This window comes from Panthera onca, chromosome B1, assembly GCF_046562875.1.
Source record: "Panthera onca isolate mPanOnc1 chromosome B1, mPanOnc1 haplotype 2, whole genome shotgun sequence".
Taxonomy (NCBI): Eukaryota; Metazoa; Chordata; class Mammalia; order Carnivora; family Felidae; genus Panthera; species Panthera onca.
In genome coordinates this window covers 59,991,125-60,048,339 of record NC_138342.1, presented here as the reverse complement: position 1 = coordinate 60,048,339, position 57,215 = coordinate 59,991,125, and the positions used below count along the sequence as shown (strand labels likewise).

Here is a 57,215-nt window from a genome sequence, read left to right as displayed (position 1 = left end):
TAGAAAAGTACATGGGATAGCAGGCAAATGCCTAGAACCTTCACAATGGCTATAGTTGCCTGGCTTTTCCCTACAAGTGTGTGGTCACAGCTGGGGAGACTTGTTAATACAAATATATTTTCTTTGGACTCATTATAACCTCCTTTGGTAATCTTGGGCACTTTCGTGGCTTCAGTTATCATATATATATACTTGACCACTCCCAATATGTAATTTCTTCAACTCACTGAACTTCAGATTTGTAGAGCTAGCTGCTTAGTAGATATCTCTTGGAATCTCTAACCCAACAGATACAAAACTGAACCCATTATCACACATGCAGACTTTTCCCATTCACAGGTTCAATCTCAGATGTGAAGCGAGGCCTAGGGTTGATTCAGTTGACTAATTGGCTGGGCTGGTCCTTATTTCCCCATAAATCCACTACAAATTAGAAAGGATAGTCTTTACAAAATAAAGAAGAGCCATTTTTCAGTCAAGGATAAATAAAAAGCCATGCTTCCCATCTAGAATATTCAATAAACTAGTTCAAGATATTCCGTACCATCTGCCTAGCCACCAAAGCCAAGAACTTGAAGGCCATCATAGATTTCTTCTCTTCCCTATCTCATTACCCACAGTCGTTTTATCTTTTTATTTTTTATTTTATTTTTGTTTTGAGAGAGAGAGCACAAGTGAGGGAGATGGGGAAAGGGAGCCAGATTAAGAGTCAGAGGCTCAACCCACTGAGCCACCCAGGTGCCCCTCCCTCCATAGTCATTTTATAATAAATCATTTTTAATCTATTAACAAATCTTCAAATACATGTTGTTTTTTTCTTTCCCCAATTTACCTTCTCAGCTTCAGGTGTTCATTCAACTGCTCCCAAGCCAGTCTCTTGACCTTTGGCTTTGGTTCAAGTCCCTCCCCCACCTGGTTGCCTGATAACCTAATTGGAATGCAAATCTGATCAAGTTTCTACCCTTGACCAACTGGCTTGAATGATTCCTCTGGCCTGCAGTATACTTACAGGTCCTAGGTGACCCTGCCCTCACTGCTTCCTTTATAGCCTCTGTTGACCTCACACTTTCGGTTTCAGTAATACTGAACTATTTTATGTATTTTCCCTTTCAGGTCATACTGTTTCATGACCTGGTAAGCTGGGTTGTGCCTATAGTGACCGCCACATAACTCCCACTCATCCTTCAAGAATAATCTCAGCTAGCAACTCTCTAGAAAGTCCTCCTTGACTCATTCAGGCCAGGCTAGGTGACAGCTTCCTGGACTCCCATGGATCCCCAGTACACATGTCACCCAATTATTTATTGCACTGTATTGACAAGACATACTCCCTCCCACCAACTGGCTGGCAAATGTCTCAAAGTCAGGACTTTTCTGTCTTGTATCTGTAGCACTATACTTGAATCATCCATAGTCTTTCATGAATGAGGTTGAGGAAAATGTGTCCTGAAGATGTTCAAGCAGAGATGAATCAGAGGTTCTCAACACTGGCTGCATATGGGAAACATCTGGAGAACTTTTAAAAATACAGCTATCAATGACCCACACCAGTCCATTTAAATAGGAAACTCTGGGACGGGGGCCTGGGCATTGAGACATCCAAAACTCATGTGATAATGCGCAGGTTGAGGCTGGGAACCAGTGGGTTAGGTGATCAGTGGACAAGGATTTGGAGAGAAATTCTCTAGAGAGAAATGAAAGTGTTTCTGCTTTAGGCACCTTGCATTCATGAATTTCTGTGGGATGATTGCTGGAATTATACAAAGTTCCTCAAAATGTGCCCCGTACATTATAAAGGTTGGCTCATTTTGCTTTGTGTGCAGGTAACTTAGTTGGCCAGTCAGGAACCAAAGTCTGGGTCATTCCAAGGAATTCATGTTCTTGAAGGAGCACTCACCACAAATGCACATGTATTTGTTTAAAATAATGTAAAAAAAAAAAAAAATAGTAGCCATGGGAGGAAAAGGAGGAATGGGTGTTAGTGCTTTATAGATTCATGTCATGATATTAGAGAAAGAAGGTCTCTTAATATGTCCTGATTCTTTTGAAGTGCCTCATTTGTAATCTTGACACTTACTCTTGTCTGTGATGATGATCATGATCGGGCAGTGGATTTTCTTTCTTTTCTAATATCTGTGTCTACTGTGACAGAGAGGGAGGACTACATGTTGATTTTATAAGTTTTTAAAAGACCAGGACTTGGAGTAAGTTCTACACAGAATAAGAAAGGCTGGTTTAAGATATTAGTATTTGTAGGAGGACTAAATGACTCTAGTTTATAATTTTTCCATGAAGAATGCTTTCTAAGAAAAGAAGTAAGTTTTGAAGGTTACAACGGAAGGAGCTTTCGAAATGATCGCCTAAGTGTTAGGAGAAAAATACCCTACAGCCTGGCAGTCTCAAAACTAATATTCAAACTCTCAATCTCTTTGCTTAAAAAAGTTTAATAAGCTGTAAAATAAATACACTTCCATTAAATATTAAATAAATTATTTACAACTTGAAAAAATACTTTTTATCTCCATGCATCTTTATGTACAGAAATAAGACTTAGCATAAAAAGTGGCAATTGAAAGTTTAAAACCATCAGAACGAAAAGGTTCCGCTTTCTTATGATCCACCGAAAAGAGGAGCCAGCGCATCACTCGTGGTTGTGACTTGGCAGTGACTCCGATCCGATACCCTGTTCAAAAATACAATAAAATATTAGCGAGAAGCTCTATTTCATTAGGGCTTTAAGAAAACATCCAAAAAAATCAGGAATCAGAATTTCTGTCCATTTTGAATGTCTTGTGAAAAATGCTAAGAGCTTTGCAGGGACAGACTATCACTTGGACTTGAATTCCTCTTTCACACCTGCTTTGGTTATGGGCCTACTTAGGTGGAGGATTACATACGCTGAAGCCTGTTTCATCAAATTCTGCCTGGTGAAAACCAACAACACTCATGGGAATTAGTTTTCCTAACCAAATCTGTGCAGTGGACATAATTAAAAAGAAAGATGAAGTGGCATAGTATATTTGTGATATACAGTTAATTTGGGATAATTAGTACCAAGGGCATAATAACAGTAGCTACCAGTTAATAGCTGCCACTACGTGCCAGGCCAGCATATTCCTTTTCCAAAAATCATTTCAGACCTCCTTTGAGAGATCTCAGTTGCACTAAAGAACCAAAAAGCTCCCTTTATTCATGGTGGTGGTCTTAGCTTAAGACCAACACAATAATAAATTCTGCCGCGCTAAGTACTGAGTACAGCCTTGGTTGGCATAGATAATCAGCCACTTCGTGAGTTACTGAGCTAGCATACTAATTCGGTAATAGGCTCAGAACATAATACTTGTGCTTAACCAATGCGAAACAGTGCTTCTCCACGCATCTGCAGTGTTCACTAGAAAGGGAAATTCTGGATTTAGTAGATTTAGGGTTTGGTTTAGGAATATGCACATCTAAATGGCATCTCAAGTGATTCTTAAGCCCATGAAGGTAGAGTATCGATGGTTTAAGGATGTGACATCCTTCCTGAATGTCTGAGAAAATGGAGTTCTTCCTTCTGACCAATTTTAAATGTGTCCTTGATCTCTTCGCCTGCTCTTTCTCTGGAAGTTTGCTTCCTCAGCTGTCCACTTTAGTTATTAATAAAACATTCCTCTCTATAGCTCCTTACCTTTCCTACAACATGCTAAACTCTGCCTCTTTCCAAAAAAAAAAAAAAACAAAAACAAAAAAAAAACAAAACAAAACCACAACAACTTATAAACAAGAACTATATCTTAACCAAGGTATATTTCAAATCTGTACCCTCTGCCCCCTTCTGACTTCCTTTCTTTAAAAGGATATTCATCCTGTTCCCGCCACTTTCTCATGTTTGTGGTCACGCACCCTGCCTTGGCTCTCTACCATGTGAGCTCAACCTATCATTCCAACCTTCTCTCCAACACCCATCTGAATTAGGCCATTTTTCACAAGTTTCTCAGGTGACCTCGTCCATCTCACAGTATGAATCTTCCTCTCCCTTCATAATTGCTTGTCCCAATCTCATCAGTCTTTGGAGGCTCACTTCCAATGCCTACATATAGCATCCTGTCCTGCTCCCTACACACATCCCATGGCACTTTGTCTCCTTCACTGGAAACTCTTCATATTCCTTTCATATGACATAATTTACTGGCCCTAGCATTCTGGTTCCTTACACTATATTCTATCTACTAAACACTAACTGCGTTGAAAAGAGGATCTGTGTCTGCCTCATTTTTACATCTGTTATGATACTAGGACATAGTCTTTTCTCACTATTGAACCTATCTCATGCTCAAAAACTAAGGCTTTCATGTAGCCAATGTTCACAGTGTATCCATAATTGAGGACACTTACTTTCCTCACTTTTCTTGAGGTAACCAATGCTGTATTTTTCAAAATTATAGGATATGATTTAAAGTTGTCTTTTCAAACCCAAACCTGTACCATTCATTACCTTCTGTTATGCTATGGCATGTACATTTCCATTTTCTTGTCGAAGTTTCTTTCGTTCTTCAGCTTCTCCTTCATATTCCCTGAAGAATCGTTTTCGAAGCCTTCAGAGAACAAGATATTCTATGGTCATCAAAGTTCTATTCATCTCCGTATTGACTGGGGTTTTCGTGAGTACAGGGAGTTCCTTTCTGCGAGTCCTCATGGACCATTACACTGTATCCTACACCAAACCAAAACTTAAACCCAGCTCTAGAATATTTTATAACTGTTCTTTTTAAGGGGATGCTCATGGTGACTTTATATAAACATATTCCCAGAGTACTGGGATTTAAGTAGATATGCCCTGAGACACAAACTTTCAAAAGGTATGGAACACGTTGTTATGTGTTGGTATTTTTTTTTCAATGGCTGACACATGATATTAGGTTAGTTTCAGAGGTATAACATAATGATTCGACAAGTCTATACATTATGCTAGTCTCCCCACAATTGTAGCTACCATCTGTCACCATGCAACACTATTACAATAGGGACTATATTCCCTATACTGTGCCTTTCATTCCCATGACTTATTCATCCCATAGCTGCAAGCCTGTATCTCCCACTCCCCTTCACCCATTTTGCCCATGTCCCCACTCCCTCCCCTCTGGCAACCACCAGTTGGTTCTCTGTATTTATGGGTCTATTTCTGCTTTTTGTTTGTTTATTCATTTGTTTGGTTTTTCAGATTCCGCACGTAAGTGAAATGATTTTGTCTTTCTTCGTGAAATCAATTTGTCTTTGTCTGACTTTCACTTAGCATTATACCCCTAAGTCCATTCGTGTTGTTTCGAATGGCAAGATCTCATTCTTTTTTCATCAACACTTAGCACAGTTGCCATGTGTTAACTGGAGGAAGAAAAAGATGGTATAGTTTTACCACGAAAGGACTTTACACTTGTACAAACTAATTGAAATGGTTAGAGTTTTTCCAAACAAGTTGGGTTTTCTTGATTTCTAAATATAATAAATACTTCCTTTTAGTTTTATTTATTGTTACTTTCTGTTAAAATTCAATTGTTTAAAACAGTCTTGGTGCTGTACAAGAAATTCTATTTTTGGTAGGTCTTTAGTCCACCCACTAAATGTTCCTACTAAAATCGTAAAAACTTTGACATGATGTTTGGGAAAAAAATTCAACTACGGAAAAACGGCAAAATGTGGCTTGGGCTAGTGTTTGCTATATGTTCCAAACACAAGAATATGGGAGAAAAGGAGAAAAGTCACTGCTTGGTTTTAGGAGTGCCAACGTGACAAAAGTTTTTCCACACTTTTCCAAAGGATTATTAAATATTTCAACCTGAACGATCACAAGGTTAAATAATTATTTCAAAACATCTTTCCTATCTGGCTATTTTTTCCCTTCTATCCTTCTATGTCAAACAATAATGATTCATCTGAGAATATTTTTCCTGAACACGTTTGCATATCTGGCTTGAGGTGCTAACAGATCAAAATAATTTCCAGGGTGTGCAAAACAAAATGAAATCACACATCAAACTCTATGTGCATCATAAAACAGTTTTTTTTTATGTGTCTTTTTATTATTATCTAATCTGCATCTTAAATAATAGTAAACAATGGCAGAAGATAACTCCTTGTTTCCTGAATGGCAGGAGTGGTAGATCATGCACACAGTCCAGTTGTTAAAGTAATTTACCAAGACCTAAAATTAGAATAATGAGTCTATTGCTTTTCCCAAGCTCTAGTAGCACATGAGTCATTATAGAGCCATTCACGCCCTCCCCCAACTTCCTTAAGTCACTGACTTCTGTTTGACAGACAATGCCATTTTGACATACCCACCAGTGCCTACTACCAGGAACAGTCTACTTCTAACATTCGTTGGTCATGAAGTGTGATGATGTTATTATGAGCACAGGGCAGATACTGCAGGAGTAGAACAGTGACAGAATTGTCCCTGCTTCCTACGCCCTGCCCCTACGGAGGAAATTTTTCTTTCTTTCCTTTCTTTCTTCTCTTTCCCTTTCTTCCTTTCTTTCTCCTTCTTTCTTTCCCTCTTTCTTCTTTCATAATTGAGTTCCCATATTACCTTTAACAATTACAAATAGGCGCACGTTCTATGTAAATCAGTACCGTGCTAGGACATTTCTAACTCCAAATTCTGCGTTTTAACAGAAACAGATGTATCTTTTCTTGGCTCCTGGTTTGAAGCTCTTTGTGAGTTTTCGTGCCAAAGCAGGATCTCTGACAACCTACTGTGAACCAGAACCAGGCTTTCATTAGACTCTGGGAAGCGTCCTTAAGCTTAAAGATATTCATAGTGGCTATCAACAGTCTGAGATTAGGAAGTAGCCATGAGTGGAAACAGGACATGAAACACAACCATCTGCTTTTAAGTTCAAAATACTTCTAAGCTTTTTGAAAAATAGCTTTACATATGAAGTTTCAATGGTGGCCGAAGTAATATGTATGTTGACCTAATTCTATGATCTTTGTCAGTGAAGTGTAAAGGTATGACCAAGGATCACATGTCACCAATAGAATAATTCATCTAAAATGGGATATAGTACTTTGTGACAGCATACTGAAAATAAACCAACCCGGCATTATTTTATTAGGAATCTTTAAGTTATGCCATACTTACTGGATTGTAATAACAACAGCAATAGCTGTGAAGCTCACGGCAGACACAAAGGCAGCTATGGCGGCTAAAGCGATTTTTGATAAATCACTGTCAACCATGCTGTGAGTCTTCATGGACTTTTCCCCACACCGTTCACCAAAGTAATCCTGATGACATCTGGAAACAACCCACATCCAAAAATTATAATAGTAACTGAAAGCATTCTCTCTATTTTAGCATTTAATTGTAACACTCAAAAAAAAAAAAAAAGTCATGCCATCTATTTGTATTTCAAAATCGGGAGACAGAATGCATTCAAGCCAAAGATCTATCAGTGTAAGAACAAGTTGAGATTAGTTTGGGTGTGATATTCCAAGAAGACACACCTTTTCATTCTTTGTGCTCCTTTTATGACCACCTGATGAGTTCTGTCACTTGTGATGCAGCTAATACATTCCACTATCATTTAATGTGCCAGTAGCTTTTGAGAGGAGGGAGTATAGAGCATTATGTGAAGAGTACCTTTAGGTCCTTTTTTTTAAAAAAAACGTTTTGCAAACCTTTTGTATATTTTTACATAGTTTGTTTTGTATATTATAAAACCAGGGGTCAGCAAGCTGTAGCCAGTGGATCAAATCTGGCCATTCGTCGGGTTTTTAACAGTGTGTAAGCCAAGGATGGTTATTACACTTTAAAATGATTTTACATTTTTAAATGGTTACATTTTAGTTGTAAGTACATACATAACCTCGACCAAAGAAGCCTAAATTATTTGCCAGCCTGGTCCTTTAAGAAAAAGTTTACGGGGGCGCTGGGGTGGCTCAGTCGGTTGAGCATCCGACTTCAGCTCAGGACATGATCTCGCAGTTCGTGGGTTCGAGCCTCACATCGGGCTCTGTGCTGACAGCTCGGAGCCTGGAGCCTGCTTCGGATTCTGTGTTTCCCTCTCTCTCTGCCCCTCCCCCACTCATGCTCTGTCTCTCTCTCTATCTCTGTCAAAAATAAATAAACATTAAAAAAAGAAAAGAAAAGAAAAAGTTTACAGACCCTTGACACTAGAGAAATAAATGGTTTTCTGCATCTAGGAGTTTCAGACCTCGTGTTGTAAATAGATTTCTTTTTAATTTAGGAAAACTTACTTGCATGTTACTGCTCCCAGGTTCTCTATATATTTGCATTCTCCGTGAATACAGAAATTTTGGAATTCTGCATCACACGGATTTTTCTTCTTTCTGTTTTTTCTATTTTTTCCATTTTTGTCTCCTTTTTTCTTTCTTTTGGGTTTATCTGAAGTCTTTTCACTTTCTGTCCTGTTTTTCATGGGCTTAACTACCTGTTCAACTGAAAAAAAAAAAAATAGACACGATTTATTGACAGCAGTCTCTCTTCACCTTGCATATCATCTTGGAGACATGGAGAAAGAAGTCTTAGCAGTGAGAGCTCATGGGCATGATAACCCTATTTTTCTCATTATTTAACCCAAATTTATATATAATAACTGGTTAAAGAGAATATCTGAATGGTGTGGCGCTTGAAAATCTGAACCTCCTCGTTATTTTATAAGCTTAGAAACATATTTTGAATTTATTTGTACCAGTATTATTACTATTGTTAATAGTATGTACCTGTCTAAAAAAAACGAGGAAATATCTTGCACATTTCTTGAATTTCTTATATATACCAAGTTCTTGGTAAGGAGCATTAATTTGATTAAACTCAGATCACGGTTGAGTGTATTGTTATCCAGATGCTATAGATGAGGAAACTGAAGTTGAATGAAGACAAGTTATATGCCCTGGGACATGCAGCTAGAGAATGACAGTGCTGGGGTATCAAAACCTGTCATTCCCCCCTGTCCTATGTTTTCTCTTGGATAGGTCAAGGTTACTGACTAAACTGGTGCTTTAGTGTATCTGTTGATTTTATATATGCATCTCGGTCTTGTGCTCATTATCATAGTTGGGAATTACTGTGTATTACTTGAGGATGGAAAAAACGGAGAATTATATATTAGAATTAATCAATTTTCTCCAACTCCCAGATTACGACAGGTTATAATTATTCATTCCATGGGGCTCATTTCTGTGGTCAATCTATTTGAAAAATAGGAATCTAGAAATATTTGTACCTGATGCTTCTGAGATGAGAGTCAGTCATCTTAACTCTTTTGATCTACAGAAACATTCGTTCAGTGTTATTGCTATACAGGGCATAGTTTTCCCACATACTAAATATGGGAGGGAGGAGTGTTCATGTTGGAGCTGTGTGTTTTGTTATACTAGTACCTGAATAGGCTTATCTAAGCAAGTATTTAGCAAACAGAGCCCAGTGAAAAGAGGAAGATACCATAATGTCATAATACCATTAGTCATAATGGTCCTGCATAATGTCCCATTAAATAGAAAACATTAGAAATATAGGGAAGGGTATCAAAGATAGAACCCTGTGATCAAGGAAGCGACAAATAAATATTATGAGGATTTTAGCAGGTTATTAAGACATTAATAATAGTCAAATTAGGAGCGATGCTTAACCGGTTGTGCAATTTTTATATTGAAAATTTGGTGATAAATAAGCAACACAAATTAGAATAAGTCGTCTAAAAGAAAACACTTTAAATGAGTATTACTGCATGTTATCAGATACATTGCAAATTGTAGACAGAGACAAATCGTCATCATGCTGAAGTGCTGCAACAGACAGCAACCCCAGGGGTTCAACAGCCTTTCAAAGGAGCTCACCCATCAGTTTCCCTGTATTTCACAAGGCACTAGTCAGTTTCACTGCTAACAGTTTATTTGTCCGTTTGAAACGTTAAGGACTTGAAACATCTTTAAGAGAACAGTTTCTCCTCTTATCCTTCCAAAAAGAAATATAAATGAACCTCTCCCCCACCTCACATAAAAGCACGAGTTATTGAACAAGCAGTAAAGTGGAGTGTTCCCTAAAGCTTTTTCCACTTGTCGCTTAACCCAGTAATTCTCCCTGTGGTATCACCTGCTGTCCCTTCACCAGGTCTGCAAGGCAGACAGAGGGGGAGAAGTCAGGGAAACTAAGGTCAGGAGAGAAGGGGCATTATGTTCTGCCTCCATATTGGATGTCTCTAGGATATTTAGATTTACTGATGACCTCATCTGTCCTGAAACTCCAAAGTAATATGAGGGTAACGAACAATACTTAACCTCTTACTTTGGTACTCTCATTTTAAGCAAATGCTCTTTTCTAAACATCAGATAACAGCAAAAAGGAACAAAACTATGGGTCACTATTATTTAACTAACACATGGAATCTGGGGCTAAATCATGATTTTTAGCAATTTGAAATCCATCCATAGTTGTTCTTTAATATTTCCAGAAGGTTATATTATTATTTTTGTCGTGTTTTAGAAACACTTGTTTTTCAACACCTGGGGTACTTAAAAGCTAAAGTCCAACCCCACTAAAGTCCTTCCCCACTACTTTGTTCTGTTCCCTTATTTGTGTTAAAATGCAGGTTTTTAGGGAATTTCTGTATGGGGAGTAGACACAGAAGCTGATGACTGGTTGATGTCTATGTCTGTCTCTCAGCATGGAGGCTGTGTGGCCCAATGGGAAAGAGCATCGGATCACCATCAAACACTGGAGTTCTCATCCTGGCTCAACTGCTTGCTGGCCGTGGAAGCTTGGGCAAAACCACCTCCTCCAGTTATCATCTTTGTAAAATGCTAACAATTCCTACTTGTAAAGTAGACTTAATAGACATTAACCATTTTTAGAGCTCCAGACATATCAGATGTACCCACACACAGCTCCTTCCATCCTAGCTTCCCCAAGGCATATGCAGCACACGTACACGCAAGAAAACCACTCCGAGAGACAGGGAATGGCTCTTCTTTTGAAGCAGCTTTGCCCATACAAACACACATCTTCTAGGCTATGTTTTCGCCTTATCCTCCACTCACCTCGGACTGAATCATCTACAATATAGCCAGATATTTGTGGTTCGTTATCATACTCTTCTGCATAATCATAGTCGATCCCCGAGGACAGTTCCCTACTAGAAGGCGTTTCACTCACAGGGGAAATCTCCCTTCCTGAGGACCCATTTCTTGGGGTAACCTCAAATCCATCGGCACTGTGGTCCCCAGAAAATGGTTCCCCTTTCCCAGAGGAGGTGTCGTTGGCAGCTGATCCAGCAGCATAATGGGCTGTGGGAGAAAGAACAACGGGAGAAAAGAAAAGGTAGAGCAGAGTGAGTGCCTTTCTCACCAGTCAGCTGGGTTCAGGGGAAATGTTTATCTTCTGATATCAAAGCTGTTATTGCACATGTGCTATTGTTTGGGATTGAGTCACTTATGAAAGCATCTTCACATTCTGCCAACAAGCAAACTCAGCTGCTCCAATTTACAGAGCTGCTTTCATCGAGGTTTTCTTTTCCACAGACGGTCTCCATTACCTTCCACACCAAATAATGCTGCCATATAGGCAAGTTCGTCTAATTACTGAATAGGTAATGTCTGTAGAGTCCCATCACTTCACACGCCAAATGCGTTTGTGTTCGCTAGAATGACCCATTTGAACGGATGGGTTCTAGATATAAATATCAGACTCTCTTGACACGTGTTCATATTTTTAAAAAGGTGACATACATAACTGTAAAACAACATAAATGCTATTTGATAGTAAGGACTCTTCCTGTCAGTGTTTCATTATTCTTGTTCCTACCTAGGGAAGAACCTGGGGGGGGGGGGGGTCAGGTGAGATTTGGGGGCCTAAAGTTTCAGGCCCCTGGTTTATCTTATAGGTCTCACTAAAGGAGCAACAGGGTGGTGCTTTTACTTCTCCCTGGGAGGGCCTCTAGGAAGGTAAAGGTACAATCACTAGACAGAGGAGATGGAGATTTTAGGCAGGAGTCAGCGCTCCAAGTCCAGGACTTAACTGCTCTAAGACTTAACTGCTCTAAGATCTGCGGAAATCGCTTCACCTTTCTGGACTCGGTTTCTTTTTCTGTAAAAGGCAGAATTTGGAGCACAGGATCTCTGAGGTCTCCTCCAGCTGGACTAAAGTAAAAAATTCGGGAACTCTCCGGCACCCTTTTCCTGACCTGGGACGTCAGAGGCACCTGCCCGCGTTTCTCCTCCTCCCCGGCAGTAACCTTGGGGAGTGCGCTGCCGTGGACGCCTCCCGCCGTGGGAGAAGCTCAGGTCGGCAGTTCGGAGCCGGGATGCCCTCACCTGAGCCCAGGATCAGGAGCGACAGCACCACGGGCGCCGGCGGCAGCAGCGGGGCTCTCATTGGTCCCTCGGCGCAGCGGCGGCGTCGCGGTCTCTGGGGCAACTCGGCCGGGAGTCGCGGCTGGAACAGAAGGTGGCGGAAGAGAGAGGGGAAAGGAGGGAGTGTGCGGCCGTGCTCGCCGCCCGGCCGGGCTCGGGCGCTGGACGAGCGCCTACAGCTCGCCTCGGGATCCCTCGGTTCCGAGTCGGGCGCGGGCAAAAGGTGTGCGAACATTCCGGAGGCGCGGCGCGCACCTGCGGCTTTATAGGCCGGGCGGGGACCCGGGCCAGGCCCGTGACGTCACGGCCTCCGCTGTGGGTGGAGGAGGGCGGCTGCGCTACAAGAGGTTACTACCCCAAAACCACACGCGGATGGCAGGCGCCCCACCTCCCCGGAGCGTGGAGAGCCACCGGGAGGAAATGGAAATTAAACCCTAGCTGCGAGCTGAGAATACGCCCGCTCCACATTCGAGGGTGGGAGTAGAGTTGGAGAGCTGGTGGCTGACAGTCAAAAGTCCCACTTTCTCAAACCACCTGAAGAACCTCCGTGTAGACTTTGGTTGATCTTAATACTACAAGTGACAGGGATTGATTAGAAGAGTTCCCTATTAAGATGTAGAAGTACTTTAAGACCAAGAGCGACTTAGCAAGGAGAGGCTGATGTCCTTTAACAGAGATTATGAAGTCCGTGAAACGGCTAGAGAGAGCGCCCCCTAATGAGGAGCGACTTTATTTATGATGGGCCCTTTATCCCGACCGCGAGCCCTTTCTTCCCCACTGCTGGAAAGCGGCCAGAATTTCAAATCGTCTCCCCTCCCATTTGTCTGTGTCCCAAGGTCCTTATCAAAATGAGGATTTATTGACCATCTATCATTGCCGAACTATAACCGCTTAAAGGATTACCTGCCCCGTCTCAGTCAGTAACCTTGCTGCTTAAGAATCATTTTTCCCTGTTTTACAAGGAGGACTTGACACCCCTGGTTATGGCAGAAACCAGATGGATTTAAGGTCCTCTGACTCTAAAATCTCTCTCCACTCTGATAAAGGAATTTGGAGTAAACCGATCTTTGTAAAGAGAGCTTCTGGGAGGAACAATACCTGGTCCTAAGTAATAACCACTGCTGGGAGGGTATTGACGTTTAAATGAAGGGGGTGCCCAAGTCTGTGCACCACAAATCCCAGGATAAAACCACCGGCTTTGAGGAAGCCCAGTTAGAATCTGGTAGGGCAGTTAATCCCAACAAGAAGAAAAAATGAAGAGGGTGGGAGCTGCTCAATTCGACTAACTTTGATGGAGACACAGCTCCAGAACTGGATTTTCCTTGACTTGAAGAAAAAAAAGAAAGCATCATTCTTCCTCTCTCTAACTGGTTCCTTGTCTTAAAGATACGTATCTCTTCCAGTGCAACAGCCCTTTTAGGAGTGTGGATCACAGTACATCTATCCTAATTCTGGGAAACTTTTGTGAAGCTACTTACTTTTTAATGGCATATGGAGGTCGTGGGCTAAATAATACCATACATTTAGCAGGATGAAATAAACAGTCGTGACTCATGCCTTCCCTTCTAGTCAACATTTGCTGAGAGTATATTTGGTGTCATCTGCTTGTTTTATTTTTTTATGTGGGGTGGGGGGTGGAGGCAGTAAAGAGAGCGATTAACTGATCACCGTTCCCTGCTCTCCAGAAGCTCAGTGTGGTGTGGGCCAGAAAAGTAATTCTGTTATGTCAGATGATAAGAAGGATTTGGACTGCCATGGAAAACAAGGATGCAGTTTAGTTTTGCTCCCCCGCTTAATGTCCTTACCAGCAGAAAGCTTAAATGGAAAGAATACCTGCTGACACAGTATGCCCCAAAATGGAAAAAAAGACCAGGAAGACGGCAGTGCCCATCCCAGGGTGAAGCAGGGACCTGCTTTGTGGCTGGAGGAGAAGATTCTGATTCAGACAGATTCACAGCCTTGCCCTCAGATTTCAAAAGATGGCAGGGATTTTGTTTAGAGTTCAGACTGTGGCGCGGCTCTCCTCTCAGGCTTCGCTTTTGTTCTGGTCCCATTGTTCCCTTTCCCTTACTCTTTCTTCTCAAGTGAGACGAAGGCAAGTTGTGTGCATGCGTCATCAGAAATGGTTCACTTTGAAGGGAAGTGAGTTCTTTACACCGGAAATTGCTTAGTCTTTTTACAACTGGAAATGTGGAGGGTGATGATTTCCGTTGGTATGGGATGGAACATAGAATGATAGGGGCAGATTGCTAGTGCGTAGTATGAGCTGTAAATTCACACCAGTTGGGTAATCATGTACAAATTCCACCACAAACTAAACCACCTAATATTTGAAAGACTCGGGTTCCTCATCTGAAAATAGAAATAAAGCTACCGACCTGCTGTTAAACAGATCAAATGAGATAAGATAACCTATGCAAGCAACACAAAATCTAGCATATGCGGAGTGCTCAATACATGGCAACTATTATTATTAGCCTTGGCATTATGATAGGTACATTCTATTAATCACATTGAAGAACCAAGTGACTCTTATAAATGGAGCTACTCACAGAGCAAGTGAAATAATCTTCAGTATTTTCAAGCCCATGAACTTTGTACCTACTTCCCATTAACACTAACAATTTTGAACATTTTATGGTTCATCATCGGGTACCATGGGGCGTCATAATGGTTGCATCACAGTGTAGCACCCCTGATGACTCACAGCATTCTGGAATTTGCACATGAGAGGAAATCTTCCCCATGTCATGTTGGATACTCTACATTCTGCATGCTAAGCAGAGACAGGGAGGAACAACTTCAAGAAATTCAAGTAGAATTCAAGTAGCTACTCTTTTTTATCTTGAACAATTGATGGTTCCCACACCTACTAGGAGGCTAAAGGCAGCTCTATGGGCCAGTGCTCCCAGCCAGCCACTCACTTTGAAGTCTGGTATCCGGATCCTGATAATATTTTATATGTATAGTAGAAACAAACTCACTTTGACTCTGCTAAAAGGTGTGCTATAGAACCCAAGAATAATTATGTGTTTGTTCATATAATTGATCTTGAGTTTTTATAGAGAGGGCCAGGTCTGAGTTAAATATTACATCATGGTCATTTTACTGAGTCAACCCATGAAACCCTCAACTAAAATTAAGAAATTCTCTCATGTATAAGTAACATTTCCTATATTATTAACAAATGCATTGGCTCCATTTAGATGTCTGTAATTTTCTACTCTTCACCTTCGAATTTATCCATGCTAAAGAATATATAATTTCTAGTTTCTTCAAAAACAGGCCTTCCATGAATTTGATTTGTTGGGTACCTTGACATACTAGTAAAATAAAAGTACTTGGCCCTTTAAAACCTTAACATGATGGCTTTTGCAGAGCAGTAAGTAGCAGATGGGACTGAAGGCAGCAGACTGTTTGATACAGTAGGAACTAGGCAAATGTAACATACAATTAACTGCATTTAAACACACAAGAAACGAATGCTCTAGTTCATTTACTCATCAAATACATTTTGAGAACTAGGTCCTCTTCTAGGCACCGGGGATAAAACTTTGAATAAGTCATAATGTCTTCATTTTTAAGGACCTTGCATTCTATTAAGGGGAAACATATAATAAACAAGGGAACCATACATAAAATAATTTTAGGCCATGATGCACAATAAAATATGTGATCTAGAGGGCTTGGGATGGTGGAAGAAGATGATAAAAGGAAATTCAAGATAGCCCCTACAGTAAAGTAGTTCACAGTTTCTCCCTACAGGAAACGGGGCAGGATAAAATGGAGAGGAGTATCCTTTGGAATAATAACAGCTGTGGAAAGCAGAGATAGGCAAGGATAGAAATGAGAGATAGATATAAGCATAGACAAGAAGAATGAGGGATGCTGAACGATGGATGCCTTGAATGGAGGAGCCTCAAAAGTATGGAGGATTTGGGAACATTGCACAAGAATTCATTCCAGGGGCGCCTGGGTGGCTCAGTTGGTTGACTGTCTGTTCAAGTCCCACATTGGGCTCTGTGCTGACAGCTCGGAGCCTGGAGCCTGCTTCGGATTCTGTGTCTCCCTCTCTCTCTGCTTCTCCTCTGCCTGCACTCTGTCTCTTAATTATAAATAAATGCGAAAAAAAAAAAAAAAAAAAAAAAAAGAATTCACTCCACTAGTCACTTCTCAAACACCCCTCTTAGCCTTGCTGACCAGAGCTCTCCAGCTCTTAACCAAAAGTCAGATAAACAGAATAACCTGAGAACCTTTTCTAAATGTACACTCCATTCCCCCATCTCGATTCAGTAGGTTTGGTGTGGGGTGCAGGCCCACATGGCATTTTTTTAAAGAACCTCCAAGAAAATTCTGATGTGCCCTTGGGACTAAGAACTACTCCACTAGGGGATACGTAAGTGAAAAATAGTCGAGGTACATTCAGAGAGAGTGTAAACTAGCAGGATGACACATTCATGTACGTGGAAATTTTGCCGGAAATGTAAAGGAGGGAGAAATGAATTTCAACAGGAAGCATGTAAGTGTAACGAAGACATTTATCTCTGAGGAACTCATGTTACAAACTGATTCAAATGCAATTCCTTTAAACACGACACTATTCTAGTGGAATAAAAATGCATCTGAATATATGAAAAAGAAAAAAATCCACTTTGCATGTAGTTTTCAGAAACCAGTTTGTCACATCGGTGGAATCATATCTATGCCAAATTATTGTGGAATCTCACTACCTCTGGTCTGAGTGTGGTAAGGTCAGAAAACAGAATGTCTGTAACTATCATACACCGAATTAGGAAACATGTCAAACTTGAGTATTCTATTAATGCTTTATGACTTTAGGATTTCAGATTAATATTTGGCATTTTGTTACTTCAGAAATTAATATATCAAAGTCAGATGGCTGAACTAGTCAGAGTCCTATGAAAGATTTTTATGGACTACAATTAGTCTTTAAATAATCATATTCTTGATTTTATTAGTTATTGCAGAAAACGTTTTGTACGTACTTAACCTTTCTTTAGTGCATGTCTACGTTTTAAAATTTTCTTGTATTTTCTTTTACAATTGACCAGGTACCACACATTCAAAATTATGCGATGACCACTTTTTCATAGTTTCTGAATGCTCCTATTTGCCCCATCATTACTTAAAAATTGACAGTAATAGGGGCACCTGGGTGGCTCAGTCAGTTAAACGTCTGACTTTGGCTCAGGTCAGGATCTCATGGTTCGTGAGTTCGAGCCCCATGTCGGGCTCTGTGTTGACAGCTCAGAGCTTGGAGCCTGCTTCAGATTCTGTGTCTCCCTCTCTCTCTGCCCCTACCCCCTCACTCTCTGTCTCTGCCTCTGTTTCTCTCTCTCTCAAAAATAAATAAACATTAAAAATTTTTTTAATTGACTGTATTTGCATACCTCTAAAAATTATGTAATCCTATTATCATTGACCCATAGTTGAAGTATTCTTGTTATGAATTTAGATAGTCTTTTTAAATGTCTTTTTCAACTTTTAGCAGGGTTAGGCTATCTTATGTATAGATTTTATTGTATTTCCCCATAAACACAATAAGCTTTTGTTTCAAGTTCAATGAGAATAGGCGGCTTTAAATTTCGTAAGTGAATAAATGACTAATTTGTTGAATAAACCACTCCTGTACAGTCTGTCCTATGCAGGGATAGGGTAGGCCACAAAGAAACTGGCCTTTGGATGCCATGCTTCTGGAACTTTCTGAATGTGTGTATTAAAATTTTATGACCATAACTAAAAAAAAATTGTAAGTTCATTTGGAAGAATCCAGACAAAAGTAGACCTCATAGGAAAAGAGGGATTCAAAATAGAGTTATAAATCTTGTAAATATCAAGTGTGTCCCTTAGTATTCTTCCTGGAATCACTATTTTTGTCTTAAACCTGGATTTATGTACTCCCAAATTATTTGGTCAGGTATGCGGAAGATGTGATTTTACTCCTAGCTTTCTTTCCTTCCATGGGAATTCCAAAAGTCATTAGTCTTGTAACTTCTCAAGATAACAAATATTCCAAGAACATAGTTTTAATATCAAATTGCTAGGTAATTCAGGGATTCTCAAGAACTACCTTGTGTGACTATAAGGAAATACTTGGCCTTTTGGAATAATTTCTTTTAATGTTTATTTATTTTTGAGAGAGAGACAGAGAGACAAAGAGCAAGTGGGGCAGAGAGAGAGGGAGACACAGAATCCAAAGCAGGCTCCGGGCTCCTAGCCATCGGCACAGGGCCCAACGCGGGGCTTGAACTCACGGACCATGAGATCATGACCTGAGATAAAGTCAGATGCTCAACTGACTGAGACACCCAGGCACCCTAGAAATACTTGGCTTTTCAACAGTACAACTGGCCTGAACTAATCATGACATAATGATGAGGGAGTACTACTTACATGATAGAAAAAAACTTTAAAGGATTTTTTAAAGAAATATAAATTTGGTCATATAGTCTTATCTCAAAGATGGTATTTACTAAAATTCTTACATTTATTTAAATAGAAAAAAAAAGAAACTTTGAAGGTATGTCTTGCCTAAAATTATGTCTTTGGAAAAAGTCATGCAGCTTGCACTTTTAAAAGTTATTGTAACCATCAGGTAACTAAGGATATAAGAACATAAGGATATAAGAACATAAATTCTATGTTAAATATTGTGTTTCTACATTTGCTCAATTTGGAGATTTGAGGTTATGTCTCTACTAATTTATGAAATGTGCTTCATTTTTATTTTCCTTACCAATATTTCAATCTGCACAAAATGATTACTTTCAATGGTATTTTCTTGGAAAAACCTAAACGTGTAACTTTTGAAGTGTAACACACACACACACACACACACACACACACACACACACACGAGGAAAGAGAACAGTATAAGAGAACAGTGTAAGAGCAAGTCTGCGTTTTTAAAGAATCCATTATTTTTAAGAATAAAAGAAGGAAAGAAAGGAAAGTTTTATAGACAAACGTTATTAACATTTTAAGAAGTATGTGAGGGGAGCCTGGGTGGCTCAGTTGGGTAGGCGCCCGACTCTGGCTCAGGTCATGATCTCACAGTTCTTGGATTTGAACCCCATGTCAGGTTCTGTGCTGACAGCTCGGAGCCTGGAGCCTGCTTCAGATTTTGTGTCTCCCTCTCTCTCTGGCCCTCCCCCACTTGCTCTCTGCCTTTCTGTCTGTCTGTCTCTCTCGAAAATAATAAACGTTAAAAATAAATAGATAAATAATACCTGTTATGTAAAACATTAACAAAACAGTGTGTACAGTGTGAAACTCATGTAATGCATTTACAAATATTTATGTATATATTATATATAAATGTGTATATACAGATATACATGCATAGAGACATTCTGAGAGAATATATGAAGTGTTAAGAATGTTTATCTTTGGTCAAAAAAATAATTGCTTTCCTGGAGTTCTAATAAGTATACAAAGATCAGGTATTTCTTCTATTTTTTAAAAATATTTTAATCTTTTTTATTTTATTTTTGAGGGAGAAAGAGAGAGACAGAGCATGAGCAGGGGAGCAGCAGAGAAAGAGGGAGACACAGAATCTGAAGCAGGCTCTAAGCTGTCAGCACAGAGCCCGACACAGGGCTCGAACTCACAACCATGAGATCATGACCTGAGCTGAAGTCAGCGCTCAACCGAATGAGCCACGCAGGAGCCCCTCTTCTATTTTTTTTTTTTTTTAAGTAAAAACCCCAATCTAGGCATGACCATTTCCCAAGGAAATTGATTTGACATGATTTCTATACTCAGTTACATCAGTTTTTCCAAAGAGGATGTCAAATTTGAAAGAAAATGTTCACTTGAATGTCTGCTTTCCCGCAATCTTCCTACCCTAGTAAATTGCTCCCTACTATGCTTCCTTTGCCCGGTGGGGTAGGGAGAAGGTAGAGTGAGGTGCTTAAGGCTTTAGCATCTCAGGTTGAGACTACTGGATTTTAGTACAGTTCTTCCCCTTACCAACCAGGGTAAATCAAACACTTTATGGCTTTAATGTCTCATCTCAAAAAAAGGAGATGATAATAACAGTGACTAAATCATAGGGTTCTTGTGAGGTTTAAATGTGATGATTCATGTAAAACACCTGGAACAGCATCTGACCTTTCATGATGACCCCAAATATCGTATGTATTATTATTATTGTTATTGTTAATAATATTGATACCAATGAAGAAAGTACTAGGGATTGCAATGAAAAATTTTTCAATGCATATTTGTGGACACAGATAAATTACTATGTTGATTTAATTTAGCTAAATATTTATTGACATACTGATTTCATAACTTGAGGACCTCTGCTTACTGTGGCAGATAGGTCTGTAAGAATTCAAAAACCTTATTTTACTTTTTTGAAAAGTTTACTTATTTTTGAGAGACAGCATGAGTGGGGAGGCACAGAGAGAGAGTGAAAGAGAGAATCCCAAGAGATTCCCATGCTGTCAGCGTGGGGCCCAGGATAGGGCTTAAACTCAGGAACTGTGAAATCATGACCTGAACCAAAATCAAGTCGGTTGCTTAACCAACTCGGGTGCTTGGGAGCCACCCAAGCATCCCTGAATTCAAAAATTTTAGAACGATGAGGGCAACAAGAGTGAACTCTGTTATTTTAAGGTCTTGTTGCAAATAGCCTACATTGCTGATTCCAGGAATATGACATTTCCAGAGCATTTCTTGTTTTAAACATCAAAAATCTTTGTGGAATGATTCTTTCCTTGCTTTCCTTTCCTTTTCTTTTTTTTAGCTGTTTGATAATTCCTACCCTGTAACGCCATCAAACCATAATTTCCTAAAGAATCGGGCCATTTATGCTTGTAAATACATTGCTTGTAAGTGAAATTTCTTTTTCACCATTAACTAACCCAATTGACACCGAAGGAAAAGAAAGAGTTATTTTTTCAATCCAAATTACTATGTCAATAATTTTGTCATGAACCCTACTCGATCAATACCCATTCTCATCTTTTCCCTTTGTAAAACCCTGGTATTGTTCAGACTGGCAATGTGCCCAGCTAACACATAACATTTCCCACGTTTTCGTGAAGATAATGCTGGCCACAAGACTAAGTTCTGCCAGTGAGGTCTGGTGAGCTCCAAGCAGGAGTGATGTGTAGAATTTCTTGGAAGGCTTCTTGAAGGGAGCTGATGAAGGTGGGAACCACTCCTATCATCCCTCTGTCTTTACTCCTTTCCAGTTGCCTGGACTATGGACACTTGGCTGCATCTCCAGGAGTCATACTGGTGGACCATGAGCTGACCCTGAATCTGGAAGGCACGTGCTAGAACGGTGGAAGAGAAAGAAAGAGCGAGCCCAAATCCCTGATTTGGAGCTACCACATCAGCCCCGTACTCTTTACCTTCAGACTTCTTTTATATAAGAGAGAACACTTCTTTTATAAGCCACTTATTTTAGGTTTACTGATATATGCAGCTGAGCCCAATATTAAATGATTTCTTAATCAATAAACCTTTGTATTTATTATGATACTCCCTTTCGTGTCAGTGTCCTCCAGCCAAAGACCACCAGGGACACGACTGAACAAGTTACAGTGAGGAAGAATGTGCAGCATGGGGAACTGTGAATTTTTCAGTAAGAGATATTGTAGAGTAAGTGTTAGAACATACAGGATTGGGTTTGGGTTAGGTAATTTGGAGGAGGGTTGAAGGAATGACATTTTGCTCTGGATTGGCTACTGTCAGCAAGTGAGCATAATTTCATGATTGGGTATCTTAATAGATCTTATAGAAGTAGAGAGGCTAAAGCTGTAATTGCTAAAGAATCAGCCATCACCCATAGTAGTCAAGAGAGGAGGGTGTTCGGTGAGTGCTGTGGCTTGGACAGTGTTCATGTTTTGTCTGTGCTCAGATGTAATTATGGAAGGTCTTGCTTTTACCATAATCCATCATGGCCACAGAGTGGCCTTGTTTGATGTTGATGTTCTGTGAAATCGTTTACGTTCAACAGGAGACCGTCAAGGCCACGGTGATAGTCCCAGACCAGCTCCTGGATGTCAGGGGATGCTTTTTTCTTTCTCACCTGTAACTGGGCTTGGTGCAGGTTAGGGGCTCCATTAGGGTCAGTAGAATGAAATGAATGAAAATGCTTAGTAAGCAAATCAAGAAAATCCGGTTTCACAGTTGCCAAGGTAACATTTGAATGAACTTACCATCATTTTTAAATGATTTTTTTTTTCCACATAAGAAAACTGTGTAGTCATTAATTTGGGTACCAAAGTTAAGTGAAACAAGATACTTGAAAAATCTACCTAGAATGAGAGCTAACTACATCCAACATGGATAGTTTGCAAGAATAGGAGAATATTCTCTTTATCTGTTCATCACCATTCATTCCTAGAACAATGTTACATATGTTGGATGTTCTCAATAAATAACATTATTTATTATTGTATACAGTACCTGAGATAAGAACAGAAATCCATGAAGTGCTTCCTACACTTAGAAAAAAAACCCTCATAATTTATTATTAATTCTGAAACTATTAATTTGGGTTTGCCTTTCTTTTATAGTAAGAGGTGACTCTGACTGGAAAGAGTACCTTTAAGTTGTAAATATTATCATATAGATAACATTTATTGAGAGTTTGTGCTGTAAACACTTCATAGATTTTACTTCATCTGACCTTCATAAAACCCTTTAAATAAATGTTATCGTCTCCATGTAACAGATGAGGAAATCAAGGGTTCACATGTTTACTTCATAGAGGTGGAATCCAACCTAGGTCTTTTTGACCCAAAGCCCATCCATTTAATCACTATTACATATAATGTCTAGCATAGCATTAGGCATATAGTAGGTGCTTTTCAGACATTTTTAAAATGGAAACTGCCCGATAAACTCAAATGCTGATGATACCATAGTGTAAAAGAACCCAGAAATAAATTGACCTCTGAGTTTATAATAACTAATAGAACAGATATGTGATGTGAATAGAGTAGTTGTGAAATGAGTGTATATGCGAAATAAGTCTAAAAGATTAAAATGGCTCATAGACCTGCAAGACACTGATTGTTTTTTAATAAAATCAAAGGACAAATGTGCCAGTCAAAAGGGAGATTTACAGTTGGCTCTGTCCATCCAAACATATTTCCAGGAGTGATCTTCTTGGGCTCAAGGAACCCCTCTCTTATTCTGGTAGCTGATACACCATTATTGGAAGAGTATATATATCCAACTCACTCATTTCATCTCACCTTAATGCTTTTGCAACTTCCTGATTAGAATTTGTCCTCTTTTCTCATTGTCCAAAGTCTCTGCAGGCTGGAAAAATTCCGCAACCAGGCACAACAGTCATAATTCTTACTGTAAATTACTAAATTGACGTCTGGATTTCTATCTCACTGTGTGAGTTTGGTCAGACCATCTCTGAAAGTCAGATTTGTCCTTCAAGAATGCCCACAATGCGGGCGCCTGGGTGGCTCAGTGGGTTAAGCGTCCAACTTCGGCTCAGGTCATAATCTCATGGTCTGTGAGTTCGAGCCCCGCGTCGGGCTCTGTGCTGACAGCTCAGAGCCTGGAGCCTGTTTCAGATTCTGTGTCTTCCTCTCTCTCTGCCCCTCCCCCATTCATGCTCTGTCTCTCTCTGTCTCAAAAATAAATAAACATTAAAAAAAAAAAAAAAGAATGCCCACAAAGGTGTTCCGAACCTGCAAGTTATTCATTCACCCATCCAACACCTCTTACTTATTAAGTGTTACTATGTATTACGTATTATTATGTGTTACCTATTATATCCCAGGCACTGTGAGAGGCCTGGGAATCCAAAAATGAACAGGACAATTCTTTTAAATAACTTACAGTACAGAAGCAGATATGGACGAGAAGCAGATAATTAGAATGCACGTGATAGGTGGCATGAGAAAATGACTAAAGAAGTGACATGGCACCTTGAGATCTACATAGTGTGGGAATGTAGCCTAGACTTGGGAGATTCAACAAGACTTCCTGGGAGAAATGACATCTGGAAAGGATGAGTTGAACTGGTTAGGTGACAAGTAGGCGATTGTATATGTAAGTTTATTGTGGGAGTGGGGGTGAGGGTGAGGAGAATGGTAGTGTTCCAAGCAAGGGAAATGCATTTACAAAGGTCTGTATCTAACCAGGAGCTGGGGACTAGCTGCTGACAGAGCCCCATCTATGAGCTGGCCAGGTCACTGTCAGCAGTCTTAAAGTTATAATGAAATCGATCTAACTCTTAAGACATATAATGGCTCATTTCTTTTTTTATGTTTAGTTATTTATTTTTGAGTGAAAGTGAGCATGAATGGGGAAGGGACACAGGGAGACAGAGAATCCTAAGCAGGCTCTACACTGTCAGCACAGAGCCAGATGTGGGGCTCGAACTCACGAACCGTGAGGTCATGACCTGAGCCGAAACCAAGAGTCAGACACTCAACTGATTGAGCCACCCAAGCACCCCTATGATGGCTCATTCTTACAGCAACAAATACTCTTCTTCTGTGACCCCTTTTCTTTGTTACAAGCCGCATAAACAGACAGGAAACCCAAGCCCAGGCATTCAGTAGTACACTTCTGGGCTTGATCCTTGATGACATCATCTTGCTTTGTTTTCCTCATGTTTTGAGAAAGGCTGTTACCTACCAAGAACTGTTGCTGTGGCAGTTCTATTACACATGAGTCATTCCGGAGACCTTAACATGTGTAGCACCCTTCATGCATTTAAGAGTTCTCAATACGTGTACTGTTTGCAAATGACACACAGTTCAGGGATTTGGAGCCCACAGTTGAAAGCCTCTAATAGGATTCTGTAAAATTTTGTAGGAGGAATCAACGAATGACTTTTATAGCGTAAGCTGAAGAGAACATTCTTAAGGATCTCAACGTGCAAAGGGCAAATTTTAGATGAGAATAATATTTGAGAGTAGTACAGAATAATAAAAATGCTGACAGCTCCTGCATCTGAAGGCTTAGGTGTGTGCATCATCCCGTGTTGATCTGCAGGAATGCCAGTGTAGGGTAGGACAGTGAGGGTAGCAGCCCCTAAATCATTAATGTGCCTTAGAGCCACCTTATGATAATCAGGTATTTGTTTTAAAGACATTTATCTTTGACTTCTTACACACTCAAGATGTCCAAAGCAAGTCTTGGAAAAAAACAAATTCAAAATGCTTTGCTTATGAAACAAAAAAGCTTTTTTTTTTTTAAGTTTATTTATTTATTTTGAGAGAGACAAGGACAGCGCGAGTCAGGGAGAGCCACTGACGGAGAGAGAGAATCCCAAGCAGTCTCCTTGCTGTCAGTACAGAGCCCGATGTAGGGTTCAAATGCACAAAGCTGAGAGATCATAACTTGAGCCAAAACCAAGGGTCGGACACACAACCAACTGATCCACCCAGGTGCCCCAAAAGAAAAACATCTTTTAATTAATATAAAACCCAAAACTCATGGAACCGAGCCTCCTGAAATTCTTTTTTGGAATGTCAGGGAATAAAAATCACTGACAAAACCACAGAATTAAAAAAAAATTTGTTTTAATTTTTAATGTTTTTTTCTTTTGAGAGTGAGAGAGAGAGAGAGCAAGTGATGGAGGGGCAGAGAGAGAGGAAGACACAGCATCCGAAGTAGGCTCCAGGCTCTAAGCTGTTCAGCACAGAGCCCGACGCGGGGCTTGAACCCACGAACCATGAAATCATGACCTGAACTGAAGTCGTATGCCTACCCGACTGAGCCACCCAGGCGCCCTTAAAGCACAGAAATTTTAACAAGTTGTTATATTCATTTCAGTCTAAAATTTGCAGATTAAGCATTAGACATGATTACATCAATCAAGGGTATACTTGATCTTAGCCAAAAGGCCGAGAAGCGATTCCATCGAGGGTAAAAGTATACATGAAATAACTCATAAAGACTTTCTGCCTCCACTATCACTTCCCACCATGCCGTTTCTCAGATGCAATCCTTGGTATCCATTTGCTTTCGGTTCTTCTGATGGTTATTGTAACTTTATATAATACAGTGGTAGCTCTATTCTTGACTTAATCTGGTTTACACATTATTGAGCTTGACCAGGAAGAGAAATGTAGTAACTGACACTACCTCTCAGTTTCATTTGGTTCCCATATGTTGTAAGTTATAATTGTATTTTTTTATTTGTTGCCTTTATGACTTTAAACAAGATATTTAAAACATGACGTTGGATTTATTGACCTCATATAGAAACTATTGACTCCTAAGTAAAACAGAAATAAGTTTACTCTTTTTACTTAAAAAAAAATTTTTTTTTAAGGTTTCATTTATTTATTTTGAGAGAGAGAGAACCCTGATGTGGGGCTTGAACTCACGAACCATGAGATCATGACCTGAGCGAAAATCAAGAGTCGGATGCTTAGCCAACCGCCCCTACACTTTTTACTTCTTTACTTTTCGCTTTTTCACTTCCTAATCTCTTTCCAATGGTTATTTCATTACATTAATCTTACTCTATTTTATAACTCCAGCGTCTATTACTATAATTAATGTCATTTTGCTTTTTATGTAGATGATTTGAAAATTGAAAATTAATACATAGTATTTGCCACATTATAGAATCAAGCAATATACTGCATCTGTGGAGAAAGAGGTCATTTAAGTTCTACTGCTCAAAGAAGAATCTTCCAGGCATCTCTTTCAGTCTATTTCAAAGTGTCTTTCTGTTTAATTGCCTTCACTCCTTGTGGGTCATATTCCCTGCCTTTCTTCCTTCTACCACACGTCATTCTCTTTCATGGTCTTTCATTTGTTTTTGTTTGTTTGTTTGTTTGTTTTTCTGTTCGTGGGGTATCTCCTCAAATGAAGTTTTTGGCATAGGGCGTGAGAGCTATTAGCTGTCCGGGTTCTTACACATCTTAAAATGTATTTTCTTTTACATCTGTTTGATAGCTGGCTGTGTATCAAATGCTAGTTTCAAATTATTCCACTCAGAATGTTACAGTCATTGCCTCTGTTGCCTTCTAACGCTCAGTGTTGCTACTGAGAAGTCCAACCTCATCAGTATGATTCTCCTAGCCACCTCTCGTTTATCTCTGTGAAAGCTTTGAGGATTTTTTCATATGGCATGGGATTAGGAGTTTTAGATATTGTTTTTAAACCAAATGAAGGATCATTCTATTTTCATAGGAATTGTTAACACTTTCAAGTGTAAGTAAATTTAAGCTTGTCAGCTGTAAATAATTTTAAGTTATATTTTAGTGCAATAAGTAAGAAAGTTTAATAATGCAAACAGTGAAGTGCAGATGGGTAGAAATAAAAATTCTTGATGTATTTTTAAATGGGAAATGTGTTATGGGGCACCTGGGTGGCTCAGTCAGTTAAGCGGCTGATTTCGGCTCAGGTCATGATCTCGTGGTTCACGAATTCGAACCCCGCGTCAGGCTCTGTGCTGATTGCTCAGAGCCTGGAACCTGCCTCAGATTCTGTGTTTCTGTCTCTCTCTCTCTCTCTCTCTCTCTGCCCCTCCCCTGTTCACGTTCTGTCTCTCTCTTTGTTAAAAATAAATTTAAAAAATTTTAAAAACATTAAATGGAAAGTGTGTTAGTATACATTTTTCCATTTCTATTATCAAATCTTCTGTACAAACAAAAACATATTTATAATGCATATGTAATTATATAAAGGATTTGTTAAAAAAAGTAAGGACACTTGAGTATCCATCCTCTAGCTTTAGTATAGTTGATCATCACCTGTATGATGTTAGTAAATCACTTTAGATTCCTGATTAGACATAATGATTTTTCCCCCAAATGATTGTCATTTAAACCACTTACCAGCACATTTATTGTTTTCTTCTTCATGTTTCTTAATGCATTTCCATCACAGAGCTTTAATTGACTTCAAAAGGAATTCCGCATAAGGAGGAACCGTGTGGGATACAAAGAAAGAGCCAGACTTGGCTTTCTATAAACATACCGTGTACTGTGTCTGAGTCATAACCGTGTGTTGACTGTTTACTTTCTCTGTTGTCAGCACTATAGAGCTAACACCAACGACTTGGAAGTGAGTTGTAGGCTATTCTTAGTTTATTACAACCAGCTCTTGATAACTCGGGGACTCATTATGTACTCTGTGAACTGGTTTCTCTTCCCTAGTGTAGTCTGGAATATGGCCTTGTGATGGAGCATTAGATCCTTTAAAATCAAAACGTTTATCTCAATATTAAAGTGTGAATAAGGGTAATGAGAAAAGACAAAATTCAGCCTGCAGGTATGATAGTTACTTAAACTCAGGTTAAAAGATTTGACCAATCTTCAGTGGGTGCAGAATTATCTGATCACTGTAGGACCTTCTAACTTAAAATTCTTTAATATTATTAGAAAGGAAGCTTTTGGCTACAGTGTTGACGGGGAAAATTTTAAAGAAACTTGATTCTTAAAGGATCTAATAATCATAGAAAGGCTTATATTCTTTATTTTTCTTTAATATATACATTTATTTAAAGAATACAGAATATCACGAATCATCAAGGAAATGCAAATCAAAGCCTTGATGAGATATCATCTTATACCTATTAGAGTGGCAATTATCGAAAACACTGGAGATAACTACTGTTGGAGAAAAGGGAGCCCTTGTGCACTGATACTGGGAATGCAAATTGGTGCAGCCACTATGGAAAACAGTACGGAGGTTCCTCAAAAATTAAAAATAGACCCACCCTATGACCCAACAACCCCATTCTTAATGATATCACTGTCTTGAAGAGATATTTGCGCCCCCTACATTTACTGCAGCACAATAGCCAAGACATAAAAACAACCCAAGTGTCCACTGATAGATAAATGGGTAAAGAAAATGCGAAATATATATAGGCATATTAAAATATACACTCAATGGAATATTACTCAGCCATAAAAAAAGATGAAAAAAGACCTGCCATTTTGCAAATGGCAACATGCATTGATCTTGAGGGCATTATGCTGAGTAGAATGAGTCATACAGAAAAAGACAAATGCTGTATGATTTCACTTATACGAGGAATCTAAAAAAAAAAAAAAAAAAGAAAGAAAGAAAAAAGAAAAAGAAAAGAACTTAGAAAGAGTAGAATGGTAGTTGCTGAAGGTTGGGGGAATGGAGGAAATGGAAAGATACTGGTCAAAGGGTAGAAACTTTCAGTTATAAGATGAATGAGTTCTGGGGATCTAATGCCCAGCATGGTTAAAAACTAAAAATGAAATACAGTAATACAGAATAATGGAATAAGTATCAAATAAAGTGAGCATTACTGAGTGTGGGTTAAGAGCCTGGCTTTTGGAATGGCAGCTTGTTTTACATTGTTGGTATTTTTACTTACTACATATATAACTTGGAAAGTTATTTAATCTTTGATAGCCTCAATTTATTTGTCTGCAAAATCGTTATTGTTATTGTTCCTCAATCGATTATTGTGAAAGTTAGTTAAAATAACCTATGTAAGGCATAGGCTAATTGTAAGCCCTCAAACATTACTCTTTTCCGTAGATGCTTTCTTCTTCTTTTGCATAATATGTATTGTCTTACTCTTTGACTATAAGTCCTTTTCAGCTGTCACTTAGACACTGATTCCTCTAAGGAAATCTTCTATAAGTTTGCCCCCCCAACTCCAGATTACATGCCCTTTGTACATATATCTAAGGCACCCTGTATTTCACCTACCTTGTACCATATTGCAGTTTTCTGTGATTGTCATTTGTTCCTAATTGCACTGAGATCTTAATGCGAACAGGGGCAATAGCATCTTGATTGAAACTTAAAGAGAGGACTCCTTATTTTCCTAGGGCTTAGAACACGGCCTAGAACATAAAAGTGCTAAAACATATATCATTTATTAGGAATTCTTTTCGTGCACATGTATACAGTCAACTGACTTTTCCACCAAGGTGCCAAATGAATCCAAGGGGGAAAGGAAAATCTTTTCGACAAGTCTTGCTGTAGTGAGTGGATATCCATGTAGAAATAAAAATGAACTGTTTCTTTTTCACTTCGCACAATAATGGTAGGTCTACATTCATTACAGACCCAAGTATAAAATGCAGAACTTTGAAACTTCTTGAATTGCTCTATCTGGCATAGTAGACACTAACATATATATGTCTACTTAAATGCAAAAAAAATTTAAAAATCAGTTCCTCAGTCATACTAGGCATATTTTTGTTCCTCTCTTTTTTTTATTGAAGTATAGTTGGTACACAGTGTTCTTTAATTTCAGGTGTACAACATAGTGATTTGACAAGTCTATATGTTATTCTATGCTCACCACAAGTGTAGCTATCATCTGTTACCATATGATGCTATGACAATACCATTGACTGTATTTCATATGATGTATCTTTTATTCCCATGACTTATTCATCCCAGAACTGGAAGCCTGTATCTCCCACTTCCCTTCATCCATTTGGCCCACACCCCTTCCCTTTCCCCTGGTAAATCCCTAGGTTCATTTAAAGTGCTTAACAGCTAGATAGGCCTAAAGGCTACTGTATTGAATGGTGCAGCTATGGCAGAAAGTTCAGTCAAAGAAAGTTCTATTTAAGTGGCACTGTTCTAAAAGAAAGCATGTCAAAATACCTTTAAGACCTTGGCATAGGCAAAGATTTTCTGGATAAGACACAAAAACAGGAAACGATAAAAGAAAAAAAAATAATAATACTTTAGACCTGTTCAAAATGTCTGAGTCTCAAAAGTCGCCATTACGACAATGAATAGAGAAGTCACAGACTAGAAAAATATATTTATGGTACCTATATCTGACAAAGAATTTGTGTCTAGAACACATAAAAAATTCAATCAAACTGACAATACAAAAATGAACAGCTCAACAAACTAACAAATATTGGAAAGGCATTGCACAGAGAATGAATAAGGACTATGTGAATGAAAAAGCACTCAATGTCATTAGTTGTCAAAGAAATGAAAATTAAAACCACAATGAGACCATTTCATACCCCTGAGATAGGCTAAAGCTGAAAAGACTTGACAGCACAAAGTTTTGGCAATGATGGGGACCAACTAGATCCCTCCTACATTGCCGTGGGGGGTGGCGGGTTGTAAAATGGGGCAGCTACTATGGAGAACGGTTTGCCAGTTTCCAATACAGGTAACTACACATCTAACTTATGACCCAGGTATTTCACTGCTATCTATTTACTGAAGAGAATGTGCATGACTGTTCATAGCGGCCATCTTCATGATTGTCCCACACTAGGAAGAGCCTAACACCCATCAACAGAAGAAAAGATTAAAAATTAAACAATCCGTGATATATTTGTATGGTGGAAGGGTACGTATAATACCATGGCTGAACCTCCAAAGCATTTTGTAAAGTGAAAGCAGCCAGACACAAAGATTTAAATACTGTAAGTTTTCAAATATATGAGGTCCAAGAACAGGCAAAATTAATCTTATAGGGTCACAATTCAGAAGGTAGATGCTTTTGGAGCAGAGGAAAGGATGAACTGACTGAAAGGGGACTAAGGCATTTTCTAGGGTGATAAAAACATCTTACATCTAGTTTTGGGTGGCGGTGACATGGCTACATTGTCCACGTCAAAACGCATCCAGCTGGGGTCAGGAGTGCAAAATAAGACTCCAGACAGATATGTAAGAAGGGCACAAATTCAGGGTTTCGGCAGGATGGACCAGATAAAGGTCCAACTGCCAGAACTATTTAAGGATGTGGTCAACCCAATCAGGGAGAGTTGGAGAAGGCACCAGTCAGAGAAGAACCAGGCCCAGACAGGGCTCCATGTTTAACCACCATATGGGTGGCTGAGGACACTCTAGATCCCCTCCACCTCACTACAAACATGACTGGTTCTAGTATACAGTATAGGGACGGGGGTGTTATGGAGAGTGACCACAAGAACAAAGTGCTGACCAGTTACAGTGAGACTCTAAGCTTAGATCCCACACCAAAATGGCCACAGTTACACGGGATGCCCCTGCCCAGTTTAGGTAATAGCCCTCCTGGCCCACAGCTTCATTTCTTGAGGGCTGGGCTAGGGGTGGTGGTGAGGTTACTTCGCTTCTCTCCAAAGTTTTTCACTTCAAACTGAGCTTCAGCACCTTTTCTCCTCGTATCTCATCCTTCCCACATCCACACCTCAGCTTCTCCCTAACCTTATTCAAAGATATGAGTATTTCCTAAAAAAGCTACAGAGACAGCAAAAACATCTCACTGTTAAAGGTGGTTCAGAAAAGACCATGAAAACCAAACTGAAGGCCAGACATTGCAAGAAAGGAAAGTGATGTCTGTAGTAAGAGAAAAACACAAAATCTAGATCTATGTTGAGCCAGATATTTTGGTTCAAGATGTACATGGAGGAAAGGTATTTCTCTTTGGTCTCATTTTCTACAACGGCAGATATAGATGTCTATATACAGCAGGCCAACAAGATTTTTAAAAAAATGACAGAATCCTGGTGCCCAGAGACTTACTATATTTGTTTTTTTTTTCCTTCTATCCCTTCCTTCCTCCCTCTCCTCCTCCTTTTCCTTCTTCCTTTGCTTCTCCCTTTGCACTTCCTTTGCAATAGTAAATTAAGTCAAAGGCACAGCGGAAATGAGAGGCGCCTTCATGAAGAGGCAGAAAGAGTCAATGATTGTTTTCCTCAACATTTTAAGGGATTGTAGTGCTACAAGCCATCATATTTAGATACTGTATGTAATGTGGAGTAAGGAGGGGACAATGGTAACAGAGTTGGCTTCCTTTTTCTCACATCATTGCCCTCCTAGACCATCATGGTATAGCAGAAAACATTAGCTTTTGGGAAAAAAAAAAACTAGCTTTAGTTATAAGTTATATGATTCAAACAGACTTTTCAAAACTCTTTTAATCTCAGTTTCTCATCTGATCAGTGGAGACGACAAGGAGTATCTTATAGGGTTGTTTTGAGAGCTGTGATTGCCACTGATCCATGGTAGACATCCAGCAAAGGTTGGCTACCTTCCCAGGTACTGCACCTTCATACAATTTATGTCTCTCAGTTCTCCCCCCACACAACCAGTGTCTTCCTCATCTTCAGCAATGAAGTAGGGCAAACGTAGGATGACTCTTGGTAGTAGAAATAAAAAACATTTATGTTTATAAAGTACGTCACAGCATACAAGTGTTTTCACATGCCTAAATTAAGAGGATCTGGGGAAAGGAAATGAGTAAGCACATGAAAGAGAATCCTCGGACCGATTCACCTTCTGGGTAATCTGCGCACTATCCTTTCCCAGAATTTCCTTTTTTTGTTTGCTTCTGTCTTCAAGGGACTAGTCAGAGAGTCACAAACATTTAAGCTTTATCCATTGCTTTCAATGAAATTATTTTATCGGAGTAATATGTCATATATTGTTTCATTCATTCATTCTTTAATAAATATATATTTAAAAGAACCATGTGCCAAATGCTTCTGTAGACACTGAGATGAGCAGCAAACTAGACATACGAGGTCTCTGCTCTAATTATAATGTTGGGACTCAGACAGTAAACAAGTATAAATAAAGACAATACTTACAAATGTTGGTAAAACTATGAAAAAAAAAATGAAATGAGTTTTAGAGAGGGCTGCAGTAACCATGGCTGCTATATGTCGAAAAGGTTTGGGAAGTTCTCTTTGGTATGATTTGAGCTTGGATGACCGATGAAGAAATCATGATGCAAAGATTTAGGAGGACATAGTTCAAGGTAGAGGGAATAGTAGCATGAAGCCCCCTGAGGCTAGAATTGTGTTAAGGCATACTATACCTCCTTAGGGGCCCTTAGGAACAATCATATAGTGGGACTAATAATCGTATGGCATTGTGTCATCCATGAAAAAAGTAGAGATACAAACATACCCAGCCACCCAGGTTCAAATGAATAGAACGGGCTATGATTTCAGTATCCAAGTTAATCATCTATGATCACGTCACAACCACAAGGAGAACCAGGTTCCTGTGTTCCCAGAAGACACTTGGTGAATTACTTAATAAAGTGAGTTGTATTCACTTTTATTCTTTGACTTTTCCTACCGTTTGAAGAAGTGTCCCAAGGAAGGTAGGGATGGGAGAATTTTGTTCACATACCCTCCTCTGCTTTCACCCCTCCTTCCTTTCTTCCTCTCTACAGAGGCAGCTGTGATATCTTGCATGGACAAGGAAATGATGCATACCTTCTGCCACCCACTTAGAAATACTTTAGTGCCATTGGTCATGATTGTTATTCTCTCATCCCCACCCCCATTTCTAGCCCTGCCCACCCATATGAGAACATGGAAACTCACTTTGGAAACCTGATCTAAGTGGTCCCCAACGTTAACCTTGCTTATCCTCGGGTGGTTTCATTGTCTTCTGTGCTCAATTGCTTTTGGCAACAAATATAAAAAGTTATAGTTTTTTTAGAATTTGTAAAAAGTATATTGTTTCAAAAAATATATTATCTTATAGAACTACTTAATATCAGGAAATGGCCTTTATTTTTTCCAGCAACTACATTAGTCTCCAGTAGTTATATGCTGAAGGAGGGACATTTATTACCTGAGATGGCTGAGTAATCTTGTTTTACACAAGTGCACCCCATTTTGGCAAACAGAATCAGCGAACATCTTTATTTATAAAAGAGATAAATGATGGTGGATGAACAGGAATACCTACTTTATTTTCTTTATTTTATTTTTTAATTTTTTTAACGCTTACTTATTTTTGAGACAGAGAGAGAGCATGAACAGGGGAGGGTCAGAGAGAGGGAGACACAGAATCTGAAACAGCTCTGAGCTGTCAGCACAGAGCCCGACACGGGGCTTGAACTCACTGACCGCGAGATCATGACCTGAGCCGAAGTCGACCGCTTAACCGACTGAACCACACAGGCGCCCCTATTTTCTTTATTTTAAATATTCTTTGGAGAACTATTATCAGTAGCAAAGATGCCATCCGGCGTTTAAAATAAATTTAGTTCAGTGACAAATGTGAAGGACCTCTCTAGCACAAAAGGAATTAAACTTGCTGGGTGTAGCATGAGCTGGGGGTAAGATAAACAGTTGGGAAAAGGATGTGATATCACTCATCTCTTTAGGAAAGCATTTCTGTGTCTTAGAGCTGCAGGCGGAGGAAATGGGAAGGCGGGAGAACATGGATGGCTTCCAGAGGAGATGATGGGGTATGGAGCATGAATGAGTCAACCAGCATCAGAGGGCGTGCAGTGAGAGGTTGGGGAAGAGGGAAGAAAGGAAGCAGTTGAGCCTTTGGATGCCCTCACTCCCACACCCATGAGCGGCTCCTGGGATACATGAACAGTCCTCCGTGTCCTGAGGGAGTGACTGGGTTCCCCCAGCAACCAAATCACTGCCAGAAACTCGCTTGGCTCTGGGGGAGGGTCTGACACACGGCAGTTGTGGGGAGGTGTTGAAGGTACAAGAATCATTGATACACAAGAGCATTGTGCATTGTCAGCATGGCAGTCTTCTATTCAGAAAGGTTGGGAAGGAAATGAGAGATCATTTCTTTCTTTTTTTCTTTTTCTAGATCGTGCCAAGACTTTGAAAGAGTGGACAGTATGGCTGGGGAGTCAAGGGCTCAGAGCCACAGCTATTTACCAAGTAGTTCAAAAGCACTGAATATTTAAATGAGTAATACGACTGTATAAATCCTTGCCAGATGAATGTCAATTCTGATGAAATGAGAAAACAGCTTCCAAATGTTCCCTTTCTCTTGAAAATGCGAATCAATGGTTTCAGCGTTTGTTTGTTTATGTTTTAGTTCAATCAAAATCTGAGCACACTTCCTTGATCAGTCGTTAGACGTTAATTTTGGTAATAGAAAAGATTTTTCTAGATTCTGTATTTTATCTGTATTCGAAATCGAATTGTTATCAGACGATTGTTATCAGAGGTCCAATCTAGATTCCATTCATGTATGGAAACAATGTTTTAACATATATATGCATTTGGAATATCCCAGGACCATTATACATGAAGATTTGGGAAGAACTAATTGGCACAGCCTTTCCAAGCATGTTTTTTTGAAAAGTAATCAGAATAGCAAATAAACTGTGAAGATCATAAATTGTAAAAAAGTACTAATAGGAAAGACGGATTTTTTTTTTCTTTCATTGTTGAGAACAGGAGAAGAAACTAACTGGGATACAATTCAACTCCGCCAGCATGTCTAGATGGAGTGGCTGTCCTAACTGTCTGAAATAGAGCAAGCACATTAAGTTGCTCTCCAGCACTGAGGTGGAAATGGTTCCTACCCTCCTGCAAGCCCCTTGGTGATTAATGGCCATATATCCCAGCAGCAACAAGAACTTGAGATTCTGATCAACAAGACCGACTCTGTCCAGCTGGGTGGCTTAGAATTTCCTCCGTTACAGAAGGAATAGAAAAAAAAAATACAACAGAACTTGGAGAATTTTCTGTCTTGAAGAATTATGGTCAGAATTCAGTCTTTGTGTGCTTCCTCCCCCACCCCTCCCCCCCAAAAAGGTGATTAAAAAAAAAAATCTATTGCCCGATTCTATTAAAAAAAAAAAAAATCTGAGCCTGGGTGGCTCTTGAGCGTCAGACTTCGGCTCAGGTCACGATCTCACAGTGTGTGAGTTGGAGCTCCAAATTGGGTTTGCTGCTGTCAGCTAAGAGCCCACTTTGGATCCTCTGCCCACCCCCACCCCCGCCCCTACCCTGCTCACTCACTCTCTCTCTCAAAAAAAAAAATTAAATAAATACATAAATAAAAACATTTTACAAAATCTTGCCAGATAAATAGATTTTTTTTAAAAAAATCCGTCTTGGGTCACCAGTGAGTGAGATGACCGAATCTTCGTGTTCTTGCTTCTATTTCGGCCATCTCATTAATTCTCCCTTTTCTGCTTCCTCCTTCCTCTTTATTCCAATCTCCTTCCCTCCATCCCCCCCCCCTCCTCTCTCTCCCTTCCTTCCCCTCCCTTTTCTCTCCTTCCTTTCTATCTCTTCCACTGCTCCCTCTCTCTCTTCCTCCCTCTCCCTTCCCCTTCTCTCCCTCATTCCCTTTCTGCTCCAACTCCAGCCACACAACCTTCCCTAATTCTTTCCCTTCCCTTTCCATGCTTCAGCGCATATAGCCAAGCAAGTGTTGGAAATTTGTCTGAGGGAGTTTTGCGGAGACGGGCGATAAGGGTGTACAAGAAAGATTTTATGATGTGGGTATTGTAAAAGGTTCAAAGCGATGAAATATTTTCTACTGTTAAGGTCATTAGACCAAAGCACATAAAATCACTTTAGATACATAAATCACTTTCGTATGTAGAACCAATAAAACAAGGTACATTAAAATCGCTTCTTGAAGAGAAGAAATGTAAAGGAAGCTGGTGACTTAGCTAGTTGTTTTAAAGTACCCCAGAGGTCTCTCTATAGCATCTGTGTGAGGTATTTTAATTTTCCAGCAGATACATATGGGGAAAGGAACATCATTTCTGTGAATATCTGCTTCTCCACCTCAGGCTGCTAGTATACACACCTGATATTTTCTTTGAATTTAGGGGTGCCTAGGTGGCTCAGTTGATTAAGTATCCAACTCTTGGTTTCAGCTCAGGTTATGATCTCCGGGTTCATGAGTTCAAGCCCTGCATTAGGCTCTGTGCTGGCAGTATGGAGCAGGGGGATTCTCTCTCTCTCTCTCTCTCTGCCCCTCTCCCTCATGAGCTCTCTCTCCCTCTCTCAAAAGAAATCAACTTTTAAAAAATTCTTTGAATTTATGTAACACTTGATAGTGCAAGAATCTTAAAGTTTTTTATGGGAATTTCTTAGCGTTTATGCCCTTGTAATTAAACAAATGGAAACAGCTTGATTCATGTGCCATGTATAATAATTAAATCTTATGTAACCACATGGAATATACTAGTGGACAAAATTAAAATATGACCTTAGTCTTTTTCCAATTAATGTTGTATCTTTTTAACACTGCATCTTCTGAAGTAGACCAAAAAATATTTGGAAAGAAACCGAAAAGACTGATTTCACTATCATAGCCCGATAGGTACCCTTATGGCCAGGAGTTCTTCCCATCGGAGGAAAAATCAAAACAAAAATCCTCAACACCTCACAGCCCAAAGTCCCTGTGTGATTGGCTTCTGCCTGCCTGTCTACACTAGGGTGGTCTCCGTACCCCTTGGTTTATACCTAATTGTTTTAAAGTAATTATTAAGAATGCAGTCTTTTATTGTCAGAAAGATTATTCGGTAATAAATTAGGTAGGTGGTCACTCAGCTCTGGCCCATTTCTTTGTCCCTTCTACTCTTTCGCTGTAGTTTAGTTAACACTGGCCATCTAAAGATTAAGACAAAAACAATAAAGTTTCAGAAGGAAGCTAAACTCTTTCACATCTTAGGATCACCATCCAAATCATCCCCCTTCTGCCTGAAACACATTTCTCCTCCTCGTCATGTGGTGAACACTTAGGCCTCTTTCAAATGTGCTTCTGCACATCGCAGTCAAAACCTGTTCATTTTTTCATTATACTGTCTATAGGCCTATGTCTTTATTTCTTTAATATTTGTCTTCCCCACAGGACTCTGAAGCAGAGCAGAACTCAGTTGGTTCTGACTACCATAGCCTGTAAGAGTTGCTATGAATCTGGTTTTTTCACTAGGCATACCCAGGGTCTACTGCAGGGTCTGGAACATAGTAGGCACTCCGTATATTTGTACAATAAATAAAAGAATGACAAAGTTATAGCATGGCCTCCCAAAATGAATTTGCATGGATTCAATTAAAATCGGCCTATATTATGGGGAGCCTGGGTGGTTCAGTCGGTTGAGCGCCGACTTTGGCTCAGGTCATGATCTCGCGGTTTGTGGGTTCCAGCCCCGCGTCGGGCTCCGTGCTGACAGCTCAGAGCCTGGAGCCTGCTTCAGATTCTGTGCCTCTCCATCTCTCAGCCCTTCCCCTGCTCATGCTCTGTGTCTCTCTGTCTCTCAATAATAAATAAAAAACGTTAATGGGGTGCCTGGGTGGCTCAGTCGGGTAAGCGGCGGACTTCAGCTCAGGTCATGATCTCGCGGTCCGTGAGTTCGAGCCCCGCCTCGGGCTCTGTGCTGACAGCTCGGAGCCTGGAGCCTGCCTCAGTTTCTGTGTCTCCCTCTCTCTGACCCTCCCCTGTTCATGCTCTGTCTCTGCCTGTCTCAAAAATAAATAAACGTTGGGGCGCCTGGGTGGCGTAGTCCGTTAAGCGTCCGACTTTAGCCAGGTCACGATCTCACGGTCCGTGAGTTCGAGCCCCGCGTCAGGCTCTGGGCTGATGGCTCAGAGCCTGGAGCCTGTTTCCGATTCTGTGTCTCCCTCTCTCTCTGTCCCTCCCCCGTTCATGCTCTGTCTCTCTCTGTCCCAAAAATAAATAAACGTTGAAAAAAAAAAAGAAAAAAGAAAAAACAAATAAACGTTAAAAAAATTTTTTTAAATAAAAAATAAAAAACGTTAAGAAAATTAAAAATAAATGAAAAATAAAAAAATAAAATCGGCCTATATTGAATTCTTACACAATGTAAGGCATGGACAGTGTGATTTAGGAACCATCAGCATCAGCATCAACTAGTGTTCGAAAGAAAGGCTGAATCTCAGGTCCTAGCCTAGTAAATCACAAACTGTTACATAACAAGATACCCAGGCAATTCCAAATGTGCATTAAAGTCTAAGTGCACTAACTTAGTACACATTTATGTTACAAGCCTGGAAAAATAAAAGGCCAAGTGACTACTTTCATTCTTTTCACTTTCAAACAACCTTCATGACTTACCAAATGGTCCAATTCCTACTTTAAATACGGGTGAAATTTTTGCTAATTATTCTAAACTTCTTAAATGCTATCTCTCCTCTTTCTTGTCAATCATGTAACAAAATAGGTAATTCTGTTAGAAAGTTTCTGATTTCTTGTCTTGGCGTGTTGTTTCAATCTAAGCAAGAATAATCAGATTTGGGATCGCATCTGAAATAACCGTAAAGGTACACAGAGTGTTGAAATTTTAGAATGGCTTTAATAGAAGTACAATTGTCTCACATGGAAAAATTGGTGATTAAAGGTAAAATCGTAGTGATACATAATAAACTCATTCACACTGGTGACTCACATGTCAATTACGTTATGTCTTCAAAGGCCCAGTGGACTCTCACACAAAAAGAATTTTTGCCTTTTACTTATTTCAACAGTCCATTGATTCCTGTTAATCAAGGTTTTAAAACGTCAACCGAGGTTTACTTTAGAATAAACAAGGACAATTTAAGAGGAACCAGGCTGATATCCAGAATGCCAGGGGTGATCAAACGAACTTTGATTCAAAGCAAATAATGTTATAAATTCCATAGCTGATCTGGCATTCTCACTGACTCGGGAGCCTTCTTTATCAGCACGAATGTCATAAAGAGGGCAGAGAAAGCAAACTCATTCGTACATGCCACGGCATGTTTAAGTTCAACATTTAACATGCCAGGTAGCTGCCAAATACGAATCTTGCATATTAGGCAAATCTTAATATATATAGTTAATATGTCTAGTTGTACTCCTTAAAATTTTTGACTCATAATATTGAAAAAATAAAGTACAAATCTTGTCTTTTAAGACCCCAAATCCAGGACCTAAAAACACAAGACCATACATGAATTACTAAGTTGAGTATTTGATTGCAGTGGATACGGATCAAGTAAGATGCCTTAGTTCACTTCCATTGGATTTTGTAACTACTTAAGTGATCAGAAAACTAAGTTTCGGTGAATGCGAATTCAAGGCCCTCTGCAGGAATACGTGTCCCAGGCTCCAGAAAGGAGCAAGAGACCGGTGGAGGTGCTGTTATTGCTGAAGCAGCAGCACTGTCTGAAGGTTAAAGCACAGGCTATGGAGTCCATAGGACTGGACTCAAACCTTGGTGCCCATCATTTGTACTGAGCCTCCTCTCTGAGTAAACAATACTGAGTACCTCAGAAAGGTTTTAAAGGATTAAATCAAAGCCAGATAATGCATGAGAGTTACTGTTAACGATAAAAAGAGCACACTAGAATTAAAACTATTTCAAAAGCATTACGCTTTCCGGGAACTACAAAGCACTCACAATGGTGTAAAATAGCTGTATATTAACAACACTCTTACCAGAAGGTAGTTCTGGATGGCTCATTCAGTCAGTCAACGTATATTGATTGAGAGCCCACACTGCATTGTGCCGATTACTGGGGACACAAAAGAACACAAGGATCTTGTGTAATGGAACGCAGAGTTTAGTGGAGTTGAGTGGGCTTCTAAAAATAATAATCGTATTGTCAATAACTATATGAACTGTGATCAATATTATGGAAGTGTATCATGGAACGCTTATCAGAAAATGCATCAAGAAGAACTAAGTTAGGGGCACCTGGGTGGCTCAGTCGGCCAAGCGTCCAACTTCAGCTCAGGTCACCATCTCCCAGTTCATGGGTTCGAGCCCCGTGTCGGGCTCTGTGCTGACAGCTCAGAGCCTGGAGCCTGTTTCAGATTCTGTGTCTCCCTCTCTCTCTGACCCTCCCCTGTTCATGCTCTATCTCTCTCCGCCTCAAAAATAGATAAACGTTAAAAAAAATTAAAAAAAAAAAGAAGAAGTAGGTTAGACCACAAGGTTAAAAAAGTCTTCATAGAAAAAAATGACATTTCCTCTAAGAACTGAAGGACGAGCAGGAGCTGGCCAAGGCCAGGAGAAAGGGGCAGTCTCTGCAGAGAGGTCAGCATCAATATGGCTTTGAGTTTGGCAGAGTTTGCGCTATTGGATGAGCTGATCAGGCAGGTGTGAATCCTGATGAGGCTGGACCATGCAAAGCCCTAGGCGTATTTTATCCTGGACACAATGGGCTGCCATTGAAGGGTTTTAAACAGATGAATGATGTTATCTGATTACCTTGGTTTCAACGTGGAAGATGAATTAGATGTGACAATAGTGAAAGCAGGGAGATGAGTTTAACAGGGGAGTGTCTTGAAACATTGGAACATAAATTTACCTTTAGTACTTTGTGTGTGTGTGTGTGTGTGTGTGTGTGTGTGTGTGTAGACAACTTTGCCAGAGCATGAAAAACATGAGGTTAATCGGGGTTTTACAAGTTCACATCCTTGTTCCCTTTTAGATCATTTTAAAACATGTGTTTGCGGAGGGACTAACAACGGTGTATGTTGACTCATTCACTGCCAACAAATATGTATTAAGATTTCTCATAGTGCTCTTATCATCCTAGGTACTGGGAGTAGAGCAGTGAACAAAACACGTGAAAACACGGCTCTCATCAATCTTACGTTCTAGTGGGAGAAGAACTGAAACAAGTAAACGAATAAATATTAATATAGACCATGATAATACCTATGAAGAAAAACACATCCACGTGAGAGGATAGAGTAAGGGAGGGTGGTGAAATGTAAGGGTGGCCAGGGAAGATCTCTCAAAGTGATTCTTGAGCGCAAATAAAAATCCGGCGATTTAAAATCTAGAGAATGATCACTTCAGGGAAGGGAACGTAAATAAGTGCAAAGGCCCTGTGATAAGCGTTGCACTTCATATTTTCAAGACACTTTCTGGAATTTTGGCTAAAATTAATTTGATTGCATCATCACTGATGAGGGAGCATGAGGCAAGCTGACAGGCCGCAAACACCACCCCCCCCCGCCCCCACCCCCCACAACCAGGTGGGATCTGCGTGATATTCCTTAGGCACTCCTGGCTGCCCAAGAGCAAAGGAAAGGGGAAAAACCAATGGTTAATTGATAGAGATCATAGTTCTGCAGGACCTAAGTCTCCTTCACCCCTCCCTAGTGATGTGGGAAACAAAGGCAGAAGGAAATGGCGGATAGAATTAAATTTCCTTGTAACCTGCCGCCAGTGACAAATACTTGAGGCAGGCAGAGTAAAATGTCTCCCCAGGAACTCCCTACTGTCTTAATGTTTTGCTAGAGGGAAAAACAAGCTTAGGTTGACAATAGCTAGGCCTTCAGTATCCTGTGAGTCTTCTTTAGCATATGAAAATCTCACTGGAAACTTCCCCTGGACTTTATCTCCCTCAATCCCATAGTATATAACTAGTGGTCCTCATATAACTAGTGGTCCTCACTAGTGGTCCTCATGGTCCTGGCACTCTTTCTGCCCACTGGACCTGTCCTGTACTCCCATAAAATCACCTTTTTGCACCAAAGATGTCTTCAAGAATTCTTTCTTTGTCGTCAGCTCCGGACGCTGCATATCCCACTGTCCCCTCAAAAAAACCTCATCAATCACCACCACCATCACCATCATCCTCCACATCACCATCATCATCATCACCACCGTCATCACCACCACCATCACCACCACCACCATCATCATCACCACCACCATCCTCCCCCTCCTCACCACCACCATCAACATCATCACCACCGTCATCACCACCACCATCACCACCACCACCATCATCATCACCACCACCATCCTCCCCCTCCTCACCACCACCATCAACATCATCACCGCCATCATCATCACCACCACCATCACCATCATCCTCCACATCACCATCATCATCATCACCACCGTCATCACCACCACCATCACCACCACCACCATCATCATCACCACCACCATCCTCCCCCTCCTCACCACCACCATCAACATCATCACCACCGTCATCACCACCACCATCACCACCACCACCATCATCATCACCACCACCATCCTCCCCCTCCTCACCACCACCATCAACATCATCACCACCGTCATCACCACCACCATCACCACCACCACCATCATCATCACCACCACCATCCTCCCCCTCCTCACCACCACCATCAACATCATCACCGCCATCATCGTCACCACCACCATCACCATCATCCTCCACTTCACCATCACCATCATCACCACCGTCATCACCGCCACCACTACCACCATCACCGCCATCATTTTCATCACCGTTGCCATTACCACCACTATCATCGTCATCATCCTGTAACTGTGGAAGCGCTTCCTCGAGGCGTCATAGTGAGAACAAAAGACCCAATAATGAGACAGTAATAACTGGCGGAAAAGATGGGTTTCCTCATGTCAAAGATGAAAAACTAAAATTTGAATCAGGCTGAATGATTACGAAGAACAAAATCGGCCAGGACAGCCTAAGATGACAAGCTGGCAGAAAATTCAGCCAAATTTGCAAAAAGACACCTACCACATATCTATCACGCCCTCGAAGAGCTCACATCCTGAAAGTGCTCCCACAAATAGTGAGCTGTGTCCTCCGTGCCGTCCTCCGCTCCTGAAACTTGCAGGTCAGGACTTGAGTCCGCCAAATTATGCAAAGGGCAGAAAACTGGTGAGTAACCCGGAGCCCAATCCTTCCCCCTTCAGAGCCTACTTTTGGTGTGTGGGCAATGGCTGCGTCTTCTCAGTTTGCAAACTGCCTGGCAATAAAGCTTTTTCCTTGCCTCTAACCAAATCCTTGCATTGCAGGATGGTTTTTGTTGACAATAGGACATGCCCTTGATATCACTCCATTAGAGATAGTCTTACATTAGCCAGAGCTTAGAGCTCACCATAAACCTAAATCTTTAATTACTCCCAGATTTTACAACATTTTGGCTTTAAGTTAGGAAAAGAAGTCATTTTTTTTTCCAGATATTTTCAGTCTTCAGCATGAATAAGAATCAACCGAGGCACTTAATTAAAATGCCCATTCCTGTGTCAAGATTTTGACTTATTAGATTTAGAGTGGGGACGAGGAAATCATGTGTGCAGCAAACATCCCAGATAGTTTCTTGATGCAAGTGGTCCAAGGAGTGTGCTTTGCAAAATGCTATTCTAACGCTTTTTAGTGATTGAGGTTTCATAATTCTTACAGTTTGTAATCACTCCCATCATTGCACATCTGTGCTTGAACTCAGTAATGTGGTCCTAAAATATTATTCTCCAAATGGCAAAAGTGACAGATAAGTCAAGAAGAACCAACCTTAATCAGAAACCGTCTAATACCTGGAAATTGGTGGAGAAGTGAAATCGGTGAGTTCAAATTCATTGTCACTTGAAGTATGAGGCTAATGATTCATTACTCATTTTTCTTTAGTATAATTCACCTTTCTAATTGGCCTCAACGGTGGGTCTTTTTCTATTTATATAAATTAAGGGAGAATCCTACCAATAGATGTTATTTACAAGAAGTCTGGTGTCTGGCATCCCTAGGAAATAATATTATGGTTAATTAAAATACACCAAACATGATTTACATAAACATTGGTTATTTTCAAGTATTAGAGTATACAAGTATGCTTGGCCTTTAAATAGCTCTTCGTAATGTTTCAGCATCCCAGTGTTGTGATAATGAATAATTACTATCCGTGTACTTAGAAGTTTTCCGAAGTGCAAATCAATAGACGATTCTGGTTAAAAATATGCCAGATAACAGAAAACTGGTGTAACTGTATTTCTTCCTTCAAATATTAATATTTGTAGCAATGCAACAAATATTGCTACAAACACTGCGTTGCTACAAATATTAATATTTGAAGGAAGAAATACAGTTACATCAGTTTTCTGTTATCCCCATATTTTTAACCAGAATCGTCTATTGATTTGCACTTAGGAAAACTTTTCACTCTTATGTGGATCCTGACAAACTTAACAGAAGACCATGGGGGAGGGAAAGGAAAAAAAAAGTTAGAGAGGGAGAGAGCCAAACCATAAGAGACTCTTAAAAACTGAGAATAAACTGAGGGTTGATGGGGGGTAGGAGGGAGGGAAGGGTGGGTGATGGGCATTGAAGAGGGCACCTGTTGGGATAAGCACTGGGTGTTGTATGGAAACCAATTTGACAATAAGTTTCATATAAAAAAATTAATATTTCCAACATGGAAATGTTATGCTTTCAGTAAAATTTCCTTTGCCTTTGTATATCAATTGATATTTTTATCTTGCTGAATTCCAAGTCTTTCCTACACAAGTTTCATGCCAAGATGGTTACATCCTGTTAGTCAGTTTCCAACCTTTAAATGTGGTTACTGGATCTTCATCCTGTTTTCCCTTAGAAAAGAAAAGTGATACCTACTATAGGCCAGCTGTTTGGATATGTAGTACTTTTTTTTCTTCCCTAGTTAACCATTAGCTCTTTTAATTACCTCATTTTGAAAGAATAATAAGAGCTGGGAGACATCCACTGCCTTTGAAAACGTAGACTTGAGATTGGCATTTGTAGAAACATAACAAGGGGTATTCATAAAGAAAACCCTAATTTTAGATCAGACTCTCAGATTCTGACCTTCAGATGATTTCCCATTCTCTTTGCGCATTTTTTTCAAGGTGCTTTTTAAAGTCATTATGTTTTATGGTTATGATGGTAAATAATTTTAGTTGGAGTTGAACCTGAAAGTACACTAATATTTTTTCCATCTGTGTATATCACTTTTATATTTGGTCTCTAAACTCAAAATAACTCTTCTCCCACCCCACCTACACACCTCACATCCCAGTATAATGGTAATTCTTTAATTGGTTGTTTATATTGAATATTATCTTGTCTCCAATGTAAGCACACAGGGTTTTTGAACAGAATCGCAGCCGTTGCCCCATTCGGCCTGCCAGTACTCTTAAAAGACATTTGATCACAAAATCCAATGAGCTCAAATTCTAAAATTGAAAACACAATTTTCATAGGTGCAGGCAAATTTATTTTGGGCCAAACTTCACCCAGCCTACCCTGCAGTCAAGGCTCAAGTTACTCAGGATGTAACTCTTGAGTAAAGTAAGGGCATTTATGGTTTTTCTTCATTTCTCCTCCTTCTTGCCCAGGGCAGTTTTGAAATGAGAAGAGCCCATGAGCCTGATCTGCAAATCTCCTGTCTTCAGATTATGTGATAGCCCCAATGCCTCTCTGAAGATGACCAATAATTTCCCTTGAAGAGGAATACAGGACTTAGTCTTTGCTTAAAGGGATGATAAACTAGCATCTGACATTGAAGCCATTTGGGAGAGGGAGAATCTTTATTAACAGCAGGCATTTTGAGGCTCCTCCTAATCACTTCTTCAATTTCACGTAACCTGAGAAAAAGCCACTTTTATTCTCCTCAGAATTGCCCATGGGAGACTGTTACACGTGCACGCATTTAATTTTATGTTAATTGTATGTTAAATGTTTTCTCATGCCAAGACTTCTTTGCAATATGTCCATTTCAAGCATCGCAGGTGTATATCACCAGTTCAGATAGAAGCTTTAGGCAAAGTCCTTTCAATGGGGAAATGAAAACATAGATTACCTGGCAAACTGAGGCATTTATATCATCTGTTAAGATTTCAAGTTTCTGTTGTAAGCATTGTTAATGCATTCCTTTGGTTGTGCTTTTTAAGTCCACTGTGTGAGGAAGCTTGAAGAAATAGAAAGTTGTTCATTTAAAATAATAGAAGGAGTGCAATGATCCAACACAGACTAACTCTTGGCTTCCTCTTAGCAAAGGAAAAGGCACCTATCCTTGCGTTTTTTGGCTTGTCCCAGTCTGGAGCTCTGCTGTGGCCTGTCAGTAGTGACATAAGACATTGGAGTAGTCCTGGAAGTTGAAATCTTCGCATTTTATTCATTCCCTGGAATGTAAGTTCCATGAAAACAGGATCTGTGGGTATAAGGTTCATGGATCTAGAAAGCCCAGAGAGAAGCAAGCACAGTAGTCCTCAACAGTGTTCACCAAAGCAAAGGGGATTATCCAGTCCCTTATGCAAGAGAAATTTATCGAACACTAACCAAGTAAAAACGCTTATCGAGCACTCGTGTAGAATACAAAGATAAATACGATACAGAAGTTAACCTTAAGGAATTTCTAGTTTATTAGAGGAATTAAGAAAGGGTTAAAATAAATGATGATACAAAGCAGAAAATGATAGGCAATATTGAAAGGTTATTGATTTTGTAGTTTATAATTATTTTCAAAATATGTCCATACCTGTTTAATATGATCAAAAGCCCTGAAAACATTCTGAAATGTACTGCATGCTAAATAAGTGTGAAGAGTTATTATAGTTATAAATACCTTTGTTGTCTCTGAAGAGATCCAATGTTGGAGCCACTGCTTCAAGAGACTTCTTCCTCCTGGATTTCTTCAGCTTTCTAAAGAGAAGACACAGACAATTTACAAAACCACCATCTTGACCTGGCTGCACATTTAGAATCATCCTCGGAGTTCTTAAAACTCCCAGGGTTCAAGGCAGCACTCCAGATCAATAGAGACTAAATCCCCGGGGGTGGGATCCAAGCATCTGTACTTTATAAAGCACATCAAGTGATTCCGTTGGTTGAGACTATTGTTTCTCATCCTGTCTGCACATAAGCATCCCAAGGAGCTTCCTACCAAATCTCACCCCAAGAGATGTTAATTAATTTGTTTGGAGTAGGACCTATGCGTAGACATATTTTTTAAATCTCTCTTTTTTAAAAGTTTTAATTTAAATTCCACTTAACACACAATATAATATTAGTTTCAGGTGTACAATATAGTGATTCAACCCTTCCACGCATCACCCAGTGGTCATCACCACAAGTGCACTACTTAATGGCCATCACCTATTTAAGCCATCCCCCACCCACCTCTGCTTTGGTAACCATCAGTTTGTTCTCTATTAAGTCTGTTTCTTGGTTTGTCTCTCTCCCTCTCCGCCCCCCCACCCCCACCGCTTTGCTCATTTGTTTTGTTTCTTAAATTCTGCATATGAGTGAAATCATTGTCTTTCTCTGACTGACTTATTTCACTAAGCATTGTATTCTGTAGCTCCAGCCATGTCATTGCAAATGGCAAGATTTCCTTCTTTTTTACGGCTGAGTAATATTCCATTATATGCATATGCGTGTGTGTGTGTGTGGGTGGGTGGGTGTGGGTATACACACACACACACACACACACACACACACACACATATATGTATACCATATCTTCTTTATCCATTCATCAATCAATGAATATACTTGGGATGTTTCCATAACTGGCCATTGTAGATAAAGCTACTATAAACATTGGGGTGCATTTATCTCTTTGAATTAGTATTTTGTATTCTTTGGGAAAACACCCAGTAGTGCTATTGCTGGATCATAGGGTAGTTCTATTTTTAACTTTTTGAGGAAACTCCGTACTGTTTTCCAGAGTGGCTGCACCAGTTTGCATTCCCACCAACAGTGCAAGAGGGTTTCTCTTTCTTCACATCTTCACCTGCACTTGTTCTTTCTTGTGTTGATGATTTTAGCCATTCTGACAGATGTGAAGTGATATCTCATTGTAGTTTTGATTTATATTTCCCTGATGATCAGTGATGTTAAGCATCTTTTCATGTGTCTGTTAGCCATCTGGATGTCTTCTTTGAAAACAATGTCTATTCATGTCTTCTGCCCATTTTTAATTTGATTATTTGTTTGGGGGTGTTGAGTTTTATAAGTTCTTTATACATTTTGGGTATTAACTCTTTATCAGGTATGTCATTTATAGATATCTTCTCCCATTCCATCAGTTGCCTTTTAGTTTTGTTGATTGTTTCCTTTACTGTGCAGAAGCTTTTTATTTTGATGAAGTCCCAATAGTTTATTTTTGCTTTTATTTCCCTTCCCTCAGGAGGCATATCTACTAAGAAGGTTCTGTGATCAATGTCAAAGAAGTTGCTGCTTCTGTTCTCTTCTAGGATATCTATGGTTTCATGTATTAAATTCAATAGTAATGTGCACCCACGGTTGATTTGCACAGAGTTAGGGAATAACAAAAAATTATATCTAATTGCAGAGAAAACATGGTTTTTGTCACTGGCTATTGTCACTGGTCAACTGTAAGAACTAAGTAATATCCAGTTTAAGAGACTACTCTGTTGAACTAATTTTTCCCAGTTTTAAGTGAACATGAGGATGATCAGAGAGGATTTCTATCCCTGAACCTTTGACAGGTTGGGCCTGGGCAGGCAAGAAGACTATCCTAGAATTCTTGGCCCTATGAGCTGGCATGGTCACTCTTAGTCATCCCTCTTTGATGGAAAACGTCCGGGCATGAATAGCGTGCAAGCTTGTGGGATCATTTCAACACAGATGTCACCACCTATACAAACCACCATCTGGGAAGGAAATTTATTTACCCCTCGCACATCTTACATGGATAAGACAAAAAATTGTGTATTTCAACTATCATTTGTTTGTAAATACTCCTGTTGTGTAATTCATGATAGAGTTTGGAAATTTCTCGGATTATCAGTTTCTCAGAACTATGAATGTAAGTGGATCCTTCTGATGCATTATATGACCTGTTTATAAAAAGGAAGTATTGCAAAATCGAATGCTCATTGGAAAACTCAGATATCTTCCATAAAAGGCAAAATTACCAACTTTAGGGGTGCCTAAGCTTAGTCAGTTAAGCATCTGACTCTTGGTTTCAGCTCAGGTCATGATCTCATGGTTTGTGAGATCGAGCCCCACGTTGGATTTTATACTGACAGCATGGTGCCTCCTTGGGATTGTCTCTCTTCCTCTCTCTCTCTGTCCCTCTCCTGCTCATTCTCTCTCTCTCCTCTCAAAACAAACAAACAAACAAACAAATATTTTAAAAAATTACCAACTTTAATTTTAAAATTTAAATAATAGTATGCTGGCTTTCCAATCCTGAGAGTCTGTGTGACTTAAATGTAGAACAGTGGACTAAATGCAAGGTGAAGGGAAAGGTGGAATAATTATGGAAAGATGATGCTAAATGATATCAGCAGAAATTCTAGTGCTTTTGGAGAAAAGAAGTGACTCATCCCTTGGCATTTAACTCATTTAATTTGGATCACTTAATATAAGATTTTTCTTATGCCTTCAAATAATTTCACATTTCCGTTCAAATGAGTCACATGAGGGATAGCCTCGGGCAGTTTATTTTGCTAGAATTTTTAAATTATTTTTATTTTTTTAGCTCAGCTGCACTTGGACAAAATCTGACCACTAATGGTGGATTATGACTACCGAAATCTTCCTTGGAGAACACGATTTTGATGAGAAATGGAATCCAAGGTAGCAGTGCCTTCATTGGGGCTTTTGTTCAATTTTCTTGCATGTCTTCGAGGATAGCCTCAAATACCAGCACTGTTGCTCTGACAGTGACACATTCCAAACCAGACTGAGAAAAATGAAAGACGGATGTCATGAGTCGGCTCCTCCTGACCAGCGATGGCCTCCCCTGAGAACAGTTTTTCTTTAGGTAGAAGAGAAGATCGCACACAGGTACTGGCTATCCCTTGGACGTGTTATCCATATAATTCTCACCACAACCCCAGAAGTTGGGAGAGATAATTATACTGACTTTTAAAGAGTAGAAAACAAAAATCATTTGAAATGACTAATATATATGCTTTTTAAATTTTTCATCGCATTAAGTTTATAGATGTGAATATGTAATTTGAAAACAATTTACATCTATATTTTAGACGATTCATCGTACTCAGATCCTCAGATGAGCCCATACCAAGCAAACTACTTGTCAGCTAAGTGAATTACAGGCTTTGGGAAAAAAAAAATTAGGCGTAGGAAAAAAGAAAATCTGTGAAATACTGGACTCAAATACAAATCTACAATGTAAAATCAAACCTACTTGGATAAAGGGATTACAAATCATGTCGTATATTCTACTACTTTGAAAAGCTACCTTGCCCATTGATATCCCACCATCTCTCTTCTTGAATGCATTTTTCATTTCCAAAGCTGGGCACAATTTAAGGTCTTGCTACTTGTCCGAGCTGACAATCTAAACCCCTTCATCTGGAAGACGAGAATAAAGAGATTAACAATCGAGGTCCTTATTCTAGCTGTTGAGCAGTGGCTCCTATAAAACGTGCTCGTGCGGGAGGACACTGCTGGTGGCGTGGCTTGGCTCTCAGGACAGCACAACATCTTTCATGTGGCCTTAAGGTTCTACTTCATCTGCCCACTTCACCATTCTGACACCCCACCATCCGCCTGCCTCCAGTCTAGACTCTGATCGCACAGCCAACCTTTTCAATGTGATGTTGTAGGCAAGTAGGAGATTATGAAGATTATAGGGTGTTCTTTGACTCACTGGGAGAGGTGGGGAGGAAACAGGACTTGCCATTTGACCACAATACATGTTGATTTAATCCCTTTTTTAAATAGTGCTTAGAGCTCTCATGAGCTCACAGGGAAACATTTAATGAAAACCAGGATTTTTCTTCTAGTTCGTGGAAGAACTATACATAGCTCTTAGACTAGCAGAGGTAGCTGGGAACGTCCGCGGCACAGAGATATTTTGTACCTTTCACGCTAATTTCCATGCGAGTTTATGTGAGTTCTTTCTTGGATCAATTTTTTTAGTGTAATATAATATATGCCTATTGTAGAAATCTGTAAACTATGTAAATGACTTTTTACAAAATTCATATTCCCACACTCCAGAGATAATCAATAGCCACCTGATTTTTCCTTATTTCCCTCCTTTCTCTCTCTTCCCTTTCCTCTTCCCGCATTTTCTTTTTCTCTCTTTCTCAAAAGTGGCATGGCATCAAATAAGTAGTGAGGAAATAAGTGATCTGATCTCCCTTCAAGAAAGAGTGTCCTGATTAGCTGGAGGGCGTGCAGCCCGCAGACAGAAGCCTCTTTGACGTCTGCCACAGTGCTGGACAGGGACACTGTCCACAGGCAGGTCTGGCCAAGGCTATGCACTGCAATGGGTACTAGGGCCTGCCCTTTTGGCCTCATGTGGGACTCCTCTACAAGCAATCTTGGAACCAGAGCCCCTTGTTGGCCTGGCTGAGACTCTCTCGGCATTGAACCACAGGCTGAGGATCTCCTCTTCTCTAGTCTTTCTTCCCTCTCGGGAGAGATGCCAGACCCACAGTGCCATCTGAAGTCTCTCCCCAGTTCCCCTAGTCCCTCTCCTTTGTCTTTCAGAGACATTATCCTGCCCCCAAATCTTTTCTTCCCAGAAAACCCAGCCAACACAGTTTTATGACTTCATTCTCTTGCTTAACATTAAATTGTGAGCCCTTCCCAATGACATTAGAATATTTTCAGAAACAGCATTTTCATTTTATGGGTTCATTGTATGGATAGATAAAATGTTCCCAACTTTTTGCAATCCTAAATTCAATGATATGCTAAGCATCCTTGTTCAGATTCTCTACATGAATTTGAGACTATTTCTTCAGAATGGATTCCTCAAAGTGTAATTACCAGCGTAAGCTTGCTAAGTTGTGCAAAACAGATTTTCAAAAGGACAGTATGAACACACGTTCTGACCAGTGTATTTCCCATTAATTGAAACTTTATGTGGTACTTAAGGTTGTGCTCTTTAAAATAGCATTTCAGTTAATAACTTTATCAATAACTCTCTGTTCACATTCCTGGTTTTTAATCCCTCCAGCTCCTGTTTTCATGGGTTTTCTTATAACCTTACATGAAGCACTGAACTTCCTCTTGCCCATTCCTGATCTCCAGCCTCTAAAGTGAAAGAACAAGCCCTCTGGGGAGGCACTGAGTCTTTTCTACTCCCACTCGATGACGGGGCACCAGAGAAACAGGTCAATATGATGTTCTGCAAACTCAGGGATTCCAAGGAGACCCAATGCCTCACTAAGAGGAAATGCTTCATCTGTCATCTTCCACCAGCTCAGCATGATCTGGAAAAGTTGTGCATTTCTCTGCTTTCTCCTGCTCAGGAGCACTTCTAACAAAAGATTAATGAAGCAATGCTCGGGGCCTGGGTGGCTCAGTCAGTTGAGTGTCTGACTCTTGATTTAGGCTCAGGTTATGATCTCATGGTCATGGGACTGAGCCCCGCATCGGGCTCCATGCTGAGCATGGAACCTGCTTGAGATTCTCTCTCTCCCTCTCTCTCTCTGTCCTCCCACTCCCTCTCGAAAGAAAGAAAGAAAGAAAGAAAGAAAGGCTGAAAATTTACCAGAAACCCAAAGTACAAAAGCACAGCTGACTTAATTATATGGATGAGAAAAACAATTCACCCCAGAGGTACAATTAATCCTTATAGTAGCCTTTTGAGGTGGATTACTATAAAGATGAAGAAATGGAGGCACAGAGAGGTTTGGTGACATGGCCAAGTTCACAGGTTAAGTAAGACGCCCAAGGTACCAGAGCCTTGCCTGGATCTCAGTTAGTCTGGATTGTGAGCATGTTCCCTTAATCCCTTTACTGAAATCACATGAGAGGACTCTTCCTGTAATTTATAAAACCGGTGACAGAACAAGGATTCATAAATTCATACTGATTAAAAATAAATAAATAAAGCTTTAGGAAAAGCTCTTCCTTACTATGGAATGCCAAATGATAAATGTAGAGGAAATGACAGGTTGGAAAAATCATCAGTGGATGCTAAAACCAGTGGTGAGATTTTGATGAGAAATAGTGCATTAACATAGCCCAAACTTATCTCCCACAAACTAGTTATTAATTAGGAAGGGAAAAATAGTAACTGCAGTAGAGAAATCTACAGGATAAATGGTACCTTAACTAAGTGATCAAAGGTAATACCACAAACATTGAGATAAGTTAATATCCTGTGGTCCCTAATATAATGTACCACGAGAAACACACTACTGCTTCCGGCATATTCCTTCTAAAGATACGTAACTGGAATTTAATCATGAACCAACACCAGAAAATTCTAAAATGAAGGACATTTTAGAAAATAGCTATACCGTAATCTTTACAAAATCAAGATCAAGAGGCTGAGGAACTGTTCCAAATTAAAGGGAATTAAAGAGACTTGAAAACAAAATGCAGTATACGATCCTGTATTAAATTCTGGACCAAAACGACTACAAAGAGAAAGAAAGAACCCTAAGAGGCATTATTAGGGCAATTGATAAATCTGAATATGGAAGGAATATCAGGCAATAATATATAGATATTAAATTTCTTGATTTTGATAACTTGACTGTGGTTATGTAAAGAATATCCTTATTCTTAGGAAATAAATACTGAAATATTTAGAGGCAGAGGCGCAAGATATCTGGGACTTTTCTCATGCTGTTCCGAGAGAAGAAACGATGGCAGAAGGGGGATGGAAAGCTTTCAGGTTAACTCATGCCTGAACCACTTGCCACTGTTGAGGCTTGTATTAAAGGAAAACTTTATAAGTACCTAACTTTATTCCAGTAATCTCACTTTTGGATATTTATTCTAAAGAAATAACCATGGAGAGGCACAATGGCTTTGTCACAGAGATACTCGTCAAAATTTGTATACAATTTTGGAAAATTATAAACAACTTACACATCTAATAATAGCTTTGTTTTAAGATTGTACAGTCACTGAAATGCTATTTAATATTTACTGACTTGTAAAAATGCCATTATTAAGTGGTAAAAACAAAATGCAAGATGGTATACACAGAGTGACTCGATTTCTGCATGTAGATGTACATACACATACACCCACAACCCCAGACCCATAAAAGATTTCAAAACTATAAATTAAAACGCTACTGTGGTCATTTTAAGGTGGAGGGAAAAAGGTAACTTTTAAACTTATTTTTACTTGAATTTTACAGTACTATGAAAATTTGCTAAAAACAAATATGTTATTTTGTAATTAAAAACAATAATTATAAAAACAAAGAAAGAGTACATCTTTTAAAAAGAGATAACCATAAATTTTAATAAAACCCTTGTTCTTTTCACACACCACCCTACTATATTCCATAGCTTCTTTCCAACTACACAAGGCCCTGCTGCTGAATTTGGTAAGTGACATTCAGAACATGACTCCTAAACTCCTCCTTTAGTGGAACATGAAAGGAGGTCATTGAAAGGAAGTGAGCACTGGTTGACCCATTAACTAAACCCAGACAATCTTAGGTTCCTCACGCCCTTCCCTGTCCTGGGAATGTACATTCTGCCCACGATTTACAAGAATGAGAGAACAAGACGTTGTTGAAACCATCTGGACTGAATATGCAAGTAAACCTATTTAAGACATCTCTATACACTTTTAAGATTCAGGCAGATGAGGGGCACTTGGATGGTGGTTGAGCATCCAACTCTTGATTTGGGATCGGGTCATGAGGCCACTGTCGTGGGATCAAGCCCTATGTGGGACTCCACACTCAGTGTGGAGCCTATTTAAGATTTCTCTCTCTCAGTGTGGAGCCTGTTTAAGATCTCTCTCTCTCTCTCTCTCTCTCTCTCTCTCTCTCTCTCTCCCTCCTTCTGCCCCTCTCACCTACTTGTGCTCTCTCTCTCTCTGTCTGAAAAAAAAAGAAAAAAAAGATTCTTGCAGGTGATGGTGGAGAACTACTCAATACATGTCTGCCCAAGACAAACCCCATATGTAAGTTCCCTTGTCGATTAAACCTGCTACCTATGACTCTGGAATGGTCTACCTCTCTTCCTTCAGTCTGTCCTTGCCCTTCGTGTATAGGGGCCAGTTTTCAAACCAACATGGGGAAATTCTTTTACCATTGTTGTAAACTGATATAGGTAGGGCTGTTACAAAGGGGGCAATGTCTATTGAATTTGTTTCCTGATGAAAGAATCGAGCTTGAAACCAAATGTTGCACATTCAGACAAGAAAACGCACTATGACCCATGACGATCTGTGAAACAGCCACACTTTCATTATATGCTAAATTTTCATTTTCTCAATGTCAGGGACTTTTAAAATAATTCAATTGTTTCTCTTGTGATGTGATTTCCAAAGTTCGTTTCTTTCATGTTTCGGAGGACATAAATTTCAGATGGAATGGACCTAGATTCGGAAAATATATCCGTGATATTTAAGGTTTTGTTTCTTTGTCATTCGACTCTGGATGTATTTATTTGTAATTTTATCTGCACATTGCTACACAAACTATCCACATTTTGTGTACGTGCACACGTGTGTGCGTGTACCTAAAAATGCAGACACTGTCTGTTACAGTCTTGGTTTGGGGCTGTTCTA

General features: G+C 39.7%; 1 protein-coding gene across 2 annotated transcripts; it reads right to left on the bottom strand.

Annotated features, from left to right (window-relative positions):
- Positions 1-2,424: 2,424 nt before the first annotated feature.
- On the bottom strand, positions 2,425-14,989 carry AREG (amphiregulin). Of its 2 annotated transcripts, XM_060654863.2 has the most exons (7): positions 14,904-14,989; positions 12,313-12,433; positions 11,041-11,286; positions 8,239-8,440; positions 7,121-7,276; positions 4,475-4,574; positions 2,425-2,683 (listed from the first exon to the last, which is right to left on the bottom strand). In XM_060654863.2, exons 1-6 carry the CDS (start codon positions 14,961-14,963, stop codon positions 4,481-4,483), a joined length of 879 nt encoding a protein of 292 aa, XP_060510846.1. In that variant the 5' UTR covers positions 14,964-14,989; the 3' UTR covers positions 2,425-2,683; positions 4,475-4,480. The 2 variants fall into 2 exon arrangements, with proteins under 2 accessions (XP_060510846.1, XP_060510844.1); XM_060654861.3 differs by lacking the exon at positions 14,904-14,989 and having other exon boundaries at positions 12,313-12,631.
- Positions 14,990-57,215: the final 42,226 nt, after the last annotated feature.

Coding starts and splice junctions, on each gene's coding strand:
- AREG (XM_060654861.3), bottom strand. CDS start 12,586: ATGTTCGCACACCTTTTGCCCGCGCCCGACTCGGAACCGAGGGATCCC. Junction 8,441..11,040: donor TGTAGATGATTCAGTCCGAG/GTGAGTGGAGGA, acceptor TTTTTTTTTCAG/TTGAACAGGTAGTTAAGCCC. Junction 7,277..8,238: donor CTGGGAGCAGTAACATGCAA/GTAAGTTTTCCT, acceptor GGTTGTTTCCAG/ATGTCATCAGGATTACTTTG.